General features: G+C 40.7%; 1 protein-coding gene across 4 annotated transcripts; it reads left to right on the top strand.

The window, feature by feature from the left end:
* The first annotated feature begins 16,192 nt into the window (after positions 1-16,192).
* Positions 16,193-48,441, top strand: FAM204A (family with sequence similarity 204 member A). Of its 4 annotated transcripts, XM_040254788.1 has the most exons (9): positions 16,255-16,296; positions 21,632-21,669; positions 22,123-22,361; positions 22,886-22,973; positions 23,100-23,130; positions 23,311-23,410; positions 31,678-31,767; positions 43,730-43,836; positions 44,144-48,441. In XM_040254788.1, exons 3-9 carry the CDS (start codon positions 22,128-22,130, stop codon positions 44,193-44,195), a joined length of 702 nt encoding a protein of 233 aa, XP_040110722.1. In that variant the 5' UTR covers positions 16,255-16,296; positions 21,632-21,669; positions 22,123-22,127; the 3' UTR covers positions 44,196-48,441. The 4 variants fall into 4 exon arrangements, with proteins under 4 accessions (XP_040110720.1, XP_040110722.1, XP_040110721.1 ...); XM_040254786.1 differs by lacking the exon at positions 21,632-21,669 and having other exon boundaries at positions 16,193-16,296; XM_040254787.1 differs by lacking the exons at positions 16,255-16,296; positions 21,632-21,669 and adding an exon at positions 16,615-16,836.
* The last annotated feature ends 23,648 nt before the right edge of the window (positions 48,442-72,089 follow it).

Raw genomic sequence — 72,089 nt, 5'->3', positions numbered from 1 at the left:
ATGCCACGAGGATGTTGAATGCCAAGAGGATGTTGAATGCCAGTTCAATTGTTGAATGCCTGTTCCTTTTTTGGTCTGTGTGACAACTTAGAATTCTCTTTTTTTTGGGGGGGTATAATTTACTCTTATACAGAATGAGGATAAAAATGAAATCTCTCTCACGATTGTGGTGATGATATAATTGGTTAATATGTGTAAAAGCAGTTGGAATGGTACTGCCTTTAGGAAGTACTCAGGGCATTTAGTAGATCTGCCTCTTCTTCCTGGGGTAGGCAAGGTGGCAAAGAAAAAACACGTGGGTTTGGGAAGCAGGTGATCTTGGCAAATGGCAGATCTAGATTCTGCCACTTGCTAGCTATGTGATCGAGGACACATAGCCTTTCTGAACCTTTATTTCCTTTACTATAAAATAAGGATGATAAAGTATCTTATCTTACTGTCATGAAGATTGAGATTCTGCATATGCTATGATTAGCAAAGCATTTGTACCTGGCAAGTGCACACTAATGAATTGTTATTTTTGGTGCCAATAAAGGCAAAAGGGCTTCGCAGGTTGTGCTAGTGGTAAAGAATCCTCCTGCCAATGCAGGAGACACAAGAGACTCGGGTTTGACTTTTAGATCCTTTGTGTACTTTGTGTCCCTTCAGACACAGCTGAGGGACTGCACTCACTCACTCAAAGGCAAAAGACATACATGTATTTGAGGTCGCAGCACAGTTTTCTAAATATTAAATCGCCGCTTATAGTCACTTAGCTAAATATGAATGTCAGTTTGTTTGCATTTAAATACTGAGAGTTTCCAGGTTTATGAATCATAAATCCCATTTTCTTTACATAAATATTCTTCCACTATCCAAAACAAATAAACAATAACAGGAAACCACAACAGTATTATTTGGCAAACATTCTAATGAAATGCTATGGAGGTGCTAGTAAGAGGGTTGTTACTAAAAAAAAAACATTTAGTATATCTGAAAGTATGAAGTATATGCTAATAAGACTTCAATGAACCAGAAAGTAGAGAAAAGAAAATGTAGAAATTCTATTATTAAGCAAAATTATGAAGAAAGTTCCTTGAGTTTCTTTTTAATTAAAAAACTGAAAAACTTTGAAAATTATTCTTTCAATCTCTTTAAAGTCCCATTTAAAAATAGTTTACATATTATATTAATATATACATCAGGTAATTGCCTCTATATTGCAAAAAGGAACCCTACATATATATCATACTAACAAAATTACTGTAAATTACAATCTGGTTTCCATTAAGTTCCCTGAGTTTCCACTAAATTCCCTGAGTTTTCACTCTTTCTTTCCTCCATAGAATCTATCGCCAAGTTGTTTATATTTGTATCCTCATTTTCAATTTCTTCCAAAGCCTGTGGCTGAAAGAGAAAATACAGTCTTCTGTTTTCAGGTTTAGTCTTGCAAGCATTTTTTACCTAGATTATTGTTATAGCTTCCTAAAAGGCTTCCCCACCTTCAGTTTACATGCTTCTAGCAACCTGTCTTTTAAGCCTCTCCATAATTTGATCTCTACTTGACTTCCCGCTGCCTTTTTTTTTTTTTTTTCTGGTGGTGAAACTGAGGCTCAGGGAAATTTAAGGAGTTGAGCAGAGTCACGCGTATATTTAGGCACTAGTGGTACTAGGTGGCACTAGTGGTAAAGAACCTCCCTGCAGTGCAGATGTAAGACACACAGGTTTGATCCCTGGGTCAAGAAGATCTCCTGGAGGAGGAAATGGCAATCCACTGCAGTATTCTTGCCTGGAGAATCCCATGGACAGTGGAGCCTGGTCGGCTATAGTTGATAGGGTCTCAAAGAGTCAGACACTAATGAGCAACTTAGCATATGTGACTTTGTGACTTCAGAGTCCAAGATCTTATCACTAAACCATGCTACTTTTCCCCAAACAAGACCTATAATTTCCCAGATTTTCCTAGAATGAATTTCCCTACCAGATATGCCTATTAAATTATTTTTATCCTCCTACTTCCCTTCCCCCTGCCACCGCCAAGGCCAGTGTATATCCTACCTCTACCAAGAAACTCTCCTGGAATTTCAATCTGATTTCATTGCTTCCTATTTACTGCAGTCATAACACTTTATTCTGTTTTTGAAATAGCACTTATTGTTGTCTGCTTTATATGCTAGGGTTATTTATATCTGTCTGTCTCCCCAACAAGATTTTGGATTTTTGGGTGGCAGGGATCATGTTCTTATCTTTCTCATTTAATCGTCCTTCCCTTTCATTCTAAAATAGTTAATGTCTCCCATGGTGCCTTGTATCTAGTAGAAATTAAATCAATATTGAATAAATTGCATTAAAGCTTCATTTTAAAAATGTAAGAAAGTAGGTTCCTGTGTTTTTGAAAGAATTGTAAGTTTTTTTTTCTAGTAGCATTTTTAATGAAAAATACTTATTATTAACTAAGTGTTCTTGTACAGAAAAAATTTTCTCAACAAAAAGATATTCTATATAGGTAAGGAAAAGTTTGAGCATTCTTTGGTATTGCCTTTCTCTGGGATTGGAATGAAAACTGACTGTTTCCAGTCCTGTGGCCACTGCTGAGTTTTCCAAATTTGCTGGCATATTGAGTGTAGCACTTTCACAGCATCATCTTTCAGGATTTGAAATAGCTCAACTGGAATGCCATCACCTCCACTAGCTTTGTTCGTAGTGATGCTTTCTAAGGCCCACTTGACTTTACATTCCAGGATGTCTGGCTCTAGGTGAGTGATCACACCATAGTGATTATCTGGGTCGTGAAGATCTTCTTTGTACAGTTCTTCTGTGTATTCTTGCCACCTCTTCTTAATATCTTCTGCTTCTGTTAGGTTCATACCATTTCTGTCCTTTATCGAGCTCATCTTTGCATGAAACGTTCCCTTGGTATCTCTAATTTTCTTGAAGACTTTGTTTTTTGGGCTCCAAAATCACTGCAGATGGTGACTGCAGCCATGAAATTAAAAGACGCTTACTCCGTGGAAGAAAAGTTATGACCAACCTAGATAGCATATTCAAAAGCAGAGACATTACTTTGCCAACAAAGGTCCGTCTAGTCAAGGCTATGGTTTTTCCTGTGGTCACGTATGGATGTGAGAGTTGGACTGTGAAGAAAGCTGAGCACTGAATAATTGGTGCTTTTGAACTGTGGTGTTGGAGAAGACTCTTGAGAGTCCCTTGGACTGCAAGGAGATCCAACCAGTCCATCCTCAAGAAGATCAGTCCTGAGTGTTCTTTGGAAAGACTGATGCTGAAGCTGAAGCTCCAATACTTTGGCCACCTCATGCAAAGAGTTAACTCATTGGAAAAGACTCTGATGCTGGGAGAGATTGGGGGCAGGAGGAGAAGGGGACGACAGAGGATGAGATGGCTGGGTGGCATCACCGACTCGATGGACATGAGTTTGGGTAAACTCCGGGAGTTGGTAATGGACAGGGAGGCCTGGCATGCTGTGATTCATGGGGTCACAAAGAGTCGGACACGACTGAGCAACTGAATTGAACTGAACTGAACTGAATGTCTGCCTGCTCTCTTGTCCTATACACTGGACATTCAGTCAATAATTACATGATGAAAAATGAGTTAATGTAGCATAAACTTTTCCTTCAGTTAAGTTCAGTTAAGTTCAGTCACTCAGTTGGGTCCAACTCTTTGTGATCCCATGAATCACAGCACGCCAGGCCTCCCTGTCCGTCACCATCTCCCAGAGTTCACTCAAACTCATGTCCATCGAGTCAGTGATGCTATCCAGCCATCTCATCCTCTGTCGTCCCCTTCTCCTCCTGCCCCCAATCCCTCCCAGCATCAGAGTCTTTTCCAATGAGTCAACTCTTCACATGAGGTGGCCAAAGTACTGGAGTTTCAGCTTCAGCATCAGTCCTTCCAAAGAACACTCAGGGCTGATCTCCTTTAGGATGGACTGGTTGGATCTCCTTGCAGTCCAAGGGACTCTCAAGAGTCTTCTCCAACACCACAGTTCAAAAGCACCGATTCTTCGGCGCTCAGCTTTCTTCACAGTCCAACTCTCACATCCATACGTGACCACAGGAAAAACCATAGCCTTGACTAGACTATCCTTTGTTGGCAAAGTAATGTCTCTGCTTTTGAATATACTATCTAGGTTGGTCATAACTTTCCTTCCATGGAGTAGGCGTCTTTTAATTTCATGGCTGCAATCATCATCAGCAGTGATTTTAGGGTGGTGCTTAATATAAAAAGTAGTAAAGTGAAAGTGCTAGTCGCTCAGTCGTGTCCAACTCTTTGTGACCCAGTGGACTGTAGCCTACCAGGCTCCTCCATCCATGGAATTCTCCAGGCAAGAATACTGGAGTGGGTAGCCATTCCCTTCTCCAGGGAATCTTTCTGATTCAGGTATCAAACTTGAGTCTCCTGCATTGCAGGTGGATTCTTTACCATCTGAGTCACCAGGGAAGCCCCCAAATCTTTATCTTAAAAACTGTAACCCATGGTGGATTCATGTTGAAGTATGGCAAAACCAATACAATATTGTAAAGTAAAATAAATAGATAATAATAAAAAAATGAATAGACTCTAACAACAACAAACAGCAATAAGATTCCATGAAAAACATAAGAATGTTTATGAAGATATACACCTATCTGAGTTAGAAATGCTTGCATTTCCATGGCCAATAAGCTCCTCTGTGGCCCACCATTCTACTGATGGCAACTCTAGACTCTGGAAGAAGCAAAATTATTTCTTGAAGACATTGAAGATTGAAAGAAAGTAGTCAGACACTGGAGAGTTCAGATACCCAGAAGAAGCGGACTCAAAAGGATGAGTTTATCATTGTTTTCCAGTTAGCCTGAGAGAAGGTCATAGCCAGCTTTATGCTTAAAGGCTAGAAATAGATTGGAAATACAATCTTACTGGGGAAAGAGTTTGGGTCAATCACAGCTGCTAAAAAGTAAAAAGGTGTCTCAAAAAGAAGAGAGGGTAAGCCCTCTCTATTCTATTTATAAACTATGCCTTAGCCTTTGGACAGGGCTTCCCTGGTGGCTCAGTGGCAAAGAACTTGCCTGCCAATGCAGGAGACATGGGATCGATCCCTGGATTGGGAAGATCCCTCAGAGAAGAAAATGGCAACCCACTCCAGTATTCTTGCCTGGGAAATCCCATGGACAGAGGAGCCTGGTGGCTGCAGTCCATGGGTTGCAAAAAAGAGTCAGACGTGACTTAGCAACTAAGCAGCAACAACAACAACACTCTTTGGATGATCCTTGAACTATGCAAGTTAAGGACAGATTCCTAGCAGCCCAGCTAACACTAAAATAACTGAATTTAGATTTTAACTGCCACCTATCACAGGGAGACAGAGCTTGTACTTTGAGCTTAGCCAGTTAACTGCCTGCTTTGAAACGAAGCAAAAGCAGCAGCAACAACAACAACAAAACCATGTTCTTTAGAGGAACATAAGAGAATCTAGTGTTTCTACAATGTGTCATTCACAGTTTCCAGGATGAAATCCAAAATTTTTCATTGTCTACGGGAAAATATGAAACATTTGGAAAAAAAAAAAGGAAAGTCAATGGAGACTAACCTGGAATACCACCAGTGATGGAATTGAAAAATAAAAATTTTTAAATAGCTATGCTAAGACTTGAAAAGGAGAGTACTATACTATAATGAGTGAGGAGACTAGGAAATCTCAGTCAAGATATATAAATTACATAAAAAGAACTGAATAGAAATGATGGAACTGAGAAACAAAATACATATAATGAAAAATTTACTACATAGCTTAACAGCAGTATAAGTATGACAAAAAAAAGAGATTCAGAGAACTTGAAGATTAATCATCATAAGTCATACAATCGGAAGAACAGAGGAAAACATTTGTAGTAAATGATCAGAGCCTCGGGGTGTTGTAGATCAATATCAGAATGTCAAATATTTGAGAAATGGAATGAGAGAGGGGAATATAAAAAGTGTTTGAAGAAATAATGGCTGAAACTATCCAAATTTGTCTAAAGACATAAATTTTTTGGTTCAAGAAGTTCAGTGAGCACTTAGCAAAGCATATAAACTCTAAAATGTGCATCTAGAAACATTATAATCCAACTGCTGAAAACCAAAGGTAAAGAGGCAATCTTATAAGCACGTGAGGAAATTTCTGTGCTTTGAAAGACACTTAAGAAAATAAAGACACAACCACAGACCTCATTAGACATTAGGGAAATTAAAATTATTACCACAAAGAGATAACACTAGACATTTATTTGAGTGGCTAAAATTCTTTTTCGTGTCTCTAGCAACAATTTGGAGCAACTGAAGCTTTCACCCATGGCTGATGAGAATAAACAGTGGTACCACCACTTTGGAAAACAGTTGGTGGCTACTTATATCGTTAAACACAAATTACCATATAACCGAGCAATCCCACTCCTAGGTATTGACTCCAGGGGAATGGACACCTTTATTCACACAAAAACCTACATCAGTGTTTTCAGCATTCTTTGTTCATAATTCAGAATTGGTAAAGATGAAAACCATTTTAAATATGCTCCATCTGGTGAATGGATAAATGAACTGTGTTTTAGCTACGTAACTGAATACTACCCAGCAGTAAAAATGAACAAACTGCTGACGGATTCAACATGAATGATCCTCAAATGCATTACATTGCGTGAGAAAGGCCAGACTCAAAAGACTACACACAACTAGATTTTACTTGTATAACTTCATTCTGGAAAGGGCAAAACCGTGAGGACAGAAAGCATCTCAGTGGTTTCCAAGAGCTGTGGGTGGAAGAAATAACTTCAAAGAGGCATGAGGGAACTTGAGCCGATGGCAAAATTTCGTGTACCGATTGCAGTAGTGGTTACATGAGTATATGCATTTGCAGATTTCATAGAATGTACACTATCAGGGGTAATAGAAATAGAAATCTTTTTTCCTTTCTTTTTTATTTTTTAAATTATGACAGTATTATAACACATTTACAGGAGACTTGGAAAATACAGAACAAAATTACATATATTGGTAGCTCCACTGTATATTACAATTATTTTTAAGTAGATAAAGTATGGTTTTTAGTTGCAGTTTCAATATCAAACTCTCAAAAATTAATAGAATGAATAGACAAAAAAGTGGAAGGATATACTAGGCCTGAAAAGTACTATGATCCAATTCTACACAATTAAGATTTATACAATTTTCACACAACAGTAGGACAAAAATTCAAGTTCCCATAGACATAAACCAGGAGGCAGTGGGACATATCCAGGAACATCAAGCAAGGTGCAAAGATATCATGGTCTAAAGATATTGAAAGCAGTCAGAGTCTGTTCTCTCATCACTATAGAATTATGTTTAAAATCAATATCAAAAGATATTTGAAAATAACCCACATATTTTCAAGTGCAATGGGACATTTACCAAGAGAGATCTTTGACAAAGCCATTGAAAGCCTCGATAAAGTTAAAAGACTGAAAAAACACAGAGGGTGATTGCAGAGAAGAAAGCATTCAAATGAGGAATTAATATCAAAGATACTTTAAAAACCAGTAAGGAGTAAATTTTATTGAACTTAAATTCTACCTCAATGAACTTGACTTAGAAAAAGAATGATATTTTCAGGTAGAAGAAAATTAAGAAAATCCATTGCTAGCAAACGTACCCTAAGAGAACATGCTAAAGGAAATTCTTCAGAATGAAAGTAAATGAAAGCAGATATAAATTCACCTCCATAAGATGGAGTGAAGAGCAGCAGAAATACTAAATATGTAGGTAGATGTGAAAAACAAATTCCACCTCTTTATTCCTTTAAAACACATTTATGGTTTAAAACAAACACTGGATCATGGGATTCACAATGTGTGTAGCTCTAGCATTTGAGACAATATCGAGGTTGTGTCCAGAACAACAGATGTACCTGTACAGCTCCAAGGTTTCTATATTTTTCATGAAATGTTAAAATACTAACTTTAAATCATCTGTGAATAGTTAAGGATGAATACTGTAACCCCTAGAGTGACCACCAAAATATAAAATGAAGAGGTAAAAATAAAAAGCCAATATATAAGTTTAAATGAAATTCTAGAAAGCTACCTAGGAAATGCACCTGGGAAAGAGGGAAGACACTGCTCTGGGGATGGTCAGGCTCAGAGCTGGGAGGCAGGATGGCAGAGTCTGTGTGACTCAGTTACTGATTTGGTTGGATGGGCTGAGAACATAACCATGGAGTAAAATGTGCTTTCCTTTCTTTTTGATTCAAGTATAGTTGATTTATAGTTTTCTGTCAGTTTCAGGGATACAGCACAGTGATTCAGAGATTATATCTATCTCTATACATCTTTCAATGTATTCTTTTTTTCTGATTCTTTTCCCTTACAGGTTATTACAAAATATATTTTTTAATGTATTTACTCTTGGCTCTGCTGGGTCTTCATTGCTCTGCACGTGCTTTCTCTAGCTGCAGGGAGCAGGGGTTACTCTTCATTGCAGTGCTCGGGCTTCTCACTGTGGCAGCTTCTTTGGTTGCCGGGCGCAGGCTCTAGGCACACAAGCTTCAGTGGTTGCAGCACTTGGGCTCAGCACTTGTGTGTGCAGGCTCTAGAGTGTGGCCCAGTGGTTGCGGCACATGGGCTTAGTTGCTCTGTGGCATGTGGAGTCTTCTTGGACCAGAGATTGAACCCGTGTCTCCTGCAATGGCAGGCGGATTCCTATCCACCGTGCCACCAGAGAAGTCCACCAAATGTTTTGAGTCGAGTTCCCTGTGCTATACCTAGGTCCTTGTTGAAAATGAGCTTTTCTTAACTGGAATTAAATAAGTAAATTTACCCACAGTTTAATGATAGAAAGAAATTAAAAAAAAAATGTCCAAGTTAAAACCTAACAAGGGTAAAATTGTATGAGACAGATCACTCAGGATGGCCTCAATTTAGCAAATACATGGTTTCAAGTGTTTGTTTCCAAATAGTTACAAGAAGTTCATAAAAGCCATTTCACTAGAGACAGACAATATCCTAAATGCCAATTCAGTTCCCAGGCCATAGAAAATGAAGCCACATGGCAATAAAAACCAAACAAAATAAATAATAATACTGAATAAGAAATGATTCTTGCTTACTCTGAATGATGGAAACTCTGGAAAGCTTTCTGAAAGGCTCTTTTCAACACATCCAAGGTGAGAAGCTAGTTCCGTAATTAGTTACCACACTTTAAACTTCCAGCTTTCTTTTTTCTCACCAGCACGTCATCACCTTGTGCTTGGCAGTCAGGATGAGTGTGGTGGGTAGTGGTGTTTTATGCATCACAAAAAAGATGATGGAGAATAAGACACCAATATTACTGGGTTAAAACTGGAAAAGAAGATTCCAAATGGGGTACCTACATCTATGAGTAAGAGATTAGCTGGAATTTCCATCTTGTGAACTGTAAAGATTGAAGGGGAGGCAGAGCATCCTTTTTCCATTCTCTGCACCAGAGGATATGTGTTGGCCAGCCTCCAAGCAGGCCACCTACATGACCACTGCTTACCTGGAACACTTTTGCTACTTCTTGGAATAAACTGAGGATGTGGTACTGAAGGTGGAAGGGAGGTGAGAGGAGGCATACACCAAGTATGTTTGCTTGAGCAGGTTATTTCAAAGTCAGATTTGACTAAGGGAGCTCCTTAATGAAAGGGATCCTCGAAGACTGTGTTGAATTCATAAAACTGAATGTAGAATAGGAATGGGTAGAAAGGAGGGAGCAGTAGAAGAGCAAAAGCATGAACACGAGAATGAAAGGGAATAAATGAATGAGGAAAATACTACCCTTGACGATCAGATTTCTTATCTCACTACCATTACTGTTATCCAGATGCTTATGATTTATCCCACGATGGTCTTCTAGCTAGACCTCTTTCATGTTGGCTCACCTACTTCCAAAATCATCTTTCTTATTCACAAGACTATAATATTAATCTCATTGGAGTACCTGCTTCTTCTAATTATTCCCTTGATCAGAATCCATTGATTCCCTCCTCTGTATCAAGGTAGAAATTGTGTGTTTGCCTTAGGGGAGTCCCCTAAGACGCTGACCCAAGTTGGTTTCTTACGTCTGACCTAAACCACAGCATTCTTGCCATTCTACATTGGTTTCACACCTTCCCTGCTTCTCTTTATCTCATGCCTTGACATCTCCACTTCCATCATCCATCTGTCTTCTCCACAAACACTTACTGGATATCTGTGCCAGGACAAGCGCTTTGCCTTCAAAGGAGCTCACAGTCCATCAAGGTTGGACTCAGCTATGACCACTGGTTGCATTTCAGTGTGATGAAGTCCTAGCTGTGCTGTGCATCAGTTATTATAAAGGCACAGAAAAGAAAGCCATGAACTGTGTGTCAGAAAAGATTTAACTGAGGAGATAATATTTTGATATAGGTTCTGAGCTCAACAGCTATAAAGAGACAAGCCTTCCAGGAAAAAGAGATAGCACATGCCAAATTCCATTCTGTGGGTCTTCCCTGCGGTCCTATGGTTAAGACTCTGTGCTTCCACTCCAGTGGTCCCAAGTTTGATCCTTGGTCGAGGAACTAGGATCCCACACATTGTACAAAGCAGTCAAAAAAAATTCCTCTTTGGGACTTGTGTAATTTCTATTTATATCATGGACCTCATAATTTTAGTAATTAAGGTACAAAATGCGTCATTTAAAACTACATTGCAATTCTTGCACTAAAGACTTCTTGACAGGACAGTTTACATACTTCATTTGTATTCTCTTCAAGCCTTAGCAAAACGCTAAGCATTAGGTCCAAAGTAAGGACCACAAAGATGCTGTCAGATTAATCTGGCAAATCTGTCAACATTTATATACTTGGTTTTCTCGTGTATGTGTTCCCATAGAACTTTATGGTCACTAAAATTTGGATTTCATGTTGTTTTCACGAGTAATATTATTCTCTGATGATTTTTAAACAGTATTTTCAGAGCAGTTTTAAGTTCACAGCAAAATTGAAGCAAGGTACAGAGATTCTTCCATATATGAATCCCCCTCCCCCCACGCCATGACAGATATTCCCCACCAGCATGTTACATTTGTCACTGATGAACCCATAGTGATATATCATAATCACCCAAGTCCGTAGTTTACATGACAGTTTGCTGTTGGTGTGGTACACTCTACGAGTTTGGACAAATGCTTATGGTATCATTATGGTGTCATATAGAGTATTTTCTTTGCCCTAAAAATCCTCTGTGCTCTGCCTATTCACTTCCCCGCCCCTCAAACATGTACACACACACTCCCTAGTTTTTACATGTAAAGGGAGGAAACTGGTGTTTACTGACTATTAACTACATTCCAAGATGAATGTTAAAAGCTTTACATGTGTTTCTTCGTTTAGAGAGATTAAGCAGACAATGGGCTGTTTTGGAAGATGAAGGTATTAGGAAAAGGGAGAGTAACATAGATTTCAATGCAGCAATCAATGAATTGTTGAATAGGATGTGATTTGATAATAGGATGGGATTTGATCACTCACTACATACCGAGAAAGATGTAGAGAGGACACATTTTGCTCCCGAAGCCTCTTTTTCCATGAGTTCCCACCCAGTACACATCCCACTGGGTAGTAATGATGTCTATACTTTATTGACTGCGCTGTGTTGGGATGTACCAGGAACTTCACTGTGAAAGGGGCAGTGTGCGACAGTGGAAAGAGCAGGAACTTCAGAGTCCAGTGAAACTTTTCCGATCTTAGTTTTGCATGTTATTATTGTGCCTCTTGAGAAACCTGTATGCAGGTCAGGAAGCAACACTTAGAACTGGACATGGAACAACAGACTGGTTCCCGATAGGAAAAGGAGTACATCAAGGCTGTATATTGTCACCTTGCTTATTTAACTTCTATGCAGAGTACATCATGAGAAACGCTGGGCTGGAAGAAGCACAAGCTGGAATCAAGATTGCTGGGAGAAATATCAATAACCTCAGATATGCAGATAACACCACACTTACGGCAGAAAGCAAAGAAGAACTAAAGAGTCTCTGATGAAAGTGAAAAGGGAGAGTGAAAGGTTGACTTAAAGCTCAACATTCAGAAAACGAAGATCATGGCATCTAGTCCCATCACTTCATGGGAAATAGATGGGGAAACAGTGGAAACAGTGTCAGACTTTATTTTGGGGGGCTCCAAAATCACTGAAGATGGTGATTGCAGCCATGAAATTAAAAGACACTTACTCCTTGGAAGGAAAGTTATGACCAACCTAGATAGCATATTAAAAAGCAGAGACATTATTTGTCAACAAAAGTCCATCTAGTCATGGTACATAGTGAGTGATTAAATCCCATATCCAGTATGGGATCAAATCCCAAATCCAGTAGTCATATATGGATGTGAGAGTTGGACTATAAAGAAAGCTGAGTGCTGAAGAATTGATGCTTTTGAACTGTGGCATTGGAGAAGATTCTTGAGAGTCCCTTGGACTGCACGGAGATCCAACCAGCCATCCTAAAGGAGATGAGTCCTGGGTGTTCATTGGAAGGACTGATGCTGAAGCGGAAACTCCAATACTTTGGCCACCTCATGCAAAGAGCTGACTCACTTGAAAAGACCCTGATGCTGGGAAAGATTGAAGACAGGAGGAGAAGGGGACGACAGAGGATGAGATGGTTGGATGGCATCACCGACTCAATGGACATAGGTTTGGGTAGACTCCGGGAGTTGGTAATGGACAGGGAGGCCTGACGTGCTGTGGTTCATGGGGTTGCAAAGAGTCGGACTCAACTGAGTGACTGAACTGAACTGAACTGATTGTGACCTATGACTATATTTATGACATTAGATCTGTTTCTTAAACTCTTGAAGCCTTAATTTCTTTTGTCTGTCAAGTGGATACAATAATAACCACCTCTTGGGTTGATATGACATTAGTTACATAATAGCAAGCATCCAGAAATGTTTCCTCTCCTATCTTCCTATGTACAACCAGTTGGACCAGAAGAATCTAAAAGTAAGGCGTGATGAATAAACAGCACTTTTCTTTGGCAACATCCTCTATTACAGAAATTTCCTTTCCTCAAATGTCATCTGTTGCTGATGTCATAGTGTTAGTTGTTCAATATATTCTTGGAAGATTAACATTACCTAGAGATGCTTCAATTTGCAAGTTTAAAAAATCCAGACAGAGAAATTGTCATACAATATCTAAGTTCAGAACTCCCTTGATTCTATTTTTCTGCATAAGTCATTAGCCTAATTTTTCTTCAATGCAGAAAGTAAGGCATTTTATACAGATGGAAGGAACTGTTCTCTTTCTCAGTTTCAGCAGGAAGTACATTTATCAAATGTTCAACAAAGTTGCATTTACTTTTTCCAACTGGGACATATTTAAGGGACTTCAATATATTGGGGAAAATTTTCATCAGAGATTTAGCAGCTACCAAAAAAAGACCTCCACAATTAATCTTTTATAACATGAGTGTGATTTGTAATCTCTACGCTTAGGATAAGTAAGTAAGTAAGTAAGTGTTAGTTGCTCATTCATGCCCGACTCTTTGCGACCCCATGGACTGCAGCCCACCAGGCTCCTCTGTCCATGAGATTTTTCAGGCAAGGATACTGGAGTGGGTTGCCATTTCCTTCTCCAAATATTACTAAATAGAAGGAAAAACAATTCATAAACTATAATATTTCTTAGCAAAGAAAAACTCCTTTATGATTTTTAAGATGTTTGAAAATTTCAATGAAACTTACATGTTTGAAATTAGTGCCAGATGTAACACAATTCAAGCACAATTATCTAGCTGAATCACATTTAATATGATTTAGTAAAAGGAATTCAATAATTCTATATTTCATAGAAATCTCACAAAAACAAGTATTTCATTCACAAAATGCATGGTTTGGCAGGTTTCCAAAGCAGGAATTTGCTGGAGGGAAGGTAAATTTATTGATTAAAATAAATCAAATGACTGACATCTCCTTTAGAAAACTGGAAAAATAATAATATTCAGAGACTGAAAGTCTTACAACCAAAACCAGAAGAAAAGTCTGAGCTATTTACATGTATTATAGAAATCCAGTAATGTCACAAGAGTAAGTTAATCAGATATTTGAACATTCTCAAATTAACATTGAGAACATTCTAAACTATGTATTTTGGGAGTAGGACTTTCCAAAAATCTTTGATGTGAAATCTGGTGGTTATAAGTCTTTGGAGTACTTATATTCCCCATTTATCCTTTGCAGATTTATATTCAGTAAATAATGAGTATTCTGTGATAGAATTTATATAGAAATAATCCAGACAGTTCTTAAACAGGCCGACAACACTTCCTTCCTATCCTTTGTCCCAGTTCTTCCCTCTCAGCATTTGTTATGGATTGATTGTTCCTGTTCTCATAAAATTCAAACACTAAAATGCTAAACCCTGGGTGGCTGTATTTGGAGATGGGGTGGTTAAAGAACTGATTAAGGTCAAATGAGGTCACAAGGGTAGGGCCTGATCCAATAGGATTAGTGTCTTCTTAAGAAGAAACACTAGAGCCCTTTTTTTCTCCCTTTTCCTCTCCTTACACAATGCACAGAGATTTTATGAGTACACAGCAAGATGAATGCTGCCTCCAAGCCAAGAGAAGAGGTCTCAGAATGAAATCTACTTTGCTAGCACCTCGATCTTAGATGGCCCAACCTCTAGAACTATGAGATATAAATTTTTGTTGTGTAAGCTATATAGGCTTCCCTGGCGGCTCAATTGTAAAGAATCCACCTGCCATTGCAGGAGATGAGGGTTCCGTCTCTGCCTCAGGAAGATCCCCTGGAGAAAGAAATGGCAACCCACTCCAGGATCCTTGCCTGGAACATCCCATGGACAGAGGAGTCTGGCAGGCTACAATCCATGGGGTCACAAAAGAGTCAGACAGGACTTAGTGACTAAATAACAACAAAACTACTTAATCTGTAATATTTTATTATGGCAACTCCAGAAGACTGAGATAGCAATTAGGAGGCTTAATGTAACAGCTGCAACAGAATTTTCTGATACACTGTTTCTTTAACTGCTTGTTTATGTATCTGGATGCAGGGGAAACACTATTGAGAGGCTGGACACACTTGCCCTGGAGAGTTTCATACAGATCCTTAAATCATTCAGCCCTGCTTCTATTTTAGAATCAGAGAATGTGAATGTAAGAAAGGGTCTTTGTGACCCAAGCTTGTCAATTCAGATTTTGCTATCATTGAGGGGAGGCGGGGTGGCGGGCAGAGAAAACTACTCCATACACCTAGCACATCTTCTGGAAAACAATGGGGGCTAGGTAGTGGATAGTTAACATCTGTTTATACTAAATCATGACATGTTATCGAGTGCCATATGCAATTTCTACACATTTTTGGAATGCTTCAAAGGCATTATTGATAAGGTTAGTGACAATAATAACAAATAGCTGAAAGACTGGAAATGAATGGGGGCCAGCTAATGCCTTAAGGGGTTTATATGTATTTTGTTACATGATCGTTACAACACTAGAAAACAGAAATATATTTTTATTATTACAGAACATTATTTCAGAATATGAAAGCATTTCTAAAATAGTCCCACTCCCATCATGGTCATATGCTGTTTTATTTTCCTCATAGTTTTTTTTTGATTATTTCTTTTCCCCTTGCTTATTTTCTATGTTCCTCCCAATCCCCTTCTCAGAGCCTAAGTCAGTGGCTGCCAGGGAAAAGGAACTCAATGAGCTTTTGGCCAAGGCCACACAGCCAGTCTGTAGCAGCTGCCACCATCAGCAGCAGCTGCCACCATCAGCAGATGCTAAGCGCCACGAGAGCAGGAGTAGAGACCATTTTGCTCTCAACAGAGGCTGGCACGGTGCCTGCTCAAAAAAATATGTACGGGGAGGGGGTGGGAAAGTAACGAAGCCAACGGGGGGAAAGTTTGAATGAATGGAAACGTTCCCAGAAGGGTCTAGAGAGCTTCTGCAGCGAGTCTTGGTCTTTGGGGAATGAACTCAGTTTAAGATCTATGCCAAGCACTTTCTTCACCACAGGGCACCAGAGTACGGCAGGGGATTGAAAAAGAAAAAAGTCTTTAAGACGTCTAGAAGAATGGAGAAAATGGCGAGAGAAAAGCAGAGGGGGGAAAAAAGAAGTAGAAAGAAACGAATCGCTCTTTTTCGTTTATTTAAAAGGCGAGCCAAGCGCGACCGGTTACCAGGGCGACCCCAGGCCAGAACGGCCCCAGCCCATTGGCCGAGATGTCGGAGCCAATGAGAAGGCGCTATGTTGGCAGGTCTTAAGATGGCTGCCGGGCGGCTCCGTCCGGACTGGTGAGTACGGCTGATTGTGAGGCTGGTTCTTGTGCGCCAGGGAGACGGACCCAGGGAAGACAGGGTGCCAGGATCGAGGGAGCAAGTGCGGGCGGCCTCACAGCCTCTCGGCTGAGCCGTAAAACCTTTGGTCAGGCCCGCAAAGCCCTTGACCGGGCCCGTGGGAGCGTCGGCTGAACCGGCCTCCGCCTTGCTCTGACGCGGCGTCGCGGCGGAGTCCCCGTTCTGTTGGTGGGAGAGGGGTTCTCCGTCCCACCCCGGCCGGAGTGAGACAGGATGAGAAGGCTTTCGACCCGGGAAACGGGCTCTTGTTTACACTTGCCGTACCCGTAAACGAGCTGCAGTTGATGGGAGAGTCAGCAAGGTAAACATCCTACATCAGAATCTGTGGAGCTTAGTTCTGTGCCGGGAGGGGATTCCTCCCATTTGGGCATCGGAGTGTGGCCCAGCCGCAGGAGAGCCTGCAGAGTTCCGTGTGGTTCAGCCGTGCAGCGCAAGGTGTACGTTTCTAGAGCCACCCCTCTTGCAGTCTTGCACCCTGTAAGTATTCTCACGGAGACATCCAATTTTTAAATGGACCTCGAAATATTATTGGCTACCTGTGAATCTTTCTTGACTCTCGGGGAGTGTTTTCTAGCCCTAGGCTGAACGAGACACTCGCTTTGACATATGCATAAGTGCAAAATCCTGCTAAATAGTTTATCTGGGTAATCGGATTGGTAACTTAAATCCGAAGTCAGGCCTGAGATTCCGTTGTACTTTCTGTACGTTTTTGAGAAAACGGAGCACATTTATTTCGTAAACGTGAACAGGGCATTAATGTTGATGATAACACGTTTAGAAGTATTTCAGTTAAGTAATTAATGCCCAGTCACAAAAACTGATTATTGTCTAAGTTATTTAACAGGATCTTCAGATTGATAGGTGGTGGTTTACGATTTCTGTGAGATTTAAGTTCAGATCAGACAAGATTTTCAGTTTTCTGTGATTATTTCTAATTGAATACAAAATTTGAGAAATAAGGCAACTTCATTCAGTAAAAATGGAATTGAAAGTCTGGAATATGAGCGTCAGGGGACATTTACCCATAAACTGCTTAGGTTGTGTTTTGATTATAAGCTGTTTCCTGGACTTCAGAAAATGTGGTATTATTACCCAGGCCTGTATTCAATTTGGTATAACATTTTTATATAGCTTTCTGCCCTTAAAAAGTGAGAAAAAATTTCTTCTTGATCAAATTTTAACAAATTACAGGCTGGGGACATTCTTCAGACCCACTCTCAAATCTCTGTCACCAAGAATATAATACTACTTAAACTCTGCACTTTATAGAGTTTTGAGTTACAAAGTTCTATTTTTCTAAGATTAGTGGATCACCAACCATTGGATGAGTCTGTTACTGCATCTGTAAAAGGGGTTTAGATAATAATTCTTAGTGGAAGGGTCATTGTGAGGGTTAAGGGTGAACAGTGCCTGTCACATTGTTTGTATGCCGTTTATAGTGATGACCTGGTTTGTTTTTCTTTTTGGTTCTGTTTCTTCTGTCACAGTGGGGTCTCTTTCCCTTTCTCCAGAGCATCTTTTAGGTATTTTCTCTGAAGTGCAGGGTCTTACTGAAAACTAGCAAGCTTGGCTGTGGTGGCTGGGTTAGGAGAGAGACCTTATCTTCTGGGGTGTTGGGGTTTAATTAGTACTGTTCTGACTGAGAGAGAATGGAGTGTTACTTCAAAGAATGAGTGAGTCTGGGCATTTGGGCACACATAATATTGAGATCCATAAAAAGGCATATTAGAGCCTCAAGACGTCTCAGAGATTTGATCACACCCTTCATGTTTTAGGTTAAGGGTGAAGACCCAGACAGATGCAGTGGCTTTTCCACAGTTATGTTGTTCAGGACTAGAAACCCATCTTCTGACTTCTCAAACTGTTTTTTTTTCCCTGCTCTACCACTGGCTCCCAATCCTTTCACAACCTAGAATCCCATTTATTGTAATTTGATATCTCCATGGATGCTGTATTTTGAAATATTGCGTCTACTAAACTATACCCATTAATTTGTGTTTTTTTCCTTTTTAGTAAAACTCGGGCCTTTAGCTACCAATCAGATGAATGAAAATGTGGTGAAGAATAATGTTTCATTGAATTTTAGTTTCCTAACCTAAAGGTGCATAATATTGTTTGAGGGAAAATGAAATATGTTGGGCTATTTGAGTATTGGAATTAGCTTAAAAATCTCCATTACTGTCTTCATAAAACTTTGAAAAGCCCTTAGTGAGGAACTGCTGAGCTGTGCCATGTTCTTCTAGATACACTGGTACCTGCCCAGCTGTGCTAAGCAGTAGCTGCGCTTAGTTTCCAAGGGCAAAAGAAAGCCCAGCCATTCAGACTAGGATGTGACATAAATATTTTTGTTCATCATAAATCATGTCAGCCCTGGACTGCATAGCATATGAATTTTTCTTTGTAGAATAACTGTGGACTGGAAAGAATCTTCACTCCAGCAGTACAGAGTATGTGAAATGGAGAAGCTGATTTTCAAAATCACAGAGAATAGGGGGATTCTGAATGATTCACATCTTCTTTGGGGCTAAATGGTTAAAGTATTTGACTTACAGGCTGAAAACATGAAAGTTAATATATCAACACATGGACTGTTATATAGACTTGACTATAATCTACACTAAAAAACTTGTTTCTTGGTCTCTGGTATGTGACGTTTTTTGAGAATGGTTGAGTAATGCCCACATTTGAAGGGTTATCTGCTTTAAAATGAAAGAATGCACTCTGAAAGGTATGAGATGAGAGATGCTTCAAAGAACTAGAGAATCAGAAACAGAAGTAACAGGAGGCCTGATGGGACCAACTGGGACTGTAGTACAACTGGAAATGTATAAATAGCATGCATATGCTTTGACCAGAAAGACACTGTTTTTGAACCTAAGCCCAAAACAAGTCACAAAGCAGCCACTCCGCATTGGCTGATTTGTAGTCAGAGCTGCTGCTCAGGTGGGCAGCTTCATTTTGCAGGCTGCTCAGTCCACTCTGTGTTTGTCAGTGGCCACCAAGTTGTCCTGCTGTTTGTGTGTGTGTGTATGTCACAGTCACAGGAGAATGGCACATCACTTTAAAGATATTTAGGGAATACGTTCAGAAACACGTCTTATTTGACCTTCGCCTTCTTTTACGGATTTGGACAGAGAGTCCACTTTTTAAAATTTATTTTAGTTTTTCCCCCACCATGGGCACACACAGGAAGTTATACTAGCCAGTAGCCTGCTGAGGACAGTTCTTAATGCCACAGCAGCAAGAACTTATTAAACATAGATGAAGTTGAGGAAGTCCAAAACTGATCAAAGATGATTAAGGGCTGATGAAGAAAGGCATGCCCTCTCCACAGCTACTAGCCCTGCTTCCCAAGGTGAAGCCTTTTGGGGTGCCCAGAGAGCCTAGACTCACGCTGTGAAGATACTGCAGCAGTGGCCCAGTGGAAGAACTGTGCCCATCTGAGCTGCCACTGCTGAAGTCTGGGCTGAGTGGTACTTGGCTGCTGATGGACAGAAGCTTGCCATTTGTATAAGAATGTTGGTTCCATGAGGTTAGGCTTTTTTGCCCATTCTGTATACTGCTGTTTCTGTGTCTTGAAGAGTGCCTGGCACACAGTGGACACGCAGAAGATGCTGTGGACAGGGAGAAGGAGCAGTGGCTCCAAACCAGTGCTAACAGAGCTAACCCTGAAACTTGTTACCGTCCGAAAGTCCTGAAACGGATAGTGAATCTGAAGGTGTATTACATGCCAGTGGCAAAGTCCTGGTAGAGCGGATTATCACAGCCTGCCTCCTGCGTCGCGAAACAGTAGAAATGTTTTTATTAATAGCTCCACACCTGTTTTTCTATATTGACATGTTATATGTCATATCTTTTGTGCTAACAGTATCTCAGTACTACCTCCACTCCAACTTTTAAAATCCTCAGTCCAGATTTAGGGATGGATTCAGGTTTCCCCAGTGGCTCAGTGGTAAAAGAATCTGCCTACAGTGAAGGTGAGGTGGGTTTGATCCCTGGGTGGGGAAGATCCCCCTGGAGGAAGAAATGGCAACCCACTCCAGAAAAGTCTGAACTTCAGGTAGTCCAACTGCCTCAAAAGTTACATGGACAGAGGAGCCTGATGGTATCTTCCTGGTAATTTTCTTCTGATTTTATTGCTCGATTCAGAAAACCAGACATCAACATTTTTAATTGAAAGTTCATGTCAGACTGTGGAAATCAGGGAGTTAAATAACTTGCATCAATTACTAAATGAACGCACCTCAAACATTAGAAATTTGGAAAATACCTTATATAGATGCTGCCACCCATAATAGAAATGATAAAAATTCAGTACATGGCCACAGAAATAAACGATAACGGCAAAAAGAACCGGTCATTGATCAAGTCCCCAGAACCTCCTGAACACCGTGTAGAATGTTTCAGTAGCTTACCTCATTTCATTCTGAGAATAACCCTGTGTGCAGGGTAATTAGCCCCATATTACAGATGAAAAAACAGGGTCAGAGGTGTTAAAAATGACTTCCTCAGAATTACAGTTAGAGTAGTTAGATGTTAGAAATCTTCCTCTGAAAAAGCCATGACAGTGTTTTGATGAGGATGTTTTTCAGAGAGCCAGCAGCTGATGAGACTGGACCCAAACTGTGAAAAGTGAGAGCTGATTCTTTGGATTTGGGAGGAGGTCCTTAAAAGTTATCAGGAATCCATTGTTCAGAGTATGCAAAATGCCATGATACTTTGTCTCAGAGACAGTGCTGGTGGTTTTCTTATACTCCATTAACACAATAGAGGGCAGAAAGATAGCGGAAAAAGATTTCCACCCTTCCGTTTTATTCCTTCAGTTGACGGTAAATCATGAGCAGAACTAGCTTCTCTGTTCTAGGCATCTTTTAAATGAACTAGTTTTGGCTTATTATGTATGCTAAACTAGACTGTGCCATGGAGATTAAGTATGAAATGTACTCAATTATCATAATTTTAGAAAAGGATTACAACTTCAATTTTTAAAAATTATTTTTTATTAGACTTAACAATAGTTAATGATTCTCTCTACCAATGGGCTGTATAACTAATGATAAAAATCACCCTGAACTTGTTTTCCGAATACAGTATTTTTACTTTAAAAAGCTATACATTTTGTTAATTTGTAAAGATTATACTCCATTTAGTATTACTTTAACAAGCAGTGTCAAATGTAAAACTGGGACATCCTTATTACCACCATACTTTTCTCAAACTGCTTGCACAGCTTAAACATTTTCCTTTGTATACTTGTTTTCCTCCTCCATAGATAATAAGTCCTCTGAAGTTTTATATGTTCAAATACAGGTGAGAAATCCAATTTTATTTTATTTCCTAATTGTTGCAGCTTGAAATATAGTATTATAATTCTTAAGTTACCTGCAGTGTATATTGTTAGGCTTTTAACATTCTTGAACTATGAATGCTTTTACTGAATTTCCTGGTTTTTTTTGGACAAAATTATTCATGTATTAGAGGATCAAGGTTTTGTTGTCATTAAGTCATTCAGCTGTAGGTGTGTCTCGTAACAGACTTACTTAAACTACCTTACACTTGTAAAAAATTTATATAAGCAAAATATTTAAATTATTTTGATATGGAGAGTGTATCCTGCCTTATACCAATTTTTAAAAAGTATAAATGGACTTTTCCCAAACCATTGCTATAATTATTAGATTCCTGGTATATCTTTTAATAGTCTTAAAATTCTTTCCATGTCTACCTTATATATCTTAATTCATTTTTTTTTCCCTCGAGCAGAAAAGATGTGGAGTGGGCTTTTACCTCCTGGCCTAAATGAAAGTGATGTTGAATTGAATTCTGACGATGATACCACATTAGAGAGCTCTGAACTTAACTTACAAGAGGGTAAAGAAGATGGGACCTTTAAAAAGACAGAGATCGTAGATATTCCTACAGATGGACCAAACGCTGAAGCAGAGGCAAATATAAATGCATATGAAGAGTGTCCCTCTGGAATTCCCTTAAATATGTGGAATGTAGGTTTTCTCTCATATATTCTTATTGAAGTCTGTGCCTGTGTGTCTCTGCCAGGGTCAGAATGTGTGTGTTCTTGGTGGGTAACGGGTAGGGAAGATTGATTCTGAATGGTTTTATTACTCTCAGGGTCTGTGGCCAACTCATTCGGTCACTCAGGTACTTGCATTCATTTTTGCTTTGTTTTTCATAAAAAGAGGAAGAAAAAAAAACCAGTAGGATTAACTACTTTGCTTAACACAATACACAAGGAGTTTCAGTCTTAATCTCTTTGTTACAAAGTCTATGAGTCATTGACTTTTACCCCTAAATTATCAGATTGACTTGTTTGGAAATAATTGAAGATAATTCAGGTTGTAAAAGTCTCAGATAATAGAGTATCTTAAGAAGAACTAAACTACTTTCATTATATTTGTGTTTCTAAAAATGTTAAGAATATAGTTTTTACTAACATGTTATTTTTCAGATGTATACTATGCTTCAAAACATACTTGCTCTTTTTTTTTTTTTTTTTGCTTTTATATAGAAATTTCAAGAATTGCATAAAAAGCATTCTGAACAGAAAACTTCAGCTTCTAGATCCGAAAAGAAAAAAAGAAAACGCTCCAGAAAAGGTGTTTTAATTCAGGTTAATTGTCAATAGTGTTAAATTGTGACCAGTTGGACTTAACAATTTTTAATAACCATCATTTTGAAATAACCAAATGCTTAGGTATTGACACTTTGTGAATTCTTTTCAGGTAAATTGAAGAATGAAGAAGAATCTCATAGGTAGGTGGAATTTAAAATACCTGTCTGTCCTAGACAGTATTGCAGAACTTGTACAAATAGTTGAATTACCTCTGAAACCTAAGAAGTAGTTGATGTAATATAATTAACGAATTAAAAACAGTAAATGTAATAATGAGTACATTTTGTGTGAAACATAAGTTATTGTCTGTCTTTTTACAGTGAACAGTCTTCAAGTGAAACCCAGTGGAAGGAGCTTACCCAGTATTTTGGAGTCAATGAGAGATTTGACCCCCCTGTTAAAAGGAAAAAAGTTGAAAAGGTAAGATCTTTTTTATTGCATCTTCTATTCACCAGTGGGAACAGTTTGTAATTAGTCTTGCCTAAGGTATTTCTCCTTAATAATTCATTCAGTGAAGAAGTTAATGTGTGCAGGATGCTAGATAAACAAGTAAATATATAGTTACAAATCATTTTTTAAAACTGTTAAAAAAGAAACAGGGTATTGTGAAGAAATTAATATGGAGGCCCCACATTAGCTGAGTGGTCTGGGAAGGCCTGTCTCATTAAGACTGAAGGATGGCAAGGAACCATCTATGTAAGGCCCACTAGTGTAGAGGTGATAACCTGGGTAAAGATCCTGCTGGGGAGGAAGAGCCATCATGGACATGTGAGTAGCAGTGAGAAGGTCAGCTTGGCTGGATGGAGTCAGCGAGGAGGAGGGTACATGGCCCCAGATAAGACTGGAGACGCAGGTAGGCAGAGCCCAAACTGTGCCGGACCTTAAAGGATGCATTAAGGAACTGGGTTTTCGTCACAATGCAATTGAGAACCATTCAAGGGATTTATGTGAAGGGAGTGACGTGAAAAGATTGCATCTTACATGGAAGATGGACCTTGGAGCAGCAAAAGCAGATGAGAACAGTTAAGAGACTCAGCCAGACATGAGATGATGGGAGCTAGAGTGAGAATGGTGCTGCTGAAGGTAGACGAGAGGATGGATCTGAGGTGCACTGTAGAAGTAGAACGGACGGTATTTGCCTCTGGATCGCTTGTGAGGTGGTAGGGAGATTGGAATTAGGAGGATGGGAGAGAACCATTCAGGGTTTTACTTAAGCAGTGGTGTGAATAGTCACATTGATTACAGCGATGAGAAAGCTTTGCGGGGGAGAAGATTTAGAGCGAGGCCTATCCAAAGTTCATTTTGGTGCATGGGTGGCATCAGTAAGCAGAATAGAGTAGACCATTGGTAAAACGAGGCTGGAGCTTGGAGGAGAGTCTGAGTCTCTAGGCACATGCTTGGCAGTGGCCAGTGTATAGATGGTGTTAATATTTGATAGAGGCTAGAATGAATGAGTAACTTACACATTTATCTAGGGGAATGTTGACAGACTTCAGGAGCATGGGAATTGCGCTCTGGGCCAGAATGGAGGTACAGAGGCCTCTTGGTTAAAGCCCAAGCATATTGTGTCTTGCATATACGGACAGGATCATTGCTGTATACTACTATTATGTATGTAGAGATCGTTACTGTTTTCTGGTTCATCAGTATTTCTTGTGAAAAACTGCTTGATTTTTAAACCGATCATTGGGGTTTAAAAGTGGGTGCCTCATTGAGGGCACATGCATTAAAGAACTGACAACAGAGTTTTTACCTGTGAACCATTGATTCCAACTTTGCCAAGAATTCTTGTCACCTAGTCCGTGGAACACTGGAGAATTGGTACCAGGATTACCTTGTACTGCAAATAGTTAGAGATGTTGAGCAATCTCCTTTTCCCAAATGTTCAAGCAGGTACAGAAATGCTAAGTTTCTTATAGAAATCACTGGTTAGAGCTGAAACTAAAACCCAGACTTTATTCCACCAGCTTCACCGTCCAAGAGGCTGATAAGCATTTTAACATGATTGCTATGCTCTTGACCACTGTGATTCTGGTGGGCTGGGAGGAGGGATCTTGTGGGGAGGTTGCTCTTGACTGCAGCAAACCTGTTCCAAAGCATGAGGTGGGAGGCTCATGCTGACAGCAGTGGTCCCCAGGCCATCTCTGGCCCACCTGTTTTAGAGTCCTAACTGCTGACTAGATTGTTATTTTGAGGGAAAAAATTATTAATTCAAAAAAACTTTTTTTTTTTTTTTTTAAATTTTACGGCCACGCTGCATGCATGCAGGCTCTTAGTTCCCTAACCAGGGATCAGACCTGGGCCCCTGCAGTGAAAACGCTGAGTCCTAACCTCTGGATCACCAGGGAATTCCCAGAAATGGTGAAATACTGGTTCTCATCAGAAATATCTTTTAAAGTTGTGCTTGTGAATTAGGTGGTCTTTGAGCTTCAGTTGTTTACAATATTTGTTATGTTTTCTCGTAACTATATTGTAAGTCAGTCAGTCATGTCTGATTCTTTGCAACTCCATGGACTGTAGCCTGCCAGGCTTCTCTGTCCCTGGGATTTTCCAGGCAAGAAAGGGTTGCCATTCCCTTCTCCAGGGGATCTTTCTGACCTAGGGATTGAACCTGGGTCTCCTGCATTGCAGGCAGATTCTTTACCGTCTGAGCCACCAGGGAATCCTGTATTTACTTTAGAATATCTAGATTGTTTCTTAGTGAATTAATGCTATAAAATTCAGTCTTTTAGCCTTTCCAAAATGTAGAAATTATGAGAGGATTTTTTACAGTCTATCTGTATTAGAGTATTATTTCCCTACATGTATGAAATTGTACCTTCTTGATAATTGGCAAGATATGGCTAAGTTATTCTTTGTCTAAAGTTTGGAATTCATGAAGAATAACTTTAATAAAGGATACTAGGATTCCTTGTGCAAAGACTTTTGTACAGCTCAGTTTTAAGAGCTAGTGTTCTGTTTGTCATTGTATATTAGATGTATTCTAGAAAAAAATGATAAGCTCCATTTTAAAAAGAAATTTCTGTTTAAGGGAAGACTGCTATAAGTCCTTTTATATATACTCACTGATCTGTTTTAGAAGTTTGGGTTTTCTTAACAGCAGTGTTCTTCTGTATGTGTGACATCTGACGAAGAAAGTCATGGCATCTCCTGAACAAGGAAACGGATGCTGGCCAGGCTAGTATCTCCCAGGATGTTGCCAGCACTTAATATTCTATTAGTAAGTGTAAGCATAAGAGGAAAGGAAGGATTCAGTGAAGCCAGATGATTTCATATTCTCATGGTAGTTCAGCTTAATTGCATGCCAGCTGGTTCACACTTATTCTTTGGTTTGGGATCACTGTTTCCCATGCGCCCTTGGGCTGTCATGCCAGCGTCTCCACTGTGAAGCCAACAGAGTAAGTAGACAGTAAAAGACGTCCACACTGGAGCCACCAAGATAAAAGCGAAGAGTAAATGTCAGTCCACCAGATGATAGCTACTGCCCGAGAAACCTAGAGAGGATCGTGAAAATCCCTGATGCAGTTTGCACAAAACCAGCATGGATTTCTGCTCCATTATTTTATTTCTCAACCCTTTTTAGTCCCCTTTGCACTCAGTTACTCAACTCTCAAGAATGGTAAAACAAAATGAACTTCTTAAGTCTGTTGTGTGATCCATCTTTTTTATTCTTTTCTTTCCCCCCTCTTTTTTGGAATACTTCCAGACTATTGAAACTTGCTCAACCAAGGATGTGTATTTATAACACTGCTGTCACCTGCTTCCCTGACAATGCAGAGAGGCTTGTATTTTAAAATATAATCTTCCTAATATATAGAGCTGTTTTAAAGTGTTCTTGTATTAAATACAGCTATAATTGTGTTTCTGGCAGCAGTTCTGGGTCTTACAAAACTTCTATAATCGCAACATAATTAATGTTAAATCTATTTGGGAATTTCTTTAGAATAAATTTCACTCATTAATTTCATTATAAATGCCTTAAGTATTCTTTAGTTGCATCAATTTGATTGGTCAGCAGTCATCTTTGGGAGTAGTTTTATGTATTCTTAATGGGTACTTTTTGGCAAGAAAACCAAAGGTACGTTTAATAATTTGTAGAGTAACTGCACAAGGCTGTGATGATTTTTGTTTATGAGAGGAAGCTGCTGTTGTACTGTGTGGCTATTTTCAAACTTGTTTTTTTAGAAGAATACTTTTTCTTACTAAGCTCTCACATGGAGATCCGGTACACAGATCACAGGCTGGCTGCCAGGAGTGGGAGGGAGTCGGGTGGCTGGTGGTGGGAATGTAGAGGTACCCAATGTTCCCCTGGTATCAGGTACCAAGTTTTCTCTCTTGATCTTTATGTGATCCCTGTTGGATGGGTTAATACCCACCAGCTATTATTCTCATAATACAGATGAAGCAACTGAAGCCCAGCATGATTTATCTAAGAAAACAGAGCAGGTTGAAAAGGAAAATGGTCCCAAATCTAGATTCTTCTGAAGAAATAGTCCAACTTAGTTTTACTTTGTTGTTTATTTGCTAAGTCGTGTCCATCTTTTTTTTTTTTTTTTGACCCCGTGGACTGTAAGCCACCAGGCTTCTCTGACCACGGGATTTTCCAGGCAAGAAGACTGGAGTGGGTTGCCATTTTCTTCTCCAGAGGGTCTTTCTGACTTGATTCAAATAGTTTAAGTGGCTGTGATTTATATGTAAAAGTAACAATACTTAATTCTTTTTTTTCCTTCCTCCTTTATGGAGAGATTACCTATTTTTTTCCCTAGATATTTAGATCTGATCATAGAACAGCAAACTTGAGTGGACAGTTCATTTATATTAAGGTTTAAAAGTTGAATGTATTATCTGATTGAATATTCAGTAGCAAAATGTCTGTAGAAATACATTATGTTACAGTTTGACCTAAACAGTTTTAATCGGCATATTAAAAGAGATTTTACTACACACGCACGGATGGTTAATCCTTAATGTTAAGCCTAGTACCCATAAGTTTCTTAGATACTTATAGTACTACTGCCTTGACATCTGCAACAAAACTGTTAGTTAGCGATTACTTGTTGCCTCATGAGAACCTGTCAGATACTGGCCTTAGATGATTTTCCACCTGTGACCAAATTGCCATCAGTAAGTTTGTCTGTACTGAGGTATATCTTAAGCTAAATTCTGAGTCCTGCCAGAGGCATCTTAGGAGCACACTGAGGCCTTTATCATCAGTCCTGTCCCGATCAGTCCTGAATATTCATTGGAAGGACTGATGTTGAAGTTGATATTCCAGTACTTTGGCCACCTGATGCGAAGAGCTGACTCATTTGAAAAGATCCTGATGCTGAGAAAGATTGAAGGCAGGAGGAGAAGGGGACGACAGAGGATGAGATGGTTGGATGGCATACCGACTCAGTGGACACGAGTTTGAGTAAACTCCGTGAGTTGGTGATGGACAGGGAGGCCTGGCGTGCTGCAGTCCATGGGGTCGCAAAGAGCTGGACACGACTGAGCGACTGGACTGACTGACGGACGGACTGAGGCCTTGCAGAGGGTCAGCAGTGCTCTGTGCCTCCTGCCGCTCCTGTGGCGTGAAGATGCCCTAGATGTTTCTGGTAAAGGTTGCCCCGGGGTCCAACTTACGACCTGTAGGAAGCATTACTACTCAAATCTTAGTTCGTGAGATGACTGACTGACTCAAAGTTGAAATTGTGGGTCTTATACTTGTGTCTGAGCCCTTGACTAACTGTAATGAAGTCTGTAGTTATATAGAGGTGAACCTTCTCTTTGTTTTAATGGTATCCTGATAGATATAATGTGCATACCTTATTTATTGAGTGACTACTATGTTCTAAAAACTTTGCTAGGTATTCTTTGCCTTTACTGTAACTCTGCAAAGAATGTGGTAATATTCTCATTTTACAGGTGAGAGAACTGCAGCCTATAGAGGTTTGGAAACAAAACTCAGGGTTTCTTGGCCAGTAGGTAGAGGAGCTGGAATTTGAATCCAGATTTGACCTCAGCAACTGTGTTCTTTTAAACTGTTGTTAGCTTTTGGTCTTAAGGTGATAGAAATGTTTAACCTCAGGGTTTTTATTATTATTACTATTTAAGAATTTTTAAAATATTTGGAATGTTATATCTTCGTATAGAAGCAGAATCTGGGTGTGTGTACAGAAGCAGAAATTTTTCAAAGCCAAAAGAAGCTATTTTATTTTACTTAAATAAATTGCTTAAAAAGAAAAGAAAGGAGAAAAGGGGGAGAAAAAAGCAGTTATATCTAGCAAAACTTTTATTGATATTAAAAAAAAAAACTTCTAAAAGAGCTAAAAGCAAAGTTGAACATGTAAGGGGAATTCTAGAATTTTATTTCTAGGGGAGAATTTTGGTCGTCCATGCCGATTCTGATTTTCTCTAAGGAAACTAAAGCTTATGGGTTAAGTACCTCCTTTGTGCGGTGCTGTAATCACCTTCTCTGACTTCTGGCCCAGTGCTCTTCCCGCTATATTAGAGGCTGGTTGGAATGCCTCGGGGAGTGGGAGTTCATTGATAGTAGAGAGGTTTGTAATTTTAGCTCATTTATTTTTCAGTGAAAATTATAGCAATCAGCTCAGCAGTTCGTATGTTTCCAGAAAAGGGGAATATTCTTGTTTTCCGTTTTGGGGACTTTCACTGTAAGCTGTGTCTCCATGGTAACCAAAGGGAGTTAAGTTAATGGATTTCTAGGCCTCACCCCCAGAGTTTTCTGATTCAAATTTGAATTTTTAACAAGTTCTCAAATAGTGCCGATGCTGCTGATTCAGACTTCGAGAACTTAAGGCTTAGAGTCTAGTTTGAAAAGGTTATTCATGAGTTGCAGGCCTGAAGGGAGGAGAGGAGACTCAGGAAGGGGTTGAAGGACTATGAGAATAAATTTGATGGTGCTAGAGTATGGGGTCCAAATGAAGCCCCGGCAGGTTCACTTTCTCTGAGGACTCGAGGTAAGTGGAAGGGCTGAGTCTTGTGTTTGGAGAGAATTCTAGATTGTAAAGCTCTTATGTGTCCTAGAGCAAGTGTATTCCAGGGTTCCAGGAGATAAAGAACTTGTGCCTGAGTGTAACCCAGTGTACGCCTTCTTTCTTTGAAGAAGTCTGATTGTCCTCATCATCCCTTACCCATCCTCTTCTAATAAAAAATCACCTAGGCAAACCTATGCATAGCCATGTAGTTGATTTGCATTCTGGCACAAGCTCAGTTCACAGACTGGCATCATTTGCAGATTTGAACTGGAACATAGACCACACTTGTAGAGTCCCTGGCCTCGAGTGTAGGTTTGGGGTGGGGTGGGGGGGTTGCGGTATTGTTTAGTGGCCCCTGAAGATGAAGGATGTTGGAAGAGTGAGTCCAGAATGTTGTTTGGATCATCAAGAGAGGAATTCTGCAGCAATACAAAAAAGAGAAATTTCTGGAGACTGGTGGATGATCACAAGACCAGGGTAGAAAAAAGACAGTGTCATGGCCTGGGCTCAGAGCCTCTGAGAGGCTACTGAATGACACTCTGAAGTTCCAGTCCAGAGCAAGGAAAAAACCACATCGTCCCCCAGGCCTGGGTGGGGTGAAGGATTGTGAGAAGGAACCAGACGTCATCAGTGATAGCCTCCTTGGTCTTTGCTTCCGTAATCTTTTTAGGCACATTGTGCATGGGCATTCTTAAAGTCTTGTTTCAACAAAGGCTCCATGGGAGTGAAGTTTCTCTTATAATCAAGCAGTACTCTGATGGAAGAGACATTGCTTGGACTTCTTTTATTAGGTTAAGTGGGAGAAGTCTATTAACCAAAAATGAGGAAGATACACTAGATAAGCCATTGGGATAAACTTCTAAGAAATATATATTAGACTGTCTCTTTAAAAAGTTTGTGTTTTCTTTGGTAACTAAAACTAAAGTTATTTCTACAAACTAAAACTCAGTTATTTAAGTCTAACAAGTTTCTTTTCATAGGATATGATATATCCTACCTAGTCTGTTTGGTAATCCCATGAAAATTTTAATTATGACTTCATGAAGTATCTTCAGGTAATAAATAGCATTTCCATAAGAAAGTAAAATATAACTTTCCTCCTGTGTTTAATATCCAACTTAATACCCATAGTCAGAGACTAGGAGGGGCTGGTGAATGAAAGTATGGGCAGTGGAGAAAGAGGCAGAGGAAAAGGGTGGTTTAGAATATGGGCTCTGGGCAAATCTATTAATATATTCATGTGATGGCTTAACACTTAACGGACTCTGACTTGGATAAATTGATGAGTCCAAGCTTCTGTTTCCTTGTGTTCAAAACAGGATAACAGTTTTATTCCATCAAATTGTTATATGGATCAAATGAGTTTTCTTATAGTGAGAAAGGATGTGCTATATAATAAGCATGCCATAATTTCTAACTTATTAACATATTGTTATCAAGGGAAAGTGTAGTCCTTAGAATCACAGAAATGTGGATTTGCATCTCCTTCTTAATTCAATTAATCTGACCCTGGATAAGTCATTTCATGTTGCTGATTCACTTTCTCATCAGTAAATGGGAGTGGTAGCAACTACCATATGTAGTCATTGTGAGAATGAAGTAGTCTAAGTACATAATGTGTTTGGTGTGGTCCTGTGACATAGTCTTTGCTAGCAAGGGTTTGCCTTTCTTTCCTGCCTCTAAGTTTGAGATTTCTTTTCTTTCTAGTCAGGACTTGAAAAGAGGATAGACCAAGCTGTGGAAGAGTGGAACATTGAGAAGGCCGAGGAACTCAGCAACCAGCTAGCCACTCGCGAGGTGAGTTGGCCCCACCATGATCCTCTGCTGTGCTTTCAAATCTTCTGAAATGAGTGTACGTTCTTTGCATGATCACAAGTAAGTGCAGTGTTCAGATATTTGATCTAAGATTTTCCTTTCTGTCCATTTTCTTCCCTCTTAATCTCCCATTTATTTTGAATTACTGGGTTTTATTTTTGTCTTTAATGTTAATAAATTATTCTTATATAAATCAATGCTGGAAATAATCCACGGTTGATCTTCAGCCTCTAGATTTCATCTGGTTCAGAGCTCTGTCTGCCAGCTGTGCTGAAAAGGCTAGCTTTCTTTTTCCATTTTCATCGTTAACTCAGTTTAACTCTCCCTGAGGGCAGCCGCGTGTTCTGGGGACACATCTCTCAGTGTGTTCCTAACCCTTTCTCCCCAGAATGGTTTCTTACTGCATATTCTAAATAGTTCCCTCAGCCCTAAAGAAGTCTCAGCCTTTTTTTAACCTAAAGACTACAGTATAAAGCTAATAGGTATATTGAATATTCTTTTCCCAAGTACCAAGGCATCCAGAAGATTCTCACTTGCACCCTCTGGGAGAAGGTTGCAAAATTTGGAAAACAATTTCTGTTTGTCCTTCACTCAGATACCTGAAATGTTAACAGTCAATATTTGCTTGATCATTCTTTTCTGATTTATGTACCTTATTTAGATTTGCCAAATAGGTCAGTGATTGCCTTTATAATAAAAGAAAAATTTTCTTTTTTCTGGTCTCGGACGCTGAGTTTTGTTGTTGTGTCTTTTTAGCCTTCTTTATTCTGGAGTGTTTCCTCAGTCTGTCTGTGTGTCTCAGGACCTCGGTAGTTTTGAAGAGTAGCTGATGATTTTGTAGGATGTCTGTCAAGTTTGCTTTGTCTGGCGCTTCCTCATGATTAAGATTCATGTCATACATGTATTGGTGGGAAAATCACAGAAGTATCCTCAGTGCAGGATATCAGAATGCATGTGGCATCTGTTTCTCTACTTTATTGATGATGTTCCTTTGCTTATTTGCTTAAGGTGGTGTCTCTAGGTTTATTCTGTCGAACATTATTCTTCCCTGTGTAAATTAATACGTATCTCACAGAGAGGTGAGAGATGATTTGAGACTCTGTGAATATTTTTTTTCTCACTATTCTTTACCTTTTTCTCACTATTCCTTACCTACCTATTTTAGCAGTCATTGCTGATTGTTTTCCAGCTTGAGACAATTACTATTATAATTAAGATCTTGAAAACATTATTTGAGTGTACTTTTCATCTTTACCTGGCAAATCAGATCTAAAATTTGTCTTCAGTGAGATACTGGATTCTAGAATCTCTTATGTGTCTATGTTAAATCTTCCAGTAACCTGGACAGCTGGGATATAGTTTGCCTACGTGATAGATTTATTTTCCCTAAGTGATGTGCTGGGAGGGCTGGGGTCGTGGGGCCTTGTGTCCACCAGGGTTGCATGTTCAGTCCCTCCTTGTCTGTCTCATCAGTGGTCACCTGTGAGCAGGCGGCCACGTGTCAGAGCGAGCAGAAGTAGAGCCTCTGAGGCCTCAGACCTGTGTGTTTCCTTTGAGGGTATTGAATTTCTATTTCTATGTTTTGATTTGTCATACTGCTATTTTTGAAATGGGAATTGCATACTACTGACTAGGTATTTTCCATTTTAATAATAATAATAAATATATAATATAATAATGTTTATATAAATAAATGATAATAACCATTTAGGTTATTCTTTCCTGTCATGCTTTATGACAAATGAGATTGCTTTAGAAATATACCCCATTTTCAGCACTTGAAAGGATAGTAAGCATTTTCTCAAGAGTTCTTTTTACTTCTGTACCAGCATAACGCTTTGTTCTAGTGAAAGAAAATTTATCTAGTGTGGAATTAACGACTTCTGGTTAAAAGGAAAAAGAGTAATCTGGGCCCTCCTCTTTTCCTTGTATAAGTGGAAAGACTTCTGGAAAGTGTTTACTGGCCAGACACAGATGCCGGAGAGATACTGATTACATGTTAATTAAACACCCGTGGAAGAATAACTGAAGTAATCGAGATGTAATTCTTGAATAAATAGTTTAGTTTGAGGTTTAAGTTTTTCATGTTTATCTCCTTTGTGCCAATCACTATGGATATGAAAGATGAGATTTTGAGAAGTAAGTAATCGTGAGTTTGGGGCAGAAACCCTTTATGAATTAAAGGTATATATGCATGGTAGGTGTCCTTTTGGAAATCAGGTATACTGGTTTTTAATCAGTACCGTTTTCTTTTTTCAAGAAGCAGTGAGTGGGATGTGCTGATAAAGCCTTTGCTCAGAGGCACAGATCTCAGAGTTCTTAAAGCCTTTTCCAACTGTAATAAGTGAAACTAATTTTTGATGTTTAACATTTATAAGCCTGTGAAACCAACAGGGCAGTATCAGTATTGAGAAGAGTGAAGCCAGAAGTAGAACCCATGTCTGAGAATGGGCTTGAAAACAGTTCCTCAAAACAGAACAGAACAAAACAAAACAAACTTATGTCAAAATAAAGCTGTCAGTGCACGAGCATTATGACACAGCACGCACGTATCTTTCCAGAATCATATACCCTTAAATTAATGATGACATTAAAGATGGGTGTAAGCTGGTGTGGGGGATGGCTTAAGTTCACATGTTGGAAACTGAGATTGTGCTGTCAAATTTGGCTTTGCCGTGTTGTAATGTGGTTGCTTTGGGAAAGTCCATCCCATCAATTAAATCCTTCTTTGTTGTTAACAATCTTGGAGGACAGATGAAAGTGGAAAAATACACTTGGGTTTGTGTCACACTGATGAAAATGTTCTAATTTGAAAAAAAAATAGCTCTTAAAAAATTACTATTTATGTATGTATACATACACATGCATATTCACACACATGTTTGAGCACATTTATAGCTTCTTAACCTCAGGCCTGAGCTGGAAGAACATTCCATTTATTGATAGTGATCCTCAAAAATGCCATCCTTTGGTTCTTATCTTTTCTGACACACTTTGTTACAGTCCAGATCATACCAATTTGTAGAAACCAGTAGAAACAAGTATTTAAAATTAAGTGCTAAGCCTAGATTTAATAAACTAAGCAGCATTTCAGCTGAATCTCACATTTTGAAAACAGACTTTGTCTCTAGGCATCTTCATGTTAGCCTGCTGTACATAAAAATCAACTTGGTTTGGCAGCAGACAGTGAATTTCTACCATTGAATGAGTCATACCTACATTAACTAGAAAATATATTGCTTTCAATTATAGCTGTACCATGTTAGGGCAAAAATGAGTGGGGAGGAGAGGTTGCCAGTGAATTTTGTTTGAGCTTTGTATATAGCTCATGCCCCTGAAGGTTACCTTTTCTGTAAGTGATTCAAATAGGATGATCTTTGACAGCACCAACTAAACATAATTCCTTGGAAACATCAGTACATACTTCATGTTGTAATGTTCAACTATTTTATGTAACTTACAGTAATTTAAAAAAATAATTGCAAGTTATTAATATTCATATCTGAAATATTTTGTTTATAATCTGCTACTGTCTTTGCTAAGGTCAATAGCCTTCAGTTGGAGTAATGATGTAAAATGTTGCATATCTTAAAGCTTTTTGCACCAACTTATAACTTCAGCCTTTAGTACTGTTAAACACAGTATTTGTTTAGAATCTAACCAAGGTGTCACAAGTACAAATGATAAAAAAGAGTGTCTCACTTTGATAGTGTTCTTCTTATAGGTAATGATAAATATTTCATTGGCAGTATGAATTAAACTGAAAATTAATTCTAGCTTTATTAAATTTCTTAAATAGGTTACTTAGATTTTTGGATTCCAAAACATAGGTGAAGTTAATAATGTTGAAATAGTCATAGTTTGTTAATATTTAAATAGGACAAGGTAGGAATGGTCTTTTTAAAAAACCAGTATTTGAATTGATTGAGTTGTATTCTTTCCTAGCTAAATACATTAAATACTCTCTAAATTTGGGGCAGATTATTAATTTGTTGCTGAAGTTCTATTTTTAGAACCATTTCCTAGAAAAAACTTAAGGTGTTCTTGTTGGAGAGGGATATATATATACATTTGAGGAGTTAGTTTTTTTATTTTATGTTAATGAGTAAGAAGAAATATTTCCTATTTCTCAGAAATATTTCCTATGTTGCAGCACTTGTTCTGGCACTCAGAATTTTTCCATTACAGTTCATTGTTGGGCTGTAGTTTCCTCGACAGGATTCTGGCTGTAATTCACCCTTTCATTTTGATTATTAATTTCATGTCGATGTATACACTGCGTTGTCTTGATGGAATAAGAGCTTCAATTCACCCCCCTCCCCGCAAAATAACCTCCCCTAACAGAACAGTTTTGACAGATGTAGTTATCAAAGTACCTGGAGTATTTGCATATCCAGAGTTCAGAACTGACACATTTGTTTCAATTTTTGAGATGGAGATGCTGCCAAACCTGGTTAAGTTTGAAGTTGCTTCTATCAGTGCTGTTTCCAGAGCTCTGATATTTTAGGAAAGTTGTTTTCTTGCATCACATACAAAAAAAAAAAAAAAAAGAGCTGAGTTGATGGATATTATAGTGAAGAAAGTCTTGTGGTTCTAAACTCTCCATTCTCTAATTCAGAGGGCAAAATTATTTTCTTCCTGTTTTTGTAACTACTTTTAGAACTCTCTTAACCATGATTCCAGAGGTAAGGTGTTTTGTTCAGATACGAAGCTGAACATATATTCCAATTAGCTGTTATCCGAGTTTATCACTAGAACCTGTGACTCTTAAGAAGGCCAGCAGGTGCTTTCTATTTTCTTAATTATTATGATTTCTAGTCACTGAAGATAGGGTAAACAAAGTACAAATACATTAAGCAGTACCCATTGGTACATACTAAGAATTTAAAATTGAATATCTCCATTTCAACATCTTATTTTTACAGAAAGGAGATTTCCTTTGTTGTCAATTCCAGGAGTGTATATGAAGAATACGTTGTTTCAAAGTCATCTAATGCCTGCAAACTGTCTGGCAAAATTTATTTTATGTCCCTCTTTGAAATTTTACTACCCTACCTCCCACCCCTTACTTCTACTTTCTTTTGGTCTTTCCATTTTGACAGCAGAGTATAGGACCATTTTCTCTGCAGTATATTTCACTGATTAGCACTGGGAGGGAATCTAGGACACTGGGGAAAAGAAGTCCTCACTGAACAGGCTCTTGCTGGTCGGTTGTGATCAGCCACCTGGGGAAGCTGCCTGCCATGGCGGGAGGGGTGTGTGCCTCCCTTAAGGATCATGTGGAAATGACTCACTTCCATTAACTTTGGTCATTTCTCAGTGGTTTTTTAATTTAAACGTTCCTCTTTGTGTCATTTTGTAGTCTGTGCATAGTCCAGGGGGCTTTTCAATGGTAATTTTAATTCTTTGAAACCTTGTTCTCCTTAGTTCTTAAAAGTAATTCAGTTATTTCGTATAGATTAACAGGTAGCACACTGTATGGAAAATAAGCTCTGCCTGTCCAGGTGAGGGAAGGCCTAGTTGAATTCCTTTAGGTGGAGCTGAAAGATACGTTCTTTCCTATCAAAAATGGTGTACATCCTTGAAGTTGGAGCATTTTAATACAAGAAAAATAAACATGGTACTGAGTGATGGGTTTTCCTCTCAAGCTTTTAGGTGTGCTTTTTAGATCTCATTGCACTGAGGACATTTTCTTTTAACCTCTGGGGTATGATTGGGTGATCACCTAGAATGGTGTTCCTTATGCTCTCTTTTAATTATGTTTATGGTGCTTTTAACAAACCTTAAAAAAAGATTTCAGATGTTACAAGTCTAATTAAAGAGACAGACAAAGCACAGTTTATACTGTAGATTTTTTCTGCAGTTCAATTAATCAGCATGTTTTCTCTTTTAATTAAAACCATTTTAGTAAATTAAAGCCCACAGCAAAACACATATATAATTTGTTTGTAATTAGCTCTTAATTGGTGGTAGTTGAAGCTTAGCACCCTTGGTTTCTTTCTTCATGATTGCCATTTTATTAGCAGCCAGTCATTAATTAATCTTTTTCTAATTAGCTTATAAAACTGTTGATGGCACATTATTGTAAATGTGATTTTAAGTTCAAAGCTTGTTAATAAGCTTTCTTACTTAGAAGAACAGAGATAAAGAAATTGCTGAAAACAGTACTACAGTTCTTTAAAAAAAAAGAAAAACTGTCTTTCTGATGGGGACTGTGTAAAGCATCTAACAGCTTATAGTTAATTTTTTTCCCTTATGAATGGGATAAGTTGCTTGAATATAAATGTCTCTATCCAGGAGTAATTTCAACGGTATAACGTCTTTTCTCCCCGCTTTGGAATACTGTAATCTACATATAATTTGAAGCCTTAATAGTCATCATTAAACCAGGTGTTACATAAACTATTTCACTATGAAATCACAGTTGAGGATATGAATCAAAATATATCTTCTCATACGTCATGGGCTAAATACATTTTTTAAAATATAAATTGCAAGGTGAATCATATATATTTATACATGTAAATATACAGTATATGTAATATGTCTATACAAATATATCTTATATTTTAAAAACAGGGTTTGTTGAGTTATGCCGTGAAGTAAAAACCATTTGGCTTTAACTGATTTGAAGTTATAGGTGTTAAAATAAATAACAGGTGTTTGTGCGGTTGTGCACACAACATAGATATATGTAGTACACAAACATGGAAACATGTGCATGCCCGTTTTAAGGTGACAGTGAAATTAGGCTGTTCTTTCTGACAGAGGGAAGAAGACTTGATTTAAAGTCAGTATTTAAGTGACTGGATATGCCGTAGCTTATTTGCTGTCCTCAGAGCTTCGGCTCTCAGGTATGTCCATGGAAATGGCCCAGTCCCACTGAAGACATCCTGACTTCACTCTAGCACCTGCCCTGTTAACCTGTGCTTTGAATAAAACACATTAGCCACATCATATTGTTTATTGAAATATACTATCGATTTCATAAAACTTAACTTCATGGTATTCTAAGCTGTTCATCAGTATTTTTGCAAAGTTTTGAAAGTTATTAAAAAGAAAAAAAATAAAGCATCATTGGTCCTTGGAAGTGCTTTTTCTTCTTTGCTGTTTGAACTTTGCATGTTATTTCAACTTTGGCTATTTCTCTGCTTGTTTTTAAGAAGGCATTTTATGATGCCATGCAAGAGACACTAGAAAGGGATAGCTGACAAGGAAAAAATTAAAAATTGGATAAAAAGTAAATGAATAATGTCATATTACCAAAAAGATGAGAGGCTAATTTGTGCCGACTTTTTGCTAATTTTGTTCAAGCCTCAAAATGAGGAGCTGTCACCCGTTCTGTGTAGCACTGATGACAGTGCCAATGATCCATGAAATAAGCTGCCGCTGGCTTTGTTCTGATAAGAATGAACAAATCTGCACAATGTTCGGCTCCCAGAATCTCATTTTCATACTTGCATGCAGGCGAAAAGAAATAAGCTGTTTGCAGGCTTGATTAATCAGACATTGGAGGGGTTTTTGTCTCTTTGATCTCTTTCGTCTCCTAGGTAACTTGCTTGACATTAATGTTGAGCTTGAGTAAAGACAATCAGGAATTGTCGACCAAACTGATATAAAAATTAAAGACCTTAACACTTTAAGTACTCCAGTAATGGTTCCGCTTTACTTCAGAAAACATCTGTTTTCATTTAATTAAAGAACAAAAGAGAATGGCATAAATATTTTTCATAGAGACCTATTATTCCATAAAAAGTTAAAGTATGATAATTGGTATTTTTAAATAAGTGCCTTGAAAGTGTGCAAAAGGGAGGGAAACTTCATAAATCTGTTACAAGCTAGTAATTTGAAGATGAGTAAAATATTTTATGAAATGGATAAGAAGTTTACAGTGATGCTAGATGAAGCTGTTTGAATCAGATTCTTTAAATGATTATCAGCAAACTTTAGCAGGGCAAGGTTTAGCGAGAAAAACTAACTTCATTTTGCAAGTTGTCTTTTAAAAATCTTGACTATGTTACACGATGTGCCATTATATCTGTTTTACAACCCAATATGATTTACACATGCTCAACCTGTAAAATTGAAAGGAATTAAAAAAATGTCGCCGTGCATTTGCTTGAGGTTATGCAGACGCTTTTACAAATCTTCCAAGTGGCTGTAAAGATGAATGCCTCAAGGGTCCAGCCAGGGCCCTGCTTTTCCAACCAGCTAAAGCCCTTATCTTAAATCCAAGCAAAGTACCATTAATCTTTTTGAAAGACCTTTTATGGCTTTTAATATATCCCAAATTAGAACATTTTACACCCTTGGTTCCTGAAATATGGTGATAAAAAGCCTTTAGAGCTTAATTTTCCTTACCGCTTGCTCTGACCAATTTGCAGTTCTTTGTGATAATGTTTAGACACCTTAATTAAAATGCAGCAAAATATTGGATGTTCTATATGGAAAATGCTGATACTTTGACGACACATAGAAGAAATTCTGTATATATTTTTCTTCTTAAAAAAAATTTCTTCCCACATGGTGTTGCTCTAGTTATCTGATGACCCGAAACCGTTTTTTAATATAAAAACCATTGACCAAGCTTTTGTGATGTTTACATTGGGCCCAAAGATGCTTTTTTTCTTTTTAGAGAAGCGAAAGGGGGATTCTTGGGGACCTATATTGTTTGTTTGTAATATTGAAACATAGCGTGGTATTCTTTTTCTTCTGGAGCTTGGCTTAGTCTTCTTGCCTGGGAAAACATGTTTCTTCTCAACTGTCTTTTCTATAGAAGATCTTATGATCCTTTCAGATTTCCAAATATTTCTGTTCTTTTTTCTTTTCTTCTTGGGAGTAAGTGAAACACATTCATCTTAAGCATGCAAAGGCCCCAGCATCGATAGGATTTTTCATCACCCTTACAAGCTAAAATCTCCTTTCAGTTAAATACATAGACCAGGCTTGTTTAATGTTTATCAGGTAAAGAATGTTTCATTGAACCTAACCCCAGGCAAAATAAAGTTAGAAAACACAGACTTTGCTACAAACAAGTCTGTTTGAAAGTATTGCCTCTGTACCTAATCGCTTACGCTGCTCACTTAGTCTACAAAACGATGGAGCCCTCTCATGTAAACACGTGTTTCTTACATTGTCATGAATTATTTTTAAGAAGTTTATTCTGTGTCTTACGTGGTGTGTGTGCTCTCAGTCTTATCTGTGATGCTGATTGTGCTGGGTTTGGCCTTCATGTTGCTAGAAAATCTCCCTTCTAAGAGTATGTGACTATGCTAAAAAGAGTTCCACGTGAATCAAATGACCACAGTCAGCGTCCAGATATACTGAGTTGGTCTTTGGTTTGTCTACTCCAAATCCAGAAAACCCATATTGGGAAATTTCAATAAGCTACAAATATAAGCTGTACCCTAATTTACGACAGTTTCAGGAAATAATTCTGTCTCATGGTTAATGGTACGTAGCAGCTGTATAGTTCAGGTCATTTTTGTTTCATACTTAAAAGTATAGGCTCGGTTTAAATAGAAGATAAACTAGTTGAGGTGGGGTGATTTCGGCAAAGCTACCATATATCAGATTTGTATTTGCTGTCCAATACATAGGAATATAATTAGACAGACAAATACTGAATTCCGTGTTCCACCTTTTGGAGGTGGGAGAGGAGACTGTCCTGCACGAATGTGGGGAGACCCGGCGTACCTCTTAAACAGAAGTGGCGAGCTGTGTGTCCTGACAGTAGGCAGTTCCTTAGGTGTGCTTCCTGCTCCCCGTGCGTCCCCCGGCACCCCTTCACCAGGTGGAGTTGTGCTCTGACCAGAGGGCTGTGAGCAGAGACGCTGTGTGTCGCTTTTGGACTAAGGCACCGAAGACCCAGTGTGAGCCCCTTCAGCCAGCTCTTCTTCACAACTGAGGCTTGAAAGCCACATGTTGAGATGCGGGCGGCACCAGAAGGCGAGCCTGGCCAGTCCACAGCTGACATGGAGTGAAGCAGAAATAAAAGTTCAGCCAGTGAGATTCGGAGATGTGTCGGATACTGCGGTTTTGACTAGCCTAACCCAGCAGGCACTAACTTGATTCTTTTTACATTTATGACAAACGGATGGTGTTTTAGTCAATAGGAAATCCATCTTCATGATGAATGATGCCACAGCATTCTTCTGAGCTTTGTTTTCTCTTCGGTGAGGAAGCTACAGCCCTTTGATTCTTAGCCTTTTCTTAGTTGACTTAAATGAACTGTTCCGTGGTGAAGAACTGAAAGTGAAAAGAGAGCCAAGAGAACAGGACAGGGATTGAAGCCATCAGATGTAACTGACAGCTCCTTCTCCCTAACTCCCTCCACCCCAGCCCTCTTGTTCAAAGCCGTGTCTGCAGCACCCACAACAGTGCCTGGCAAAATAATGCGTTTGTGCCCTCATGATATTGGTTGCATGAATGTCCTCCTTGTGAGGAAAGATGGTGATGACGGTAGTGATGGCAGTGTTGGCTTGCATGTCCGGAAGACTGGGTTGTCTGTTGTCCCAGGTGGGCTCCCAGCCACAAACCCTCCTTCCTTCAGTGGCTTTCCTTTGGGTTTTGACCACCTCAGCACTCTGGCTTGACTGTCACATTGCTTCCATCTGCTTACCTTCTTTATGTGTAATCCTGGACTGAAAAATCGGATCTGTCTTTGTTCTCGTTTGTAAACCCTGGACAGTGCTTGATGACCGCTTGTTTCTTTCATCCTGAAAGAAGCTGTTCTCCAAGGTGAGCTGAAAGGAATGGCAGGCAAGCCAAACCTCACTTTCCTAGGTCAGCGTCTCTCCTTACACGTGAGCCCCTAACTGCCTGCCATGCCTCACTGTCGGCAAGCAGGTCCCCAAACCTTGGGCTCTAATACTTTGACTGGAGAGTGGCTTCTGGGTCCTTTCCTCTCGTCCACAAGTCTGCTGGTTGCTGAAATGCAGTAGGCTGCGGTCAGGGAGAGAAAAGGAAAGAAACACCAGGAAGAGTATTTTGTAGCCTTTGTTGTTTTAACATACTTTTTAGCCTTCCATGTAGGCGGGCGTTTTTAAAATTGGAGCCCACTAAAAACAGAAGAGCCCCATGCCTGTCTTGGAGACACTCACTGAGGAACAGCTCTGCGGCCAGAGGGCCGTGGAGAGTCCAGTGTCTGAACCGTAGGCTGTGGCGTAGAAGCTGAAGGGCTGGAGAAATACAAAAACAAAGATGGTGTTGGGTTGAGTTCGAGGAGTCTTGGGGGGCAGGACCGAGAGGACGCTTTGTTTTGCTGGGACCTTTAGGACTGGGGCAGATGAGTGGAAGGAGTGTGAAGGGGGCTGCTGGCAGGGAACGCTGTGGTCCTGGGGCCCCGCCTTTTTGCCTCTTGGCACCCCTTATATTCTTTTTTTCTGTCAGTGAGTGAAAAGCAATTGCCCATCACACAAAGTGTGTTTATCAAGTAGTAATTAGCTTTCCTGTGTTTTATTAATCACATCTATGACTGCCAATCCGAGCTTCTGATCAGCATGAGATAACGGGTGCGCCCATACGGAGTTGCTATAATTCTAGCCCAAAGCAAAGACACTGGATGTCTCTGTCAGCCTGCTGCCGCCTTATCAGGGTAAATTCCTGTCTGTCCTACTGAAATGCTGAAAGCGCTTCAAGATCTTCATCCACAGGCCTGGTGGGCCCTTGAGGGGCCTTGACGTGGGAAGGAGCTCCATCCGGGAGACTGGCACAGCTGGGGTGAAGGGCTGAGGGAGCAGAGGAGAAAAGGGACTGTGTCTTTGCATTTGTGGTGGCACTTTGGCGGTTTCAGAGGCCCAAGCATTAAGAATTTCCATTCTTAGCATGTGTAAAGTAAGGTTGACCTGGCTTTCTTACCCCAAATTCTCGAGTATCTGTATCATTGTAATTCTTGTATCAGCTAGAATATTTATTTTCACTTTTTCTCATTTGTAATTCTTAGCTTGGTGTAAAAATTGCCAAAGCTATTGCCTGCCACAACTTTGTGAAAGCCAAAAAGGAGGCTGAAAATTCACAGGTTGCACGAAAAAAGAAGAAACTTGCCTGGGGGTGAGTTTTAAGAATTTTTTTAAAATTAGTGATTCTGCCAACTTCATAGCAATTACAGAAATTCTTTGATACATTTTGTGAATCCAGTTTGTGCATAATTGTTATTTATTTTATTCTTTGGATCTTTGCTGCATGTTTATCAGATTATAAATATAGAAACATGTCTTCATCCTGTTTGATATTTATTTTGTAATTGATGGAGTGTGCAAAAACTTCTTTAAGTTTATTTTACTTTGGCGCTTAGTAAACATGTTACTTTAGTAAAGTATTTAGAAATGAATCAAGATTTTCATGTTCTTCATTTTAGATTTGAAGCAAAGAAGAGGTGGGAAACCAAAAGCAACATGGGATATATGTGACTTGCCAGAGTTCTTCAAGACCTTTGAGGCTTCACTCGAGTCTTCAGTTGCTCAATTTACTACAAAAGATTTTCCTGCTTATGTTAACTATGTCAGAAAACTGATGGAAATAGAAAAAATCAGCATAAAATCTGGGAGTTGGTTATCAAATCGTTTTTCAGTCTTTTTCTAAAGAGTCCATCCCATTGAAGTGAGTGAAATGGACCATCCCATTACTTGTGCAAGTAATCTAAGCATATATACTGGGGGGAAAAAAAAGATAGGATTTTATTTATTTATTTATATAGACCTCCGGTATAAAATCAATTTTACTTTTCCTCCATTTGCTGGAGCATAGCCAATGAGCTCCTTGTACTTTCTTATCTGCACTCAGTGTAACTGCACTCACTCTGGAGTTTTTAAGATGGGCATTTGTTTATAATGGATTAGTCATAAGTGCAAGAAGGATCCTGTGTTTACAAATGCCTTCATCTTAATGTTACAAAAGTAATTATCGGTTCTTTATTGTAGGCAGCAGAGTTGATATTTCATAGTAACATAATAAAGGCAATTGATTAATCTTTGTGTACCTTCAGGTTAAATAACACCATTTTAAAAAAGGACAGAATCTAACAGTATTTGGAGAATGATTTAAATTCAGGTTCTCTGCCTGGAAATGTCTTCCTAAATATCTCTCTCAGCTGTGTCATTCTTTAAATTATGAGATGGTTCTTGGAGAAATTGATATAACGGTACTAGACAGTTATAACTCAAGACATTGTAACTTTGAACCTTCTAAGAACAAACATGATTTGATTGTTTTCACTCCTCTTCCCCATTGCTCTGGGAAACACTGAGAGATTGCATAAGCATAAAGAAGATTGGCGCCCTTCTAAGTGGTTTTCACTACAGATGTGTTTCAGAGTCCCAACTAGAAAGGGCTTTGAGAAATTGTCTCAAGCTGGTGGACAAGCCCACAGCTGGATGCTGTGATTTTGGCGGGGGCGGGTGGTGCGGGGGCAGGCCTGGGTTATTTTGGCAGCTGCCTCTTGGTGCCCAGTCGAGGTAAAGAACTGCTTATTGTGGTTTCCATCTTGTCCCTTTCTGCTACTTCATCAGAAGTTTTCTAACCATCTGATAAAAATTTTCTCTCGGTTGGTAGTATAAATTCAGGAACATAGAAAATGAATCATGGTGATGGTATTATTTTGTTACTTTTAGACTTACAAATAGTAACCAAATTTTACTAATTTATGGTGACATATTTAATGTTTTTTTCCTCTTCTGGAATAAGTGAGCAACTTGTTGCCATTTGAAAGAACAAAAATCATATCTTGCTTCCACTTAGATGATGAAAATTAGTATAGTAGAGAAAGTGAGATTTTAGGAAATTGTGCCCTACTTATGGACTTCATTGTGAAAAGATATTCAGACCAAACATTGGAAACTCTTATATTTTAAGACAGTATTCCCTGTTGAGTTTTATAGATATAATCATACAGCCTTTACCTGTAACATCTTACTTCAGGCTCCTAGTAGGTGAATGCAAACTTAGAATATAGGAGATTTTCCTCTAAAAAAAAGATTCATCATGGGGGAAATATCCACTGCACAATCCATTGGTTTTGTCTGAAACATGGAAAACGTTCTCACATACAGGGCTCCAAGACAGTTGTCTCCCTGCATTGTCTGCTCACCTTTTCCCGCTTATCTGCCTCCTTAGCACATTTCATGACCCCCTGTGGGCACATTTCCCTTCTCTTCTCCTGGTGAGGCCTGGCCAGAGAGATCACCTTTAGGGTCTGGTTTGGGAGCCCCTGACCCAAGGTCCAGCTGTCTAAACCCTTCTTCCACCTGCCCTGGGGCCAGCAGTCGCTCATTCCTTCCACTCAGGAGTCCCACATGGATGAGGACATTTTCCCTGAGTGGACGGCATTATGGTGGAATCAGGTCTCAGGGGATTCATTGGCTAAGAGGAGCCATGTTGCAGAAGTCCCTTTCTCTTCGAGTCCTGGCTTGTGAAAGAGTCCAGAATCATCCAGCAGAAGAAGGAGTGGGAGGGGAAGAGGATTTGAGGAAGAGGAAGGCACTGGTTTTCTTGGGTTAGCCCTGCTGGCATATCATTTGGGACCACTTTATTTTTAATCTGCTTTAATTTGAATTTTCCTCATTAAAGCATTAAAATGGGGACATTATTCTTAGAAAACCCAGATTGCCCCAAAAGTATAGTCATTTGTCCTCTCCATCTGGTGACAGTGAAATAAGGATTCTTTTTGGATCAGTAATAATTTCAGTTCCTGAAGCTTTAACATGTGCATTTACTACCATCAGAATGCCTGAATTAGATTAGTAATGTAAATGTCAGTTATTGTTAACTGAGATTAATATGTTTCAGGCCATGGGTATGCCATTAATGTAACTGTGATTTACTGTTTGAGTACTTCAGGCTAAAACACCTTACTAAAGAACAATAATTTTGGGCTTTGCAGCCCTGGTTCTGAGAAATAAAGCTGATAAGGCATTCCTCTTTGGAAGCCCTCAGGATGTTTCTGATTTTCCGCAGAACATTCTCATTTCTTTCACCAAAAGGAGAGTTTGAATATATAATCTCAGGTTTGCTATAATTAGTTCTGATGACAGACCTAAATACTGTGGCCCAAACTGTAAATCAGTAGTTAAACAGGTTTCTGCAACTGATCATAAATCTCGAACTCCATATTTTAAATGTGCTTATTTTTTTTTTAGAGAGACAGCTAAGGAAGGAGCAGGCCAAGGACAGGAATAAAATGTTACCTGAACTTTGGCTAACAGCTTAAAACTTCATCTTTAAAATGTACCGAGTTCCCTGATGCCTTTTGTCTAAACTGTTATCTTGTAAATATTATAGTAACTTAGCTTATTCTTCACTCTGATAAGACAAGTTTGAACTTAATTCTTGTTTATATATTTTATCTGTTTATTTATTTGGCAAGCAGGAGCTGCCCCGGCTGCTGTGCGAGGGCTTCTCATTGCGGTGGCGTCTCGTTGCAGAGCACGGGCTCTAGAGCACAGGCTCGGTAGTTGTGGCTCACGGGCTTAGGTGCTCGGAGGCACGTGGGATCTTCCTAGCCCAGAATCGGACCTGCGTCTGTTGCATTGGCAGACGGATTCTTTACCACTGAGCCACCAGGGGTGGAGAAGGCAATGGCACCCCACTCCAGTACTCTTGCCTGGAAAGTCCCATGGACGGAGGAGCCTGGTAGGCTACAGTCCATGGGGTCACTAAGAGTGGGACATGACTGAGCAACTTCCCTTTCACTTTTCACTTTCATGCATTGGAGAAGGAAATGGCAACCCACTCCAGTGTTCTTGCCTGGAGAATCCCAGGGACAGGGGAAGCCTGGCGGGCTGCCGTCTATGGGGTCGTACAGAGTTGGACACGACTGACGCGACTTAGCAGCAGCAGCAGAGCCACCAGGGAAACCTGAACTTAATTCTTCAAAGATGAATATTAATTTTCAGATGTTCAAATTTTCATTTGTTGGGTAAATATGTCACATTTTTAGGAAGGTATGTCCTGCTAAACTATAAAATCTATCGGGTTTATCCTTAAAAAAGTTGCTGACAGTTGGCATCTTACTTCAGAGGTAAGGTTTGAGGAAACCACAACCTTAAGTCAGGCCCCATTTTGGAAAATTAGTGAAACCTGGTTAACTTCAGAACCAACTGAAATAATTCAAGTTTTTCCATGTTGGCAGAAGTTGCTTTATTTTTAGTATCTGGCAGAGCAGCAAATGCTCTGCATGTCAATTTAATGTTTTTTGAAGCCAACTGTTTATTCATTGGCTTAAAATTTACACTCTACTAAAGTCTTTGCCTTGACTTCCATGAAACAAATAGTAATATTTGGACAAAATATGTGCACGAAAATCTTTTTCCAAGACCAAATGTAGATTAGTATTTGTGGCATCAATGCCTTCTATCATGATAATAGATCCAAAAAAAAAAAAACAAACTTTGAAAAGGCTAAGTCAAAGCCAGGACAGTGCAGTTCAAGGAATTAATTTTTATTATGAAATAATCAGAGCATCTTTCTAGATTTTCAGGTTTTTAAACTGCTAAGAAATGGAATCTTTATAGAGTAAATTTCAGTGAACTGTCAAAAGATTATTTTATTGATCTATGTATTTATTCTTGACCTTGATAACATTCTGAGACACTGAGACCTGCTTTTCCATTTTTGAGGTTGGGGTGCTCTGTAGATTTTGATAAAATGAATAGAGCTGCATTCTTTAGTCTTTATTATTTCGTCCTCCTTCCATATTACTCACTGTAAAAGACACATGCATGTATGCACGCACTCAGTCAGTGTTGTAGCTGTAATCAGCACAAAGAGCGACTGGGGAAAGGATTCTCAACTCCAGTTAAGAACATGGAAGTGTGTAGCAGATCACAATGCTGTGGAGAAACTCAGGAGTCAGACCATCTGTGCCCTTGGGTCTCAGTGAAGTGTATTGTTTCTTCATCTCCTCCAAATCGTGCGCGTTCTAGAGACGTGTGTTCATTTTGCTAGAATTTCTTCAAACACAGCAGTACAATCAGAGAGCTTCCGGCCACTCTAGCTTTTGTGACCTTGATCCCTGGAACACAACCACAGGCCTTTGATAGGACTATCCATTAAATGCCATGCAGTATGCTGGGTGTTTAGATGTACTTTTCAGATCAAGAATTAGCTGAGAGATAATCATCTTTTTATTAGCATTAGTAATTCCTTTTTACATTCAAGTAAGAAAGCATAAGACTTTTCAGAGTAGGATGGAATTTAGAAAAAAAAAATTAAGCACATACCTTTTATGTCCAGACCAGGTTTCTTAAGGAAACAAAATAAAAGGGACTGAAGGGAAGGGAAGGTATCGTGTCCAAGAACAGCCTTGGCCCCTAGCTGCTCCTGCCCCAGGGTCCTTCTGTGTCCTCTCTCGCATCATTCTAGAAGGCCCAGCCCACACCCTGCCCAGGGCCCATGGGCCGCCTCTTGCTGAATTGCTGCAGGGGGCCTGCTCTGTGACAGGTATGGAATGAGGTAATCTTTTCCCACCTCTAATTTCTGAAAGGTGTGTCTGTCCAGTTATTACTTGTTCATTGAACTGAAAGGTTTAGAAACCAACAGCTATGGTACAAGCTGTAATTATTGATGTCTGTTTCATATTCATCTGTAAGTTCTGGCATTTGATCAAGAAGTTAATATATCACTTCATCTTCAGGCTGAATATGCCTCAGCTATAAACGTTATATTTTTTTGATGGATAGTATACAATTACAACTGCCCAGAATAAAAAGTGTTTTCATTTGTAACGTAAGTGATACTAGAAGAAGTAATTATGGATGTCACAAGGAGTAGTGAAACAAGGAAGCCTTGCGTTGCTTCAGATTCTTCCCTACTTAATATCTGAGAGACATTCACTGAACACCTACCCTGTTAGACACTAAGCTAACTCATGCCGATGCAAAAGCGAAATGTGCACAGTCTGCTGGGAAATGTTTAGGAAGCATGTTTTGGACAACTTGATAGGTAGGCTGTTAATACAAAGGGGCTTCCCAGGTGGTTCAAGTGGTAAAGAGTCCGCCTGCCACTGCAGGACACATACACAGGAAATGCAGGTTCAATCCCTGGGTCGGGAAGATCCCCTGGAGGAGGAAATGGTTACCCACTCCAGTATTCTTGCCTGGAAAACCCAAGAAATAACCTGGAAGAAAAGTGAAAGTGAAAGTCGCTGAGTTGTGTCTGACTCTTTGCGACCCCATGGACTATACAGTCCTTGGAATTCTCCAGGCCAGAATACTGGAGTGGGTAGCCTTTCCCTTCTCCAGGGGATCTTCCCAACCCAGAGACTGAACCCAGGTCTGCATTGCAGGCGGATTCTTTACCAGCTGAGCCACAAGGGAAGCCCAAGAAATAACCTACATGTAATAAATAACCTAGATGTAAAATTTTTAATTACATGGACACACTTTTTTTCTCTGCAGGATGTGAAGTCTCCTCACTGGTCAGCTTGGCTACAGTCATTCACTAGCTTAGCACTCACCTCACAGGGACTGACACCCTGACTTTCACCATATTTTGTTGCCTCACACAGAGGTGAGGCTCACTGAGGTGAAAGTTGAGAATGGATGCAGCTGTTTTTCACAATGCTCTGTAATTTTAAGCTTAGTTTTTCTTAGGCTGTATCAACACGTCCTTCGTTCTACCATGGTTATGTCACAGTGCCTGCCCAGGGTAGGGAACTGTTAACTACTGCAATAAATATGCCCCTGAACTACAATGACTCGAACAATAGAAGTCTATTTCCTGCTCACGGGACAAAGGGGGACATCCCTATCAGTGGGGGGCTCTCACAGTCGTTCAGAGATCCAGATTGACAGCAGCTCTCTGACTTTCCTAATAAATCTGGGGGTCACCATCCTAGCCAACAGGAGGGGAAGAAGCCACAGAGGAACACTCGAGGAGGTTATGGGCCTGGCCTAGAAGGGGAATGGGTTACTTCTGCTCCCTCTGTACCAGCTAGAACCTCATTACTTCACCTAACTGCATCAGAGGCTGGAAAACGTAGACCATTTCCCTGGAAGGAAGGGAAATACATTTAGTAAACAGCCATGTCTGCCACATCCATGACCATCACATGTGACCTTGATGTGTGGTATCCAGACACATGATATTGAATACCGCAGACTACTACTTGTGACTTGATGTAAGCATTGTACTTGGATATTCTGACAGAGCTGATCAAAAAGCTTCTCATATTTGACAAGTAATGTGCATGGTACATAGAGGTCTCAAGCATCTCCCACGATGTATGGGAAATGCTGAAGTAGAGTCACATTTCAGCACGGCCCAAATGAGAATGTAGTTGCCACCTGAAAAGTCGGTCAAGGTCATGAGAAAGGCAGTGCTTCAGTCAGGTCAGATCAGTTGCTCAGTCATGTCTGACTCTTTGCAACCCCATGGACTGCAGCACGCCAGGTTTCCCTGTCCATCACTAACTCAGAACTTGCTCAAACTCATGTCCATCGGGTCGGTGATGCCATCCAACCATCTCATCCTCTATCATCCCCTTCTCCTCCTGCATCCAATCTTTCCTAGCAGCAGGGTTTTTCCAGAGTCAGTTTTTCACAGCAGGTAGCCAAAGTTTTGGAGTTTCAGCTGCAGTGTCCTTCCAATGAATATTCAGGACTGATTTCCTTTAGGATGGACTGGTTGGATCTCCTTGCAGTCCAAGGGACTCTCAAGAGAGTCTTCTCCAGCATCACAGTTTAAGAGCATCAATTCTTCAGCACTCAGCTTTCTTTATGGTCCAACTCACATCCATATATGACTGCTGGAAAAGCCATAGCTTTGACTAGACAGCATATTAAAGGCAATGCTTAGTTTAAATCACAGAGGTTAAGACTGGGACTTCATACAGGGGACCCACTGAAACAAGATCATCCCAGGAAGAAGGAAGCACAGGAATTAAGTGGTGGGGTTGTGTGGGAGGGTGGTGGCGGAGCTGGAGAATGATGGTGCTGGAGAGGGTGGCTGGAACCCACCTCCACACAGACGGTGAGACGCATCAGCATATGTTAAACAAGAAATGTACATGTTGGCATATGAGAAATGGTGTTTTAGGAGTCAGGCCTGAAGCTAGGACAGCTAGGGTATTTCAGTATCCTGGGGAGGAACTGATGAGACCCTAAACCAAGGCTGTGGGAATTGTGGGGAGAGTGTGACTGCTGGAAGTTTTGAGTGGGGGGAGACTTGACAACATTTGTTGACTGCACAGGGGTGCGGTAGGGTTGGGTGCCCATGGATGGTGATGTGGGTTGAGTGAAGCAGGTAGCAGAGAGCAGGTAATATAGGTAGAGTTTAGTAATTTAGTTGTGTGAAATCAGACATTTAATAATAACCCTGATGCTGGGGAAGGTTGAAGGCAGGAGGAGAAGGGGGTAAAAGAGGATGAGATGGTTCGATGGCATCACTGACTTAATGGACATGAGTTTGAGTAAATTCCAGGAGATGGAGAAGGGCAGGGAAGCCTGACATGCTGCAGTTCATGGGGTCGCAAAGAGTTGGGCATGACTTAGAAACTGAACAACAACATATTTATTAATGCAGATGATACTTAGACACACTGTGTCAAGCAAAACACCCATGGAATTTCCTTCTGGAAGGTCAGAAGAGAAGGCTGTTGAAGAAAACAGGTAGAGGCTTATTTAAAAGATGGAGTGTCAACAACATCGCTGAGCCACTGAGCAAGGTAACAGTGGCATCAGAAAGCCTGGTGATCTGGGTCAAATCCAAGATTTAAATCCGCATCACAATAGGTGGTGCCTCAGATCAAGTTTCCTAGAAGTAATGTCCCAGATGTCTTCTGAAAGCAATTTATAAATGTGTGCATTTCTGGAAACACCTGTGAGGGAGAGAGTGAAGCCCATGAGGAAGTGAAAGAGCTGGTCAGGCCGTGGCTCTGTGAACCACTCACTTCAAAGGAGCTGGCTCCTCACACCTTCAGCCCAGTCAGCTGGGGGCTCTGGGTCTTTCCTGGTGCACCACTTCCCTGGGCAAGGGGCCCTACCTTGGTGGAGGGCACTTCTGTCAAAGAGGGGTAGCCTGGCACTGCTGTTGGCTGTAGCAGCAGCTGGGGGATGGATAAACCCCGCCAGCTCCATACACACATACACACACACACAGTAAAGTGAGGTGGATGTGTGTGTGGACGCAGGTCAGACAGTCCTGATCATGGCGGCGGGCTCAGCTCTACCTGGGGGAGATTATTTGAACCAACAGCGTAGGCTGGTGGCTTGAAGTCAGAAGGGTTTAAAGAATCTGCCCCTTATCTGATAGGGTTTTCCTGATAGCTCAGTTGGTAAAGAATTCGCCTGCAATGCAGAAGACCCCAGTTCAATTCCTGGGTCAGAAAGATCTGCTGGAGAAGGGATAGGCTACCCACTCCAGTATTCTGGCCTAGAAAATTCCATGGACGGTATAGTCCATGGGGTCACAAAGAGTTGAACATGACTGAGCGACTTTCCCTTTCACTTGTCTGATGTCTTGATTACATGAGAAACAGAGATGCCTGGTAGTGGTGGGTAGAAGCCAGCTGGATTCGAAATCAGAAGTGATTATTGATTCCAGTAATAAACCCCTTAATAACTGTCCCTGAGATATATGAAAATTGAGCTGCTTAAAGGTTTTAAAAACTCATGATCAGGGACTTCCCTGGCGGTCTAGTGGTTAATACTCTGCTCCCAGTGCAGGGGTTACTGGCCAGGGAACTAAGATCCCACGTGCCTTGTGGCACAGCAAAAAGATTAAAAAAAAAAAACTCATTAGCACTTGCAAGCACACCCATGAGCAACTGTGAGTACAGCGGGTGCTGTACAAGGGTTTGGACACTGGATAAAGGATAGAAATTGAAACCATCTACTACTAGAAGACATTTGCTTAAATAGGTATATATCTTATAGTTGCAGATCATTTCAATTTCTGTCCTTTTTCCAGCTTCCCAGGTGGCGCTTGTTGTAAAGAACCTGCCCGCCAGTGCAGAAGACAAGAGACACATGTTTGATCCCTGGGTCAGGAAGATTCCCTGGAGGGGGCATGGCATGGCAACCCACTCTAGTATTCTTGTTTGGAGAATCCCCATGGACAGAGGAGTCTGGCAGGCTACAGTCCATAGGGTCGCAGAGTCGGACACAACTGAAGTGACTTAAAATATGCACTTAGATAGGTAGATAAATGTATGTACATATTTTGATATGTACATATAGTTACAGACAGGAGAGCTGCCAAAGTAAGTTCAGTTTGAACCAACAGCGTAGGTTGTTGGAACCTTGGGCAGTTAAGAAAAACAGGTTTCTGTGGTCAAATGCATTTGGGAACCATTACATGTTATTGCCACTGTGACCTTGACAGCTGTGACTTTATCAGCACCTCAAGGCCTCTGAGAAGTCAGTAACCCTCTGCTGGTGTTTATCACAGTGCTTCTCAAATTTGTTGAACAAAGTGATCTTTTTTTTTTTTTTTTTCCACCCACCACTTATTAACAATCCACATGTTTACTCACAATACTCTGGGAAACACAAACCTAACTGTACAACATCTAGAATAGTAACATTTTAGAGTATATAACGCTTCTCTTGCTCTGGGAGAAACCTGTCTGGGAAGGGCGTCTGTGCTTTCTGCCTTTGGATTTTTGCTGAACCACACCCCTGCCCCAATCCCACCCATTTCCATCCTCTACTCCCGAGTTTTCCTTGGTATTTCTTTCCAGGGCATGGAGATCATATCCTCTGTACCCTTATAGTGTGTGATTTCTGAGTCCAACCCAGACCTACTGAATCTCTGAGCATGTGGCTCGGAGCTGTTTTGTTTGATTTTAAAGATCTCTCTGGTTTCTAATACATCTAGATTGGCACAGAATTACAGACCAATATTTTATGTGGATCGAAGGATGGTAGATGGATGGATGGTTGGATGAGTGAGTGTATACATACCTGGTCCTTCCAGTCAAACCATTTGAAGTCTTGATGTCCTTATTAAATAATCGTGGCTGATTGAGAATATAAGCCTTGGGACTATTGTTACTGTTGTACTGAAAAAAACTTTTAAACATGTTGAGAATCATTACAGTTTGTCCCCTACATACAAACAAATTCATTCCTAGAGCTGAAGGATCGTCAGCAGTAGGAGACGGAGGGCAAGCTGCAATTTCACTCACGCCTGATGTTAATGAAATGCACGTTTGCATCTTTTAAAGTTCTCACCTTGAAGGTTCATATGTAGGGGACTTACTGTATTATATGTGTTCCTGCCTTAAAGAGACACCTTAATTTTATGTGCATCATATAAAAGTCTAGCAGGTTGAAAAGTTAAAATGCTTTTCATTATACTTTCATTATATTCTTGAAAACATCTCTCTAAAGAAGTAGATACATGTTATATATCTTTTATAGAGGAGGAAACTGAGAGGCTGAGAGATTTAGGAGAGAACTCTAAAGCAAGCAGACCCTCTCTAGAACATACAAGAGCCGGGGTTAGGGCCCTGGCCAGGCCTTTGCTCTTTCTCCCTCTTCCAGTGATTCTTAAAGTATGATCCATGAACTACCAGCAAGCAGAAGAATCACTTGTTAGAAATGTAAACTTCCCCGTGTAGGAAGCTGGGATGGAAGAGACAAAAACAAGCCAATGAAACTTGCACATCTTATCACAAGATGGAGCTTCCCTTGTGACTCAACTGGTAAAAAATTTTCCTGCAGTGTGGGAGACCTGAGTTTGATCCCTGGGTTGGGAAGATCCCCTGGAGAAGGGAAAGGCTACCTACTCCAGTATTCTGGCCTGGAGAATTCCATGGACTACAGTCCATGGGGTTGCAAAGAGTTGACCATAGGGAGAGAGGGATACCTCAGTATAAATACTGAGTCTAATTCCATTAATATAAATGCTCATATCCCCAAACAGGCTGGCTCTACTCATAAGCCACTTTCATTAAAGGGAAAAAAAAAAAGGCCAGAAAAAGAAAGGTTCCGTGTCAAAGAACTCAATTGGAATCCTCGCTTGGTCCTCGCTTCCTTGCCAGCAGTGCTCAAAAAGAAAAGAGAAGAAAATCTGAAGTCCGTGTGCATAAAAGTTCCATTCCCCATGGCGGAGGGTTTAATTAAAATCTTCAGATGTTTCTCTGCAGCTTGGAAGGCAGTTTTTATGAAATTCATATATTACTAGAAGTGGCTCCAACAACTCTCGAGGTCAAAAGCTTTGTAGCTGACGTCAGTGGATCAGGAGCTTACCGCCCTCTTCAGGATCTCGGTCCTGGTTTCTTTGCCTCCATTCTTGTGGCAGGAAGGACTGACTGCTCCAGGAGGCAGTAGGGTGTTTTCCAAATGTGCAAATGACAGAATCCAGAAGAAATTGACTAGTATGTTCTTCCCTGATTCTTTCAGTAAATATGTGTTGAGAGCTTGTCACGTGCCAGGTCCAAGTGAAAGCAGTGAGGATACACCAGTGAGCAAAACAGACAAATCCTGAAAATCATGGAGCTCCTGTGGGGAACACAGATCATAAACAAACTAGACAGCATCCCGGGGGTTCCCAGGGTGAGTTCCTGGGCCAGCAGCCCCTGGCAGGTGGAGAAATGCATGTTCTCAAGTTCTAGGACAGACACTGATGTGACAAACCCTCCAGGTGACGCTGATGTACACTCAAGTTTGAGTACTCATGTGGTGAGAAGCTATGGAGAAAAGGAGAGCATCCAGAGTGGGTGTGGCTGATACCAGCAAATGTTAAAATAGTGAAGCCATTACCCCCAGACTCTGGAGGAGCCCAGATTCCAATATCAGCACTCCCACCATGAACTATGTCACCTCAAACAGGTCAACCTCTCTATGTCTTGGGTCTCCTCCTGAAAAATGGAGATACAAATAGTACCTATCTTATAGGACTGTGAGGATTAAAGAAAATGATGGATATGAAAGTGCTCAGGGGACTTCTCTGGTGGTCCTGTGGCTAAGACTCTGTACTCCCAACGCAGGAGTTCCGGGTTCAATCCCTGGTCAGGGAACTAGATCCCACATGCTGCAACTGAGTTTGCATGTCACAAACTGAATAAGGTCCTGCTTGGTGCAACTAAGACCTGGTACAACCAAATAAATAAACACATAAATAAATAGTTTAAAATAGTTTAAAGATCCTGACACATAGCAAATCATATCCTCATAGGCAGACAGTTCTCTGGGGGTTTCTTGCATTATTGCCATCTTGCAAGCATGGTACTAACTACCCTTTGTTGCAAACTATTTTTGTGAGAGTGTTTATATATAAACAGGATTCCCTGATGGCTCAGCAGGTAAAGAATCTGCCTGCAATGCACAAGACATGGGTTCGATCCCTGGGTCAGAAAGATTCCCTGGAAAAGGACATGGCAACCCACTGCAGTATCCTTGCCTGGGAAATCTCATGGACAGAGGAGCCTAGTGGGCTACAGTCCACAAAGTTGCAAAGTGTCCTACATGCCTGAGCACACACACACATGTATGCACGTTGTGTATAAGCAGCCTCAGAAGACTGAGATAATGTCTCTCTCTGGGGCAAACAGCAGCCATGCTTACTGTCCAGTATAATAAAAAAAATGTCTTCCTTTGGAGCTGAGGCAGCCAAGCTTACTCTCTTTATAAAGATCCAGTTCTCTAAGGAACTTCTTTAATGAAAGCCATGCAGGGACAAGTGTCATCGCGCCCTCTTAGTATCACACTATTGGAATCAGTGCAAAAAGTGCTGAGACAGTGGCTATTGCTTGTGAGTACAATAAGTCCCCTACATAAGAACCTTCAAGTTGTGGACTTTCAAAGATGTGAACGTGCAATTTACTAATGAAGATCTGATAAAACTGAAGGCCTTGAGGAAGGATGAAGAGAGATAAGAGGAAGAAGAAGTAACTGAAGGACCAAAGAGATTCACGATGCAAGAAATGGCAAAGGGATTTTCTTGACTTGAGGAGGCACTGTTAGATTTTTGAGACACAGGGCCCAAACGTAGAACTGTACACGAAGGTTGCAACAGACGCACAGAATGCAATCCAGTGCTGCCGTGTCTTCTATGATGAGAAGAAAAGAGCTACTACTCAGACATACTGGATTTTCTTTTAAAAAAAAAAAAAACAGGATAGATAGAATTGAATCCAGCAAGAAACCAGAACTTATGCCATCAACATTAGTTGTGAGTGAGATTGCAGCTTGCCCTCTGTCTCTTATTGCTGTTGACCCTTCAGCTCTACCATCTCCCACCTCTTATCCCTCCTCCAATCAGTAACTTTTCTTGCCTTTTCACTCACTGCCAGCTCCTGGATGCCAGTGATTGTACTGTACTACTGTACTTTTCAAGGTACTGTGCTATAAGATTAAAAAATGTTTACTTTTTTGTTTTTATATTTTATTTGTGTGAACGTATTATAAACCTACTACAGTACAGTACTATATAGCTGATTGTATTATTTGGGTACCTAAGCTAACTTTGTTGGACTTATGGACAACTTGGACTTATGAACACACTCTCAGAACAGAACTCATTCATATGCAGGGAATTTACTGTAGTAAATTGTCCTTGGTCTCTGACCCAGGAGTCTAGTATCCTCTACCAATATCCATGAAACAGTAGCAAGCTGACTTGCTGGCTTTAAGTGGGGTGAAATCTCAGCCCTTTCAGAGCTCTTGATGATACTGTATGAATGTTTGTCTGAAGATGTGTTAGTGTTGCTGCTGTTATCCCCTATGTACCAAATTTCATAATAAACAAAAATACAACTGGTGACTCCAGCCTTCAAAGAGTTTCCTAATGACCCAAAGAGGTTAAATTATCTATGTAAAGATGACATGAAAGACGGTAAAGCAGGTTTGAATCTAGGTTCTGGACTCTTACTCACTATGGGAAGTCTCTAAGCCTCAATATCTTATTTGTCAAGTAATGTTAGTAATGATGCCATCAAACCATCTCATCCTCTGTCATCCCCTTCTCCTCCTGCCTTCAATCTTTCCCAGCATCAGGGTCTTTTCCAGTCAGTCAGGTCTTTGTATCAGGTGGCCAAAATATTGCAGCTGCAGCTTCAGCATCAGTCCTTCCAATGAATATTCAGGACTGATTTCCTTTAGGATGGACTGGCTGGATCTCCTTGCAGTCCAAGAGACTCTCAAAAGTCTTCTCTAACACCACATTTCAAAAGCATCAATTCTTTTGGGCTCAGCTTTCTTTATGGTCCAACTATCACATCTATACACGACTACTGGAAAAACCATAGCTTTACTATGGACCTTTGTTGGCAAAGTAATGTCTCTGCTTTTTAACATGCTATCTAGGTTGGTCATAACTTTCCTTCCAAGGAGCGAGAATCTTGTAATATCATGGCTGCTGTCACCATCTGCAGTGATTTTGGAGCCCAAGAAAATAAAGTCTGTCACTGTTTCCATTGTTTCCCCATCTATTTGCCATGAATTGATGGGACTGGATGCCATGATCTTCATTTTTTGAATGCTAAGTTTTAAGCCAGCTTTTTTACTCTCCTCTTTCACTTTCATCCAGAGACTCTTTAGTTCCTCTTCACTTTCTGCCATAAGGGTGGTGTCATCTGCATATCTGAGGTTATTGATATTTCTCCTGGCAATCTTGATTCCAGCTTGTGCTTCCTCCAGCCTGGCATTTCTCATGATGTACTCTGCATATAAGTTAAATATTCAGGGTGACAATATACAGCCTTAACTTACCCCTTTCCCAGTTATATGGTTGGTTGTTTGTAAAGATTTTATTACTGTACATAAAACTCTAGCACATAATTTATATTCAGTCAATGTTATTCACTCCCCTTGGCTGCAACAGTGTGGTTTAGTGGACCATTCCCTTTCATGACTGTGTCCCAAAGACTTTTTATAATGGCTGGCACATAGCAGGTGTTCAATTAAAAAAAAAATGACTGACTGAACAAACCCAAGTATCTACTATATAATTAATAAAATCTGAAAAAAAGGTTTTTGTCCATGCCATGTGGCATGTGGGATCTTAGTTCCCTGACCAGGGATCAAACTGACACCCCTTTCACTGGAAATACAAAGTCTTAACCACTGGGCAGCTAGGGAAGTCCCTAATTAACAAATTCCTATTTTCTCTTCCTTTGGAGACATTTCTGCTCTAAAATGTCCTCAGTACATTTTTCTGAAATCAAAAATTCTTGACAAAGCTCCTCATTTCCTCAACTTCCTCTCTGTCACTGGCTTTTAAACTTGTGGAGGCCACAGAAAGACCCTCTCTGTGAAAAAACACACATGTGAACATATACACAGCATTTTGGCATGAACCCAGTGGTTCTTGGTTCTCCTAAACCCATCCAACTTAGAGGACCTCATTTAAACACTTCTGTTCTGCAGGACACAGTCCACTAAGATAAGAAGGCCAAGAAAGCCCATCCCCTCTGTTCCAAGTCAACAAGCTATTATGGACAACCTATATAACACAGTGGCTATTTCAACCTTCTAGTCAAGTCTGCCCCCTTCATGGATCACGGCTTTGTCATGGTGAAGGGGTTTGCATAACTCAAATAACACTATGAGCCATGCTGTGTAGGGCCACCCAAGATGACCCAAGATGGATGTGTCACAGTGAAGAGAAAGACTGAAGGTAAAAGGAGAAGGGGTGGCAGAGACTGAGATAGTTAGATAGTATCACTGACCCCATGGACATGAATTTGAGCAAACTCCAGGAGGTAGAGAGGGACAGGGAGGCCTGGGCATGCTGCAGTCCATGGGGGGTGCAGGGGGTGGGGTGGGTAGTCCCAAAGAGTCAGACATGACTTAGCAACTGAACCACAGCAAAAGCCAAGTCTACATAAAATGTACTTCCCATCTACTTGTGATTTAGGGGAGCAAAGCTGAAGGAACTCAGATATTTTAGGTTCCTTAAAATAGGCTTGAGATCTTTGAATAAGCTCATGGAAATGTTACTTGTAAAAATAGGTTCATTCAGTCTCACTGATCATGCTTATCATCCCGAGAAGTCTTAATGTACTTTCTATATTTCCCCTCTCCTTCCATTCTCTAGTTGTGGGAACACCCAGTGGTCAAAGAATTATCAGCCTTCTCTGGGCCCTAGAAAGCTGGGCAGTCAAGACGTTTCTGGAAGCCGAAAGGAGAGTTGAACGGGAGAAGACTTTCTAAAACACATCACATCAAGTGCCATGTTTAACCTCAAAAAACACTTCACCGGGGTTGGTGATTGATTGACAGGGAAACTCAAAGGGAGACGTGGGGAATGGATGAAACTACGTAAAACTGCCCAAAGGAAGAACCCGAAGAGTTCAGGCATAGATTTTCTAGGATGAAAGTACAGGCTTTCACGTATTTACGAATTAGGCAGCAAATTTTCTCCATTTGGAAGCTTAAAAAAAGAGAATGATCTGCTGCCCAAGACAAAGAAGAAAATGATTTGGGCCCGGAGGGAACTCTCACTCATACCTGCACTGTCCAGGGGGCTGGAGGAGGATTACAGCCGCCATTTTGGCTTCTCTAGAGTGAAGCAGCAAAACAATGTCTAGTAGTTGCTAGGCAACCATTAGCTCATCGCTCTGCCCTTTTCCATTAAACATTATCTGCCTTCTAGATTGTTTTAATTTATATTTTTAAACAGGGAAGGTAAGGCAACAGAGAATTATCAGTGTGACCTAACACTAAAAATGCATTTGAGGTAAAGGTTTTTGCAAAGATTAGATCACTCTTGGGTAAGATGTTAAAATTAGTGACCGTTGACTAAAACCTCTTCCCTCAAACATTTCATCACTTGACCTCATGTTTCCCAGTGCCAAAAATAACACTGGAGACAGAAGATAATCTCTGAAGGTTGTAAACCTTAAGGTCACAAGGTTTTACATTGATTCAGTTTGATTCATTCTCTCAGTGCTCTGCTCTGGCCTACCCCAACCTAGAGCTTGTTGTGAAGCAACTTTATCAGCAAAGAATGGCTGTTCAAGGTGGTGAAATGGAGTTCTGGCTCTGCTCAGCTTTGCAGGCAACTGAAATCATGTTATTCACAGTATCTGAGCAGAGAGATAGGGGAAGACCACCTGTTTATGTAAGGAACAATTTCTGGAACATAAAAATGAAAAGTACCCGAAAGACAATATGAGTCTTTGTTCAGAAACTCATGTGCGTTCAAGTTTTAGAGATACGTTTGTGACCTTTACAAAAGAGGATGAGGAGGTACTCAGCAAAAAGGGTACAGAATCAGAACTAGGAGATTTACTGTTAGCCTGCCATGGACCATGCACAGAGGGTCTTTTTTTGAATTTCAGTGGGTTCACTGTTTGGCTCAGGGGACCTATCTGGGAAGGGATTTGGGGGAAAAAGGTGAATTCCACAGACGGGGGCTCAAACACTTAAAGCTGCATTTATAAAGTTAGCTCTCTCACTTCCATACATATCCAAGATAAAGGAGATGAGAGTGGGTATAAGGTCTGGGAGAGTGAAACGTGCAGCTAACTAGATTCCAAGCCTTGTTCTCCTGCTCGTAAGTTGTGTGACCTTGGACAGCTTTCCTATGTTGTTTATCTGTAAGTGAGGGTAATAATACCTACTACATCAGGGCTGTTATGAGAACTAAACAATATAATGGATAGTAAATTGCAGTCACCATTATTATTACTTTATTGTTGCTAGTAAGCCACCTGTACTACCAATAGTGCTTCTCTACAGTAGAGAAGCACTGAGTCACGTTGCCCCTTTCAGATGTCTGTTATTCTTCCAGACTGTATCTAGTGTTCCAAATGCAACTTCTTCCGGACTGGAAGAGTATACATACCATATGATTCCAACTATATGACATTCTGGGAAAGGCCAAGATTTGGAGACAATAAAAATAATCAGGGTTTACCAGGGCTGGGGCTGAGGGACAAGAAAAGAGATGAAAATGTGGAGCACAGAAGAGCTGCGGGGCAGTGAGCGCACTCTGTATGATATAATGATGGATCTGGGTCATACGTTTGAATGAACACCGAGAGTGAACCCTAAGGTCAGCGGTGGGCTTTGGGTGATTATGATGTGACACTCTAGGTCCATCCTGGTAACAAATGTATCACTCTGAGAAGTAATACTGATTATGGAGAAGGCTTTGCAAGTGTGGGGTCAGGGCATATGGGACAGCTCTGAATCTTCCTCTCAATTTTGTTAGAAACCTAAAACTGCTCTTTAAAAAATTGTCTTTACATTAAAAAAGAAAAGAAGAGAATGTAGGCTTCCCTCTTGCCATCACTTTCCTCTGCAAGCTTACAGTCCAGTGCAGGAGAAAAAAAAGTTATCAGCCTCACTCAAATAGATTAAGAGTAAACTGGGGTAAGGGGTTTCCCTGGTGGCTCAGTGGTAAAGAACCTGTCTGCCAATGCAGGAGACTTGGGAGACACAGGTTCGATCCCTGGGCAGGGAAGATCCCCTGGAGAAGGAAATGGCAAGCCACTCAAGTACTCTTGCCTGGGGAATCCCATGGACAGAGGAACTTGGTGGGCTATAGTCCATAGGGTCACAAGAGTCAGACATGGCTTAGCAACTAAAAGAACAAACAAAAACTGGGGTAAATGGTGTAAAGGAAATCTTGATTCTAGCGAGGCCACAATGAATGGACATGACTGGATCAAGATCCAGGAGGACCTGTGAGATGTCCTTGAGGTCAGGGGAGTGGGATTCAGCTCTGAAAAGGCGAGTCCATGGAAGCGAGGGGACACAGAAGGGGACAGTCTGCATGAGGCCCCCTGGTGCAGGGAAGTGGCACACTTGGAGGCTCGAGGCTGTTGGGGTAACTAAGAGAAATCCAGGAGTGGATAGGTCAGGGGCAAAGCTGCAGGTCAGGTATAGTATAAGTCCGGCCCACTCGCACAGTGTGTTGATGACCCAACTGGGCTGTGATGTCAATGACAGTGTTTTAGGTCTTTCCTTCCAAATGAGTCGAATTCTCTGAAGATTCTACTTTTCTTTCCTTAGAGGTTGAAGGCTTGCCTACCAAGACTCTGGGAACTAAATGACTAAATGGGTGGGCATCTCAACTTCCGGCATGTGTACCTCCCCTTATCCCCCTGGTTTGGTGTGTTTTCCCTCCTCCTACCATGTCCAGTGGGCTTCCCAGTTGGCGCAGCGGTAAAGAATCTGCCTGCCAAGGTGGGAGACACAGGAGATGTGATCCTTGGATTGGGAGGATCCCCTGGGGGAGGGAATGACAACCCACTCCAGTAATCTTGCCTGGAAAATCCCATGGACAGGGGAGCCTAGTGGACTACAGTCCAGGGGATCACAAAGAGTCATGTATGACTTGCCCAGTACAAAAACCACACCACCACCCCCATGTCAAATATCTCTCAGTCCAAAGACGTTCTGTTTGTCTTCTCCACAGCCAGGGTGGGGAAGGATATCATAAAAGCCACATGCTTATAAACAGATTTTCCATCTGTGCCCCTTGTCCAACCACACTTCACCCCCATGTCCAGAAGTGACTGGAGTTATTATAATTTCTTATACCCTGTGTGTACTGAGTGGGTCTTGACTCCCACCATTGGCCTCTTAAGGATCTAATCATTTCAGGTTTACTTTATTCTTTTCAGCTTCTATTAACTTGGTTGCTAATGACTCTTTTTCTATTTACTGTCCTTGTAGATACATCCTTTGAAAAATGATTTTACTACTATCTGGTGAAAGGAATAAAAGTTGATATGTTCCATCTACCATTCTTGTCCAGAATTCTTAGCTGTTTAAAATCAACTCCATGAAATGTGATATATGTACAATAAGCTTCATCCATTTAAAATGTCCAATTCAAAGATTTCCCTAGGGGTCCAGTGGCCAAGGCTCCATGCTCCCAATGCAGGGGTCCTGGGTTTGATCCCTGGTCAGGGAACTAGACCCCTCATGCCACAACTAAAGATCTTGAATGCCACAATTAAGACCTGGCACAGCCAAATCAATCAATCAATAAATTTTTTAAAAAATTAAAAAATAAAATGTGCAATTCACTAGTTTTAGCAGAAGTATATACCTAGAAATTTCTAGCATAATTAAGACACAAAACATTTCCATCACCCCCAAATAGTCCTGGTCCCCATTCGCAGTCCAAACCTCCCTCCAGCATCTCACGTGGAGATAGTGTTTTTATCATGATAGATTAGTTTGTATTTTCTGTAACTTTATAAAAATAGAATCATGCAATATTTACTCTTTGTTTCTGGTCTGGCTTTTTTTTTTTTTTTTCACTCAGCATAATGATTTTGAGATTCATTCCTGTTGATGCATAGACAGTGGTTTACTGTTTTGTATTACTAAGTAGTCTTCCATTGTGTGGGTATACCACCAGTTGTTGATCCTCCTGCTAAAGGGCATTGTTTCTAGGTTGGGGCTATCATGACTAAAACCCCTGTAAAGGTTTGTGCACAAATCTTTGCATGGAAACTCTCATACTTTTTTTTTTTAGAATATTTATTTATTTGGCTGTGCCAGCTCTTAGTTGCAGCACGTGGATCTTTGATCTTCTTTGTGGCATACAGGATCTTTAGCTGTGGATTGTGAACTTCGTAGCTGGGGCACGTGGAATCTAGTTTCCTGACCAGGGATCGAACCTGGGCCCCCTGCATTGGAAGCTCAGATAGCCACTGGACCATCAGAGAAGCCCCTCATTCATTCTTAATTTAGCTATTTCAATAGCCATTTACTGGGTCTTGCTGTCCTCAACCTTTCCCTATGCCAGTATAGCCTGCACATTGCTTCCAGAACATTCTTCCCAATGCACAGCTCTGATCTCATACCTTTAAAGATGTCTCCTAGTCTATAAGTAAAAGTCAATATTTTTTATTGCCTAAAGCATTCACATATCTTTTCACATCACTCATAATCCACCTCTCTGACCACATCAAACCCACTCTCCGGAAGCCCCCTTCACACTCGTGGATCCCTGGACCTTCCCCTTCCCTACTCTTCCAGGAGAGCCTCCCCTATCACTGTTCATGAGCTGTTCAGGAATTACAGCTATTACAGGAATGGAAGAAGAGCTATCGCCTCCATGAAATTCAAGTTGGCCATCGATCTCAGCTTCCATTCTCCACTGGCCCTTGTATACCCCTCATGGACTGACTGTGCTTTGCACAGAGGCGGCATTCTACCTGTTGAGTAAACATGTGGGTAAATTTTAACTGTGTGTGTAAGACGTAGTTAACAGGAGGCAATGTATCTTGCATCACTGGGAGATGAAATAAAACAGATAGGTTATCCAGGTAACCTAAAATAGTTAGTGTTGAAAATAAACACTTTATGGAAGTATTTCTAAAATGAGTGATAAATGTCTCTTCCTTCTTAACCAGATTTAACTGAACATAATTGAGACTGGATAATGGAGCAGAGTAATCACTATAATCATCATTTGTAGATCTGTATGGCGATGTCCGGAATGTCCATGGGGCACATGTAGACAGCACTCTGATACCTTCACTAAATATCCCCATACAGGTGCACTTTTCTTTTCTCCATTAGGCTGTTATTTCTGACCACACAGTGTCTAGTTGCTGCCTTCTGTTACTCATAATTACCAATGAGATAGCCTGCAGTATAAAGAAATGGGGTCTGTTCAACTGCATAGACCTATCAATCCTTAAAGACTGTGATCATGTGGTTGTGATAATACCATCCCAGGCACAGTATAGAGAATGGCTTAGTGGCTAGAGCTGTTTGTTAGTTGACGTAGGTTATGTCTTCAACAAAGGAAAGGGGGCCCAGAAAGCAGTGAACTGATGGAGGTGACACACTGGTTAGCTGCAGGACTGAGACCAGAACCCAAGCTCCCAAGCTCTTGTCCCAGGACGCACTCTTTCTGTACAATTTATTTACAGAAAGTAGAGATACACAATTCTACTCTAATTTATATCTACATTTTGGGTGGCTGAGTTTCAGGAAGCATCATCATCAGATATGGGTAATTTGGTCATGTAAATATTCAACAATGTGGATCTCCCCACTTTCTGTTCTCTGGGGAAACTATTTTTATTCTGCACAAAAAGTTCTCCTCATTGCCACAGTGAAGCCCATTAGGGAGTTGCTCATTGTACCAGTTGGGAAGCATGTATTTGCAATTAAAAGCAATGAAGTTTCTAGGAAGTCACAGTCAAAAAATTGTGCTCAGATGTGTAAGAGTGGATCCATATGCAGAAGGAAGGGTCTAATGGGCTTGGTTGGACTGCTTGGAAATTAACATTGCAAGGTTTTCCCTTGCAAGACTCCAAGGGAAAGAATCAGTAGGTTGGAACCAGGCTGGCTCTATGAGAGACTGTGATAATAACTGATTTGAGAATTCCTTGGAGGATGGGATGAATCCCTGCACAAGGAGAGAGACTGATAAGATTGACTGGGCTGCTCCTCAGTGAGGCCTTCCACCTTCATACTCTTCCTCTTCTCAGACCATCTCTTTGCAGTCTTTTCTGTTGGATCCTTAAAGGCAGATCCCCAAGTTAAGAGATCTCTTGTTTATCCTTGAACCACCATGGGTGATCATACTATTGGCCCCAATTCCTTACCTCTCTCTGTATTCATCTTTTCTTAGTGACTTTGTAGTTCTCCCACCAGCTCCACGAGCAGAATGCAGAGTATCATTTCATGCTCCTTGAATCTGGGCTTAGCCATGTGACCTGCATTGGTTAGTGATATATGGGGTGAAAGGACAATTTGCCAGCTCTGATCCTGAGCTTGTATTTCCTGATCCTGAGCTTGTTATTTGGTTCCTCTACCATCACTATAAGAGAAATATACCTACATTAGATAGGAGATCAACAGACCATGAGAGACATATGGAATGTGGCTGCCCCAACCAACCATCAGACCTGCAATGAGAATTACCAAGATGTCTGAAGCAGTCATCAGCTGATCCCAGACTAGATCAGCCAAATCCAAGAAGACCCATAGATGTGAGCAATTATAAATCATTGATACTTTAAGCCACTGAGAGTTGGATGGTCTGTTACACTGCAGAACTGATACCAACCTCCAACAAGCTCTGAAAGAAAGGTCTATCAGAAAGCAAAAGAGCTGCTAAATGAAGGGTCAGAACAAGTCCACCTACTGTGTTAGAAACAAACAGCTAACATAGATAGAGCCCTGCTTTATTCCTGGATAAGAAAGGAGAAGGAGGAGGAGGAGCATGAGGAAGAGAAAAAAAGAAAAGGGGAGTGAGAAGAAGGAAGAAAGAAAAGGAAGGGAGGAAGGAAGAGAATTTGGGGCAATTGATTGACAAAAAAAGAGATGAGCCTACAGCTTACAAAAAGGAAGGGAACTTTGCCTGAAGATGCAGAAGAACATCATTCTTTTGAAAAAAAAAAAAAATCACTTACCAAAGGAAGCAAAACTTTTAGATAGCTTCTGCTTGGTACTTGTAATAAAATTGGAGAAAATATGGACTTTTGAAAATAAGCTAAATGTGAGATAAGACAACAGTATTAACAATACACACTCTCTTGGATCACTTACTCTGGTTCACTTGCCAGCTGCCACACTGTGAGGACACTTGAGTATTCCTATAGGGAGATCCATGGGGGAGAAGCTTAGACCTCCTACAAACAGCCAGTATTAATTTGCCAGCTTTGTGCATGAACCATCTTGGAAGTGGGTCCTCCAGGCTTCAGATGACGGCTGTTGGAAGAGAGTGCAAGGTGGAAGGTGCAATGAAATTTGCAACCTACTCTCAGAAGTCACACTCCATCATTTCTTCAATGTCCTAGTGGTTACATAGTCAGCTCTATTCCCTGTGAAAACAACTATACAAGAATCATGAATGCCAGGAGACAAGAATCTTTGAGGGCCATCTTGGAGGCTGCCTACTACACTCTGTGTATGAGAAACTTGCTTAGTGGAAGAATTTTTCCAGTAAACAACAGTTGCTAACATTTATTCTGTCTTGCTATGTTATAGACCCTGTTGAACATGCTTTACATGTGTTTAACCTTCCCAACAACCCTATGAGGTAGGTATTATTATCCTCATTTTATTGACCAGGAAACTAAGGCATTAAGAGTTGGAGTAATTTACCCAGTGTCATTCACTTAGTATGGACTGGCTTCAGAAGCCACACTTTTGTAAGCCCTGAACTATCCTGCCCCTTAAGCATACAAAATTTTATCACTACAGCTTGTTTGCAATTATTTTGTAGGAGTGGAAGAGGAAATACCAAGAATAGGAGGGAGCTAAGAGAGGTGGGGATGTCTTGCTTGCTACCGTACTAAGAATAGCAATTCCAGAATCTAGAAGCATCTGCCCTACTGGAGAGATCATGCTCTACCCAGTGGGCCTCTTGTACAATGTGCAGGTGACAGTTGGCTCCCTGTTTCACTGCCTGGTGCCATCCTCAGGATGCCTGCTGCTATGGAGTATATGCCACAACCAAGATGCCCAAGCATTTTCACACCTCCCTAGAAAGGAACACAATTAACTTTCCTTTTAAATAAACTTCCCAAGCCAGTCTATTACTAGTTATCTGCTCTTTGCTGCCAGGGGGGTGCAGATGAGTGGGGAGTACCTCACTTACGTGTTTAATGAACATTGAGCTGTAAACTATAAACAAAAATTCAACCTGCTCAGAATGGCCCACTCCTGTACACTTGACTCCAGGAGGTTATGAACTTGCACCAGAAGAAAGTAACTGGATTTTCTGGGGCTGACTCTGAGGCTCCCAAAGCAGAACAGGACTGGGGTAGACCAGTTGTATATTGAGACAGTTGAGGCTCTGTATGAGGCCACCTGCAAAGTTAGACCACCTCCTCCTGGGGTCTCAGTCAGGTTTTGGTGTCTCAGAAGATACTGCAGTGCCAGGCTTGGACAGGAAAACCCACAGGGTTTCTCACAAAGAAATAGAAAGTGTGGCTCAGAGCAGGGTGGAGACATGAGGGAATAGCCTTCAGAGGACAGTGAGTGGGCACGCTGCCATTTTTGCGGCTCTAACTTCATATTCCTTCTATGCTTTCTTTCTTTTTGGCTCAGGAGATGACTTAACATGTGGCTCACAGCTGACTCTTGTGGGGATCTCGGATAAATGATGAGAAGAAAAATAACACCTGGGTACCTTTATACTGTTCCTTCTGTGCAGACTGAGGATGGAGCCAGATGGCCTCTCCGCTCCACCCCCTTTATTTATGAAAGGCTTCACTCGCTTTTCAACAGGACAAGAGAGGGAGGGAGGGACACTGGAGTTTCGTGTTCAGGGACAGGAAAGAGTGTGTATGAGAAGCAGCCCTGTAAGCCATTGAATATGGACATGGTCACTGGGGCCCGTGTCACCGGGGCCCTTTCTCTTCCAAAAGCCCTTAGCTTGTGGTCCAACCAAGGACTGCTGGAGGTCATAATAAGAGGAGCATAATAATAAGCACTTGTGCAGCACTTCCCGTGTAGCTCAGCTGGTGAAGAATATGCCTGCAATGCGGGAGACCTGGGTTCAATTCCTGGGCTGGGAAGATGTCCTGGAGAAGGTAAAGGCTACCCACTCCAGTATTCTGGCCTGGAAAATTCCATGGACTGTGTAGTCCTTGGGGCTGCAAAGAGTTGAACATGACTGAGTGACTTTCACTTCTACTTCATAGTGCTTATTGTGACTTCCCTGGTAGCTCAGGTGGTAAGGAATCCACCTACAATGTGGGATACCTGGGTTTGATCCCTGGGTTGGGAAGATCCCCTGGAGGAAGGCGTGTCAACCCACTCCAGTATTCTTGCCTGGAGAATCCCCATGGACAGAGAGCCTGGCAGGCTACAGCCCCTGGGATAGCAAAGAGTCAGGCATGACTGAGTGACCAAGCACAGCACATAGTACTTTCACGGAGCCAGGCTGTCTTCAAAGTGCGATGTGTAGCAGTCTCTTGCAGTATTAGATGCATTCTCATTCCAATTTCATAGATAAGAGAAATGAGGCACAGAAAGATTAAGTTATCTGCTCAGGTTTATCCACATGTAAATGGTAGGGCCAGGAACTCAGACTCAGGCAGTCCAGAGCCCGTGTTCGTAACCACCATCCTTTATTGCTTTAAAGCAGGAGGATCCCTGAAGCCAACTGACCCAGGTTTCCCAAACACCGCTCTCTCCTAAATGACTCTCATTAGTTTGCAACATCTGTGTCCCGCTTCTAATGTCACTTACCTAACATTCTGAATTAATTCCTATGTTTAATTAAACGGTAAAGAACCTGCCTGCGAGGCGGGAAACCAGGGTTCGATCCCTGGGTTGGGAAATTCCTCTGGAGAAGGGAATGGCAATCCACCCCAGTCTTCTTGCCTGGAGAATTCCAGGGACAGAGAAGCCTGGTGGGCTGCAGTTCATAGGGTTGCAAAGAGTCAGACACGACTGAGCGACTAACACACACAGCATACATTTTAAAAGGAATCTTGATGTTCCTACTAAAGATGAAAAGATCAGTATCGTTTGCCATAAGTAGAAAGGAAATGTGAACATAAATTCAGTGAACACAGTGTTACTGAATGTTAGCTGGGTACTGCTGCCCCCCTGAGTTGAAGAATGGAGAGAGAAGAGAGAAGGGTCACGTTCACAGAGTTTGCCTCAGTGGATGCTGTGTTCTCTCAATGAGCCATGCGGCTTGTTCCCTCCACTCTGAGCAAGCTGAGAGACATCTCTCTTCTTTGTTTTTTTAATCTCTGTAAAAAAAAATAAAATTTACACTATATTATTTTATTTATTTCTTTTTGTTTGGTTTGTTTTTGATCTTTTGGCCATGCCACGTGGCATGTGGGATCCTAGTTCCCTGACTAGGGATTGAACCCATGCCCCCTGCATTGGCATCACAGAGTCTTAACCACTGGAAAAGAAAGTGTTAGTCACTCAGTCTTGTCTGACTCTTTGCGACCCCATGGACTGTAGCCCTCCAGACTCCTCTGTCCATGGAATTCTCCAGCCTAGAATACTGGAGTGGGTAGCCATCCTCTTCTCCAGGGGATCTTCCCAACCCAGGGATCGAACCCACATCTCCAGCATTTCACGCGGATTCTTTACTATCTGAGCCACCAGCGAAGCCCCTTAACCGCCGGATCACCAGGGAAGTCCAAGACATCTCTCTTCTTATCTCTGAGGAAACAGAAGTTCAGAGAGGGGAACCGTTGTGCCCGTGAGCACATTGGTGGCTGGGCCTGGACCAGCACTTGAGACTGCCAATCCCCAGCACGGTGGCCCCTGCACACCCATCTCTAGAAACATTTTCACACAGGCTGCACTTACCTGGTTCATTCTTGATGAATTCTGACCATTTACATCTTTGCTGGAGGCATGCCTTCTAAGCTGGTCTTCCAGTTCACAGGTTTCTGGAGTAATTCCAAGCTTCCGCTCTCGCAGCTATCACTGTCCAGCCTGGAGAGAGCCCCAGGCCAC

This window comes from Oryx dammah, unplaced genomic scaffold (genome assembly GCF_014754425.2).
Source record: "Oryx dammah isolate SB20612 unplaced genomic scaffold, SCBI_Odam_1.1 HiC_scaffold_14, whole genome shotgun sequence".
Lineage (NCBI taxonomy): Eukaryota > Metazoa > Chordata > Mammalia > Artiodactyla > Bovidae > Oryx > Oryx dammah.
The sequence above is the reverse complement of the archived record's forward strand: the minus strand, read 5'-3'. Positions and strand labels throughout refer to the sequence as shown.

What these genes read in the sequence shown, in the direction of transcription:
- FAM204A (XM_040254786.1), top strand. Translation starts at nt 22,128, where the DNA reads ATGTGGAGTGGGCTTTTACCTCCTGGCCTAAATGAAAGTGATGTTGAA. An exon ending in AAGAAAACGCTCCAGAAAAG is followed by an intron (nt 22,974 to 23,099) that starts GTGTTTTAATTC and finishes AATTCTTTTCAG; the next exon opens with GTAAATTGAAGAATGAAGAA. An exon ending in AATGAAGAAGAATCTCATAG is followed by an intron (nt 23,131 to 23,310) that starts GTAGGTGGAATT and finishes GTCTTTTTACAG; the next exon opens with TGAACAGTCTTCAAGTGAAA.